This window comes from Stegodyphus dumicola, chromosome 8, assembly GCF_044657685.1.
Source record: "Stegodyphus dumicola isolate Sdum_Otavi_A_Nest chromosome 8, ASM4465768v1".
NCBI lineage: Eukaryota > Metazoa > Arthropoda > Arachnida > Araneae > Eresidae > Stegodyphus > Stegodyphus dumicola.
The window spans coordinates 26,033,509-26,105,597 of NC_140775.1; the positions used below are offsets into that span (position 1 = coordinate 26,033,509).

The window sequence follows — 72,089 nt, forward strand, 5'->3', positions numbered from 1 at the left end:
CTATAAAAATTGTCTTAAAATTTGTATAACGTGAATATTATACTCACATTCATAATGCAACCAAAAAAAAATTGTTGCTTTAAAGAAGTCAAGCAGTAGAAGTGGATATCAAGTAATTCATATTTTTTTAATTATTATTATAAGCTTTTACACGACTCAGTCATGGTATCTGTCGCTACGATCGAAAGTTTGCCACCAGTTTTTAAGCTATTTGCTAGCATGCTATAGAGTTCAAATTTTGCACACGCCTTGTTTTGTGGATAATCATTCAATGTGAAGAAGCAACGATTTCAAAATTCGATTCAGATATTTTGAATTTATTGGTGGCATGGTGAACATCGGAAAGAGAAAATAAAAGATATTTGAAAACAAGCTCATACGAAATTTTTAATGTCATTTCTGAATATTCTGGTTAATTTTCAAAAATTGGTGGGTTCCCCCCTCCTATTATTTGATGTCCACCATTTTGCTTTTAGTTTATGTAATTACTACAAAGCCTCGAGGGCTATCTGTCTAAGGAAAGGGATGCCTTTGCGGAGGACTTTCTAAGGGAAACTGGCTCGTATACACGTTATGTTTGCAGCCAGCCCGTTCGCGGTTCGAATCTCAGACCGAACTACCAGTGCTCAGCGATTTTACGGCTCGGCTGGTGGTTGGCCCCATTATTTTGAATTCCAGCATTTAAATATAATCTATTTTAAACATATGAAAATGTCGTGGATTATAAAACAAATTCTTCGCCCTCTTTTAAAACAAGAATCATAAAATGATATAAACTTGGCAAAGTTCTGCATGTTTATGCATCCCACCGAACTATAAACATAGGTAAAAGAAGTAATGCTTCGGTATAAAAATTCTATAGCACGTTTTCAGTGAACAAACGAGAACCAGGGTCCTCATAACACGTTTTTACCATTTTTACAGTGATGTCCGTATATGAAAGGCAATTTTTTCCTCCACTATTTTACTCTGCAATGAAACTTTGAAAATTTTTCATTTTCCCTAGTTAAGCAAAGAGCATTCAAGTAAATTTAAGAATTCTGTAGAATCATTAGTATTTTTGAAGTAAGAAACACGAAAAATATGTAAATCTCCTTCCGGGACTCGAACCCTGAACCTCTCGAATACGCGCCGAGTGTGTTACCGTTACACCACAAAGGCATGCAGAAAGGAGAAAATACTTCATAATTCAGGTAAACAGGTGGTTAAATTTTGGGTAAAACTGGGCAACTGAAAGTGGTAGTTTGTTTGAAGCTCACACGGACAGTGGGAGTTATTTGAAGTTACAGTTACTTGAAGCTCGTGAGTCTTTTACGAACAACTGGAAGTGTACTGTACTTGAGGCCTACAGCAGTTTGTAATGAAAAACTGTATTAAAATATAATAAAAAAGTTTCACTTTTAGCATTTAAGACTTTTATGTTAATGTGAACAATGGTTAAAATGGATAAACCGTAAGTTATGCTTTACTTGAAGCTTTAAACAAACTTCCTTAAAAAAAATATATTATATTATAACTTCTGCAATTTGGCATTTAAAATACATATTTATTGAGAACAACTAATTGCATTTATATTAATTAAATATACTTTTAGAATGATGCTAAATGCAACGAGAATAAGTTCAATTTGAAGATGAGCTCTCTTTATGAAGCAGTTTAATGTAAGAAGTCTCAGCATGCCAAACCATGTCACCTTGATAAACAAAAAATGCTTTCTTTTAACTCTTACGGATATTGTCGTTAAGTTCATTATTCAGAATCGCTGCTTTCTCGATAATTAATACATTTGAAAATTGTCTCCCTCAGTTATTGATAAATCTTTTAAATATTCTTCATCATACAATCAGAAAAAACATTGCGTTGTTGACAATAAACATAATAACCTTGTTGTTTTAGTCTTCGGAAAACACATGTGATCTTTAAGAAGCGAATAGAGACTTTTACTAATACAGTAAAGAATGATCCGAAAGTCGGACTTCTTGAGAATCCAAGCAGTATAAAACTGCTCTCTCATCTCTCCCATCTCTGATTTTAATTCTTGAGAAATTCACTGTATATTTTATTAGTATGATTTGCTTTACATCCGCCAAAATAAAATAATTTTACAATTTCGCATCAAGGAACACTGGTTGTATGCTCAAAAAGGTTAAGTCTTCGATCTTCGAGAGCTAACTATAGTTGGAAAATTGATTTTAGTTCTGCAAAAATTATACGTGATGTTTTTCATTTGGAGAATTGGATTTCCTTGAAGTTTTGACAAAGCTTTATATTCTTTAGCTAATGACATAAATTCCAATCCAGCTTTCAAAATTCTAATTGCTTGGTTTTTCATTTTTCATTGCCTCTTCGCTCTAAAGAAGGCGCTACGTTTGGGCTCGCTGCGTTTCGCTTGGTGTTTTCCAGGGTTAGAATAGAAGGAGGGAAGGTTCAACTCAAACGGTGAAGCTTGGCGGCCATGTTACTGTTATCGCTGTGACTTGTGCAAAGAAGTCTGCAATTGCAATATTTTTTTTTTTTTTTTTCCATTTTGAAGCATGTCAGCGCTTGTGTTTCATATGGATGCATAAATCCATTTTCGAAAAACATTCCTGGGATTACGTTTCACTCGTAAGTATTGATTTTCTTTTTTTATATAATTTGATAAATATGTTAAAAAAATCACAATGTCATGTTGTTTTCTTTTCAGATGTGAAAACAAGTACTTAAGAATAATCAAAATATGTTAAATACATTTTAATGTTTCTGTTTATAGCTGATATCTTCGCCCCCTAACATACAATGATATGTGCCAGGATTTAAACTGTATAATCTGAACGTTTTAGGCTATTCGTTTTATAATTTTCATGAAAAGTAAGAAATCAATTGTTACTATTTTTAGGAATTGTAAAGGTGTTAAATAAAGCAATGCTTTTCTTTATGTATTAATTATTACTCAATTCACGCGCATAAACTGAAATCATTGAACTCACATAAATCTGTTTTATTTTATTAATATTTATTTTCTTGTTGTTATAAGTTGTTGGTCGTGAAAAGAATCTATTTAAAACTTTCATTTAAAAAAATGCAACCTATGACTATGTTTTAGATAATTATCTGCTATTAATTTCAGGTTAAAATGATTCTTTAATAAATTAGGATAGTATTGTAAATAAATCAGAAATATCACTTCTTAAAGAAAACATTGGAAAGTACACCCGACAGGTTACTAATGAAACCTAAAGAAATTCTTGAAATATGCAGAAACATCATTTTTAAAGGCTTTAATGTTATGCCCATGCATTTAGATTTCGAACTATTTCTTAATGATTTTCTGTACGTAGAAAATTACGGATCATCTTTATAACTTTAAAACAAAAAATTAGCAATATCGAAACATTTCATTGTAAATTTAACATATTTTTACTGGAAAATACATGCACGGAACAGCTTAGAGACACGTACGTTTCACAGCCGTAATGCAATGTTTTAAAGTTACAAATATGGACGCCGCTTGTTCGGTGGAGTTTCATTCCCCGATAGTGGAGGAAACTGCGAACCCTCCCTCCTTCTATTCTAACCTTCTTGGTGCTTTCGGTATAAAAAAGATCATTACTCCCCCCCCCCCCATTTATCAGCACTTAGGAGGTACATTTCTCCAAATAGAAGCGAAATACTTCTGGAGAAATTTCAAAATCAGGTACTCTATTTTTGGGGGCGAAGCTGCAATGATAAGACCTTTTCAGGTCTGAATACCAGTTTTAGGTTTTGGATACGGATTGGATACCCATTTATCAAAACTTTTTTTGCTTCTGAAGGAGAAGGACTTGCGGCTAACCGATCTCAAAATCTGTAGAATTTTATTCAAAATCAAACCCTAGATAAGGTTGCTTTTTTTTTTTTTTTTGCCTAGTTTTAAATTTTGCATTAGCGTATTTTTCTTGCATTTCTTAAGTGCAAACACTGTATTAATCTCGGTTCCTCTTGTCTGGACTCTCGTTCGCACAGTTTGTTCCTTCCATTTTCAATCACCGTTATATTACGGTTCGCTATCCAATCATTTATCAACGACTCTTCCAATCAATTGGGGTCATTTCCTAAGTGCCAAAATATTTTCTTTATCATCTAAGTGGCCAGGCAAACAGAAGTGTTGCTGTTTAATGTTGCATAGGATCATTAATATATAGTTTCCGAACTAAAACAGTATGTTTATTAACTAACTAAGCAATTTAATATACATATATATTTCTTCAATATTTTCTACGTTTATTTCGTTTCTTCATTTTTATTGCTTTAAAATATATTTTTTGTTGTAATTCTATTGCATTAAATTCCTATATCTGTAATATAATTAACCTAATAACTTTTAGAAATATTTGAACCATTCTATTAATTAAACGAAGTAACTCATAACGCCTTGTACATCGGTATAGAATATTCATTTGACGCCGCACCCTTAAGAGCTTTGTACATATTCTTATACTTATTCAACTTGATTTGCAAGGTTATTTTGATTAGTACATTTTACTTAAATTAAAATATATTATAAGCTCCTGTCTGCTCCACCAGAGTATGTTAACTGGGGGGAGTTTTAAGTAGGGGATAAGAATCTAAATGTTGAGAGAGAGGATTGGAAACATCAGCCGACTATAAAGAAGCTGTTCTGTGTGTAACGCAACGACGGTTCCGCCCACTTGGTGAGTTTTCCTTTTGGCTTTGAATATCAAATAGCTGTTTGAGAAATTACCTGTTTGAATTATGCCTTAGTATAAATTGAACCAGGCACTAGGGAATCATTTAAATGGGTGAATTTTAAGTAATTGGTCTATATAATTATTCTTGAGAAAAGCGGAAGGCAATTTGTATTAGTTTAGTATTATACTTCAAGCTGAAGCAAGCCGCAAATTTTTAATTGTTTTTATTTCTATCCATTAGCATTCTGGTATTGTTATTCAAAGTTAGAGTAAAATGTGTGTCGCAAACGATAACATTATACGGTTCCAAAATTGAGTTATCTTATAGTAGTAGTTTCACAATACAATAGTCCCCCACTCTCTTTATAACCGAATATGTCTCCTCTTTCTTAATAAGCAGATGTAGAATAGTTCCAAGCACTCAATTCCACTCATATTCAAGTTCATTTTTGTATTACAGCTTTCTTTAAGCTACCCACTTTCTCAAATTCTTTTTAGTTCTGTTATTTACAAGAATGCAGAATTTATTTGCATATTTTTACTTTACATGTGTCCCCCTTGATTTTTCTGGGTATGATTAGAAACATTTGAAGTACGGTAATAATGCAAAATGAATGTACAGAAAGGAAAGTATTTTGTATTCTCGAAATTGATGAGTACTTTAAAATGCATAATATAATTATATTATAGAATCTTCATACGTCCTTATAGTTTGTTATGTTTTTCATTTAAGGTACCTCTTCAGAAATATTATATCCCAAGTAATTTTTCCTCCCGGTTATTCAAGCAATAAAATTAATAGGAAATGGAGGATATGCGAGTAAATACGACATTGTGAAATAAATTTAAATCGATATTCGCTAATTATCAGATGAAAAAATTAAGAGGTATGTCACCGAGTAAGGAATTTTAAGTTAGCTAGTTATAAATTTACTGTATAGGAGACATATCCTTTCGTAATAAATTAGACCTTTTCAAATATTAGAGAAGTGATGATACTATTTTGTGTAATTTGCCCCATTAAGTGATACTGGGCACCCTATCGCTGAACCAAGGTTCGAATTTCGGCAAAATACTGGTGAATCGAAAGTACTTCTGAAAAATAGGAGAACCTCAAATCCGTCGCAAGGAATGTTATCTATCAAACTATGTCGGAGCCTTTCCTTTCTCTGCTGGCCCATGTGGTGCACCCTGAGCGACATTCTATGTGACCAGACGGCTAAATGACAGGTGAGTTTGGCTTTTCCACACAAATGCAATAAATTTTAAGTGTCTAGCCACTTGGTTCAACCATATTTAGCCGCTCTATTTAGTACAGTGAACAGTGCTTACTGCGGTGTCGTTTTGAAAAGTCGCTGAATACTGGTAATTCGCTCCGGGGTTGAAAATCGTGGCGAACGGGTTGGTTACATAGGCATTTTCTTGGTTTTCTCCATTTTTAATGTGTATACGAGTCAGTTTCTCTTTGAAAGTCCTCCAAGAAGGTATCCCTCCCCTTAGGCAGATAGTCCTAGTGGTGCTTTGCCATAACCAACTAAACCCAACCAAACTGTGTTGTTTGGTCCGGGTTCAGATCGTGGAGAATGCTTGGAAGTCTTACTGACAAGTCAGATGTTCTTTCGAGAGGTTTAGTGATAAGGCAAGAGGGTTAGAAAACCCTCGGATCCAACCCTCGGGGTATTTTTTATCAAAAGTGACAAGAAGCTTTCCCTTTAGCTCAGGTATAACGTGGTCGTTTCCTTTAGTGTCTCCTAAGGAACATTTTCAGTCATAAAACAGTAAAACGACCGATTGCTTGGTTCAGACTTCCCAAACGAATGCATCGAGTTACACAATAGTAACAGCTTGTTGTTTGCTTATTGTGTACTCTGAGATCAAAATAATTGAGTAATAACAGCTTGTTATTTCTGTACAATAATGTGTACTCTGAGATAAAAAAAATTAAGTATTCTGCAGAATTCTTTTATTTTCAGTAATACAAAATCATTACACTTTATGACACAATAATGAATTCTAGGTTTACATAAAGCAGGTGAACATTTAATCTGGTGAGAGAAAGCAATTCATTGACATACCATCTTCTTATTTCATACCGTGAATGTTTTCTTAAAAAAAGAAAATGTGAGATTTTTTGCAGTTATAAAATTCAAATTCTTTTGCTTTCAAGAATTTAGCAGTACATGTTTTACATAATTAGTGAGAATTTATTTTAAAAAATTCGTAAACCTCTCTTAATGTTTTTCGATTTCCAGCGTACAAGATTCAAAATGAGACCACATACTAAAGGAAAATAAAATTGACATTTAGAGCTGAATTTAGATTAAAAGTCAATAAAATTCTTCAAAAAAATTTTAGTGATTTTGGAAAATGTTCGTAGTACATTATAAATAACTATCGTATTAAAAAAAACTTTATTACTGCTGATCTGATATTACACATATTACCTTTATAACCTATTCCATAATGTTCGTCCAAAATCTACACCCTTATCTTAATGAAAATCTCATGTGCAAATGCATGCAAAGTATGAAGGCGATTCATATTTTAATTATAAATCTTATAAACAGGAGTAATTAATGGGTTCATTAATTACACTTTTTAAATTTATAGATTGAAAAGATTGAAAAGGTCTTGATTTTGATTGATGTTTACATGTATTGGTAGAAATAAATTATATCTCTGACATTCTGGTTTTATGCATTTTAAAATACCATAACATGGAATTTACTTATTCTTCGATGTGATTAATGTGTTGAATCCTAGAGAAGCACAGCTAGGTATATAAAAGGCAAATTTCAGTGAGCAATTGAGCATATAATTTTAAACGCATTCTTACGTTTTTATTACTTAACGAGAAATAACGGAAGAATTTTTATCATATTTCATATCCATTAAATTTAATGAAGATTAACCTCAGAAAAATATCTGCGTTTTCTACGGATTTTTATATGCAGTTATGAATTGCTGTAATGTTATTCCTTACATCAGTCTGAATATTTTGAAAGCATATTCAGATGTAATGGAAGCATGGCATTAAGAATCCTTATAAGAAGTTTAAAATGACAAAATGTATAAAAATGCACACGAGGAAGAACTATGCTAATTTATCTAAAGTTAAAAAAGATACGCATATATACTCTGAGCAGAAATTTTAACGAAAAATTCTTTTTCCATTTTCTGTTGTCATTCATCATCAAGTTCGCATTTTGTTGTCATTTTTCATGAGAATCACGTTCTGTTATCATTCTTCATCACGTTCACGGTCTGCTGTTACGTTTATTATCCGCTCTTCCCAGTTTACTGGATTTCGGCAATAGGACACGAGTTCTCTGAATGTGCAGGGTTTCTTGCAGCATTCATCAACGACACCTCTCGGTTTTCTCTTGTGAAAAGCTGAAGGTTCGGGATAGGCCTGGCTGGCTTCAAGTTGAGATTTGACCATCCAGGGACGGAGGAGGCTTAACAAGGATGAATCTAGTTGGCCTTTGGACATCAAGGAAAGAAGAAGCCACTGGGGATAAGAATCTGAAGAAGAGTTTTGATTACAATTCTAAGTGATCAGTTCAATTTTTAAACTTTTTTCATACAAAAGAAATATACTTATTAAGATAATATGTGTACTATAGGATGTTTAGAAAAAGATGAGATAAGCCTTAGCTAATGTAACACACCGTGTGAGGTACATTATTTTTACTATAGTTATTTTAATTTGTTATCATTTCCTGTCCTTTCTCATCTCTGTCGTGTTTGCTCGCTCCTATATTAATCAGTTAGGTTGAACTAGAGCGTTTTTAAACCGAAGTAACGACAATTTCAGTTAAGGCGGGGTTTCGCTATTGAGACCGCACGTTATTAATTCTATCAGCTGTTGAATTTTGAATCTTGGCCTCACATTTATGCAGCTGAAATACAGTACCACATCGGTGTAGATTTCTGTGCCAACCTGCTAGGTTAATTTGAATTGTGTAGCCTTGCACTACTAATTACCTTTGAATTTAGTTTATTACATTACCTCTTAATTTACTCACCAATAAAAGGATTTTCAATAAAAGAGTCTTAAAGGGCCTTTTACACCTTCACCTGTTGTAATCATCTTCTAGACTTTGCAAGAAGTCGCAACACAGACATTCAAACAGATCTAGTTAAGTGTATGTTCTCAAAAAGACTAGATCCTACAACCGCAATCCGCTTTTCAGTTCAGACAATACCTGGTTTTGAAAATTAAATAAAAATATGCTATGGGGTGCTTGCTTACTAGTAAGCAGCGTTTCTCAAGAATGAATGCACCTCAGCTTCAACTTCTGAGACGATGCAGGTAACAAAGCCTATATACATTTTTTGATTTGACGAAAAATGTATAGTATTTTACTGCCGGTTTTCTTAGAATTCTAGAAGTATGTTCAAACAATTATCCAGAGTCACCTGCACTTTACCACATAGGAGCATAGTCCATTTTCGAAAAAGATGTAAGAAACCTGGATGGAGCTTTCCAGGTTTCTTGGATTAAGTGTGTGACCAACTTGGATGGAGCTGGATGGAAACCGGGATGGAGATTTTCAGGTTTCTTGGACCAAGTAGTGTGACGGACCCTACACACACACTTAAGTTGTTCACACACTTAGTCCCACGATAAGCCAATCTGCCTTGCCTTGATTCAATGCTTCAAATGTGTGATATGTGTATGGTGTGTTATATGTGTATTCTGTCCATCGCCATATGTGTTCGTGGTATTCACGTATCTGAAAAATTACTGTAATCATTTATTTTTTTATCTCGTTTTCATTATATTCATATTTGTTTTTCATCTTCTGTGTAGGTCACGAATGTGGGACAATATTTGTTAACCATTGATAAAGACCAAGTTGTCTTCAACAGAACTGAACTGTTTAGGCCTCACTTCTTTGACTTACATCAAGCATATGTTGGTGCCTTCTGGTTACATTTTCGATTATGCGTTAAAAAGTAACAAAAGATTGTTCCTTAATGTTCTTCCTCCTCTTAAAATTAATCCCATCTTGTTTGAAATACTTTACATACTGCGATTAATTCACCTCAGTAAACGTAACATTAAATTTTCAGTTCATTCAAATTTCTGTGGAGTTTATTTTCTGGTTAACATAGGTAAAGAAATATCTTTTAATTAAAGAATGAAATTTTTAGTATTGAGGAGCTGTTAAAAATTAAAGATAAAAGTTAATACAATTTTATGAGCTGTTGGTATTGGTATGTTTTCCTCTTTCTTATTAGTGATAAACAATCACGAAGAAACGTTTTACAAATAATGTTGTGAAACAGTTTAAAAGGAAAAGAAATTCAAAATTTTGTCTTGAAATTACTATAAGTACTTAGACAAGATTTAAAAATTAATTTTGAAATTTGTGATGAATTTAAAATAAATCATTAAACTGTTATTTAAACTTTCGAATTTGAAATTTCTATATCTAACTCTTTTGTACAAAACAGAATATTTTACTGTTATAAAAAAACTTCTTTTTAAGCTATTCATAGCTGTATTTTGCATAAATGTTTACTGATATTTAAATGCACAAATCTTTACATTCATTCATATTATATCGGATTATTTCCTGAATGTCTGAACTTCCCATCTGTGATAAAAATTAACTGGATGTGAGATTTTATGAAACTGCATGAAAACGCACGATACATCTATTGCATTATTAATATGAAACGTTTAAAGAACGATAAATTTAACGCAACAATGGGAAAGTTACAATTTCTATCACCAGCGCATAATTAACATAGGTGAGAATTCGATTTTCAATATAAGAATTTTGTGACTTTTGAAAACCATTTAATGCGTTTTTTAGTTTAAAAGTATAAAAATGATCTTCATTTTTAAATATATTTAAATTTTCTGTTTGATTCAAAATTACGGTAATTAGCTGGCTGTATTTTTGTGTTAATGCTTTAACCTACACAATTAACGAATGTACCGACGTGCATTTTGTTTTGCGTAGTGTAAATTTCTGATTTCTTTATTTTACACTTCCATTGGATTACAATTTACTTCTCCTTAATCTTAATTTGTTTCTTGTTTAATTAATGCGATCTATGATTATTATTATAATTATTATTATAAGGGTCGGCACAAGCCGGCCGTATGATCAAAACAGGGGACTGGCCAGACTCCGATGTATGATATTAGTTTAGGAATGACACGTTTTGGACTGTATATTGTGAATTCACTAAAATGGTTTTGAAGTTTTAAAAGAACGGCGGTATATGTTGATATTATCAGATACGTCTGATGACTTTTGGAATAAGGAAATGTATACGACGGCTATTTGCCTTGTAAGGTTTATCTTGTAGGGTTTATATTTATTTTAACTAACATTTATTTTAAGTTTAAACTATCTTTCCTGTCAATCCTTACTTTCCCCTGGAACTGCCAATGCCAGAATATGTAAATTTGAGTAGAACGCGCAAGCATTCAAATTATCAGCGGAAGTAGTATGATTTAAATAGAAGGAAACAAGTTCGGTGAGAGAGAGTTATTCTTACTTAGCGAGCGCGGAGGTAGTTATAGAGATTTGAAAAACCCCGCGTTGCGGCCTATGTGCTTGGCGGGAAGTAGTTGCAATTGTTCCAGTGAGCTTCAAGTCTGCTGAATTAGCAGCCGTATTGTAAAACGCGGTGAGTTAGTTATTTGAGAGAGCCTCGTAGTTAGAATATTGTCTTTAATTTCTTTTCAGGTTTTTATTTTTATTTTGACTGCCGAGTTGGCACCGTTTGTAAGCGTCAAGAGAACGCAATTGTAAATTAGTACGTTGAATAAAAAGGGACTTAAACCCTTTATAAGACTCTGTGGTTTATACAAGCTTTCACAGTCACCTCTTGGTTGCGTGCTAGTTAGAGGCGCGCAACGTTATATTGGCGCCCGAACACTTATCGAACTGAAATGGCCGAAAACTGGATGGAAGCCGCTGGACAACACCAAGAAATGACAACGCAGTTAGAAGGATTTGGATACCTGGTCCAGACTTTGAGAGCATCAATCAAGCCAAACGTCTATTTCGACGGAAAAAATTCGGTGTCCGTATTTTTAGAAGGTATAGAAAACCACTTTCAGCTCTATCCTGTGCCCGAAAGACAAAAAGTTGCTATCGCCACATCAGCACTAAGAGGACAGGCCGCGCTATGGTGGAAAAATATAGGCAAATTTCTTCTAGGTGAATTTGGAAGCCCGACGTATACTTTTGAAAATTTCAAAAAATCGTTAGTAAAGGCCTTCCCCATAGTGAAAGATCGCGCACGGCTGGAAGCCGAGCTATATAGTTTCTATCAACGGGATACAGCACAATTGACGGACTTTATTTTAGGAAAAATCAAGCTAACGGATATGTTGTATGGGAAAAAACCCGATGCGGAGATTATTGAAATAATATTACCAAGATTGTTACCCGCTGTCCAAGACTACTTTGAAATTAGAAACCCAACCACATTGCAGGAACTTTTCGAATTGGCGGTGAAGTTTCAAAATCGCAGAATCGCGGAAAGAGCGAGAGGGGAAACATATTCTCAAAGTACCAGAAGGAAGGAGGAAACAAGAAATGGAAATCGCTCATATGGGGGAAAGAACTATCAAGCTAACGCATCGAAACTTGAAGGGCAAGGCCCAAAAAGAAAATTTGAAAATAAGCATCCGCGTACCCAGAAGACACAGATTGAAAGGAAAGCTTTAAACGACTAGAGGGGCCTGTGAAAGGGAGGGTCCAGACCCCGGAAGTTTTAGAAAAACCCTCAAATAGACATCTAAATACAGTCATCGTAAAAAACTCACAGCTACCAATTATACAAGTCCTGGTTGGCGATGTACCAGTAGAAGCCCTCATCGATACAGGGGCAGAAGGCAATTTCATGAGTGAAAAGTTCTTCAAAAAGAATTTTTATAGGATACGACTCTTTAAAACCAGAAATACGGAAATTATAGCGGCGCAAGGAAAAACATGTCACTGCATCGGGAAAGTAGCATTAAACGTACAGGTAAAAGAGGAAAATCTCAAATTATTAATTTTTGTGGTGAAACACCTCCAACACTCTCTTATTTTAGGTATGGACTTTTTAAGGGCCGCGAGGGCCTAATTAAATTTTCAAGATAGTTCCGTGGTGCTGGAGATGGACCAGAGGGTGGTGGAACCGGTGGAGACACCTGAATTGGACCTTAGCCATTTGAATGACCAGGAAAGTAAAGCAATACAGCAAGTGGTCAGTAATTTTTCTCATTTGTTTTCAGAAAAGCCGGGAAACTGTCAGATTGTAACTCACAAGATTCAATTAAATGCCGAAAAACCTTGTAGGACTAAACCTTACCGCTATGACAAACAAAAAGACGTAATCATCGAAGAACATATTCAGGAGATGTTAAAGAATAAAATGATAACGCCCATAAATAGTGAATACGCGAGTCCAGTCGTACTATGTAGGAAAAAGAACGAGTTTCCTCCTTCGGATAAAAGGGCTTGGAGGTTTGCTATCGATTATAGAAAACTAAATAGCATAACTAAATTCCCAGTTTACCCTTTGCCGGTTATAGACGAGATCATTAGACAGATCAAATCGACGAGATATATGTCTACTTTGGACTTAACATCTGGCTACTATCAAATAGCTATGAGACCCGAAGATATACATAAAACCGCGTTTATAACAAAATCGGGCACTTATGCATTTTTACGCATGCCTTTTGGGTTGTGTGGGGCCCCGTCAACATTCCAGAGAGCTATGGACATTGTTCTAAAGCCTGTCCTAGGAAAATCAACTTTAATTTATCTAGATGATATAATTATAACGAGTAGTACGTTGGAACAACACATTAGTGATCTCGAACAAGTTTTTAAATTATTAAAAGAGGCCGGTCTTACAATTAACGCCTCAAAATGCAAGTTCGCAACTAAAGAACTTAAATATCTCGGTTATAAAATTTCGCAAAAGGGTATAGAAACGCAAGATTCAAAAATAAAAGCTATTAAGAATTTCCCACCGCCCAACACCGCCAAGAAACTTTCGTCTTTCCTTGGACAATGTTCTTACTATCGATCTTTCATAAAAGATTTCGCTAATATTGTTGAACCACTCTTAGTAATCAAAAGAAAAAAGAGTAAATTTACGTGGACAGCGGAAGCTAACACGGCTTTTGAAAGATTAAAAGAAGCGCTTATTAATGCCCCTGTTTTAAAATTCCCTGAGGGGGACGAAAACCTGGAAATTGCGACAGATGCATCAGACTATGCGGTGGGTGCGGTTCTTATGCAAAATAACCATCCGCTGGCATTTTTTAGTAAAACATTGAATCAAACACAAAGGAATTATACAGCTACAGAAAGAGAAACATTAGCCGTATTAATGGCTGTACACAAATTTCGAGTTTATTTCGGCAAATCGCCAGTAACTGTCTTTTCGGATCATGCGGCTGTTGGTAGACTTTACTCGGGAAAAAACCTAACGCCCAGGTTAATAAGATGGGCTTTAAAACTCCAAGAATATAATATCACAATAAAATATAAACCGGGTAAGGAAAACAATGTAGCTGACGCACTTTCTCGTATAAAACTGGACGAGGAAGGTAATGAACTTAAATGCGCTGTGTTGACTTCAAAAATTTTAGATTCTAGAGATACGGTTATTACTGAACTGAAAGCTGATCCTGAATTTGGAAATATCTATGCTTATTTGAAAGACCCCGAAGGCTTTGAGCATACAGATATCGATGCGATAAGAAATAGAGCAAAAAACTATGAAATAATAGATAATTTATTATTCTATACGAAAACAACGAACGAAAATCTTGAGTATAAGCCAGTCATCCCAGCCTCGCTTCGATTAAGCATTTTGAGGGAGTTGCACGAAAAAAAAACAGCGGGCCACCTCGGGGTCAGAAAGACTTTAAAAAGGGTACGCGAGGCGGTATATTTCCCGCAATTATACAAAATAGTAACGGCGTATGTCAGGTCCTGCAATCAATGTCAGTTAATAAATGATATTAATTACAGCCCGGCCGGGTACTTAAATAGCATTCGCGCTACATTTCCGAATGAAATTTTAGGCATAGATCTCCTTGGTCCCTTCCCTCAAAGCGAGTTAAATAAAAATCGTTTTCTTTTAGTAATAGTAGATCATTTTTCAAAATGGATAGAAATTGTTCCACTTAAACGCGCGTCAGCCAAAACAGTCGCAGATGCATTCTTACACAGATACATTTTAAAATACGGTGCACCGATAAAAGTCATTAGCGATAACGGAAAACAATTCATTAGTCAAATATTTGAAAACATATGCAATGGACTTGATATACGCCATATCAAAATGGTTCCGTATAGACCACAGGCTAACATAGCAGAAAGAGTTAATAAAAACATTGTAAAAATAATTCGCAGTTACGTTAGCACACATCACAAGCGCTGGGATGGCTACATAAATGAATTAGCTTATGCTTTAAGAACGGCACATCATGATACTACGGGAAAAACTCCAGCAGAATTATTTTTAGGCAGAAAGTTAATTACGCCTTTAGATAAATTATTCTTTGTGCAACAAAGAGAGCAGGAATTCAAACAAAAGGACGTGCAAAAACTAATTGATCAGGCGCTTAAAACCTCGGATACGGCAAGAAATAGGCAGAAAATTTATTACGATAAAAAACGCCGTGAAGCAGATTTTAAAGTTGGTGATAAAGTATTGAAACGGAAATTTTCTTTATCAAGTGCCCCAGACAATTTTATGGCAAAGCTAGCTCCAAAGTTTGAAGGCCCCTATGTAATTCAGGAAATCAAAGGAGTAGTTTTATATCTTAAAAACGAGAGAGGGGAAATCTGTAAAGCAAGTCCCGACCAGGTGAAAAAATACTATAATCCCAATGATTTTGAAATCCTTAAAAGTTTCTTGCAGGACTCAAGTCTAAACGAAATAGAAGGGCCAGAGACTGCAACAACTATTCCACCACCCAAGAAACGGAGAACTGAAGAGAGACCTAGCACTTCTACAACCCGGACGTCGGTATCAAAAAGAAAAAATGATTATCAAACTCCGGCGTTTAAGAAAAACAAAAGTACAGATGAACCGGGTAAAGAAACCGTGGTAAAAAGAAAAACACCACCTACAAAGGATGGCAGGAGGAATTACACATCAAGAAGAACGCGCACACGGCTACAGAGTCAGGTGCCAGCAAGGCCGCCGTTCCGGAAACTGAAACGCCAACAGGAAGCACAGAAGTACGAGGAACAGAAGAAATTCAAGGACTCCAGACCGGAGGACGTCAAGACCAGCCGTCCCAGGCAGAAACGCAAAAGCCAACAACCAGACGATTACTCCGTCAAGAGGCCAGCATGTAGAGGACGCAAAAGAAAGATCAACGGGGACGACAATTGGAGATCAACAAGGAGAAGATTGACATCCATGACACCTCTAACTTGGGATCAATTTTGTCAAAAACGGATGACGGAGTTTCAAGCATCGAAAACTCAAAGATAAGTTAAAACCTTCTATAAATCTTTTTCTCTTTTGTTCCGAAATGTTATGCATAAGTACGAAGTTCTATGTTTTGACGAAAGTCAATATGTCTCGGTTGAGACTTAGTTTTGTTTTACTTTATTTAGCTAAGGCAAAAGTATTATTTTCTTTAAGTGTAAAAGCTAAAAACAAGCATTTTCTGTTGGTCGAAAGACTAATTCTGTTATGTTAAAGCCAAAATTTGGCCGGAGATAAAAATAACTTCGTATTCTTGTATGTACTAATAAGAATTTTAGTTTCAGTGCCGCCAGCTTGGCGAAGGATGAGTAAAGTAAAAATTTATTTTCTCTTATTCATTTTATGGTAAATTGTAAAAAGCATATGTATTAAACTTTTGTAAATGTATGTAAATACTTGCATGTTATGTAAAAGTAGAATTTAGTCTAGAAGCATAAAATTGTAGATGCTAAAAGTGAATGCTTAAAAGCAATGAAGTCAAAATTTAAGTATTAAACTGTAAAGTCATGCTTTAGAGCGAAAGCCTGCATGTTTAAAAGATGAATGAGGGGGAAGTTAGAATGAATGTGTTTTGTAGGGTTCTCCACCTACATTTGAATTTTAAGCATATTAAAGTAGCTCATTGAGTTGTAGAATGTCGAGTAAGGTGTGTCTATTTGGTTGTTGAATTCTAACAAATCATGGTGGTTAGGGGAAGTGTTGTAAGACTAAAACACGAATATTCCCGTTTGACACCACACACGGTGGAGAGCCAGGGTAAAGTTAAATTAATGCTTGAAAAATTGAATGAATGTGAAGTAAGCAATAACTAAGAAAAACGAAACGTTAAAAACAAAAATTTATTGTGTCAAGAAAGTGTAAATTATAATGTATGTAGAAAGATACTGATACTTATTCCTTCCAGATGCTGGAAGGAAAGACCAAGATTGATTGATGAAGTCCAGGAAAAGTTGCTGTAAGAAGAAACCTTTGTAAAGAGTAACAGAATTTTAATTGTTACATAAGATTATTTTTGTGTAAACGAGGCTTTCGCCAGTTAGTTCAGAATTAGATAAACTTACAACAGGTCGTTTGTAGGATCTGCTTCCAAATTTTCCAAATTCTGGCAGCGGCAAATGTAGGGTTTATATTTATTTTAACTAACATTTATTTTAAGTTTAAACTATCTTTCCTGTCAATCCTTACTTTCCCCTGGAACTGCCAATGCCAGAATATGTAAATTTGAGTAGAACGCGCAAGCATTCAAATTATCAGCGGAAGTAGTATGATTTAAATAGAAGGAAACAAGTTCGGTGAGAGAGAGTTATTCTTACTTAGCGAGCGCGGAGGTAGTTATAGAGATTTGAAAAACCCCGCGTTGCGGCCTATGTGCTTGGCGGGAAGTAGTTGCAATTGTTCCAGTGAGCTTCAAGTCTGCTGAATTAGCAGCCGTATTGTAAAACGCGGTGAGTTAGTTATTTGAGAGAGCCTCGTAGTTAGAATATTGTCTTTAATTTCTTTTCAGGTTTTTATTTTTATTTTGACTGCCGAGTTGGCACCGTTTGTAAGCGTCAAGAGAACGCAATTGTAAATTAGTACGTTGAATAAAAAGGGACTTAAACCCTTTATAAGACTCTGTGGTTTATACAAGCTTTCACAGTCACCTCTTGGTTGCGTGCTAGTTAGAGGCGCGCAACGTTATAATCTATTTATTTTTAACTAATAGTTCATTTTAAGTTAGAACTTTCCTATTACTCTTTTTTCACCCACGCTTTTCATGCCAGAATGTAAATGAGATAGCGAGCGGTTATTCAGATTAAGGTAGAAAAAAGTGCTATTTAAGCAAGAGTTTCAAGTTAGCTTTAGAGCGTGTCTGCATATTCCAGGCCACATTGTGCTGTGATTACTAGCGACTTAATTTAGTGGTTTTGAATGCTTCTAGCCATCTAGCTTTGTCTCGCCGGTTTTCTACAAACCAGAGCCTTGCCTGCGCGTTACATTATCCTGTAAGCTGTTACGTTAATCTACAACATTTTGAATTTGTGAATCATTACGTATTTCTGTTAAGCCAGAAGTGTTTGGCTTGTGTAAACTCAAGTTGGGTAAATTGTTACGTTGTGTTCGAATAAAAGAGTCTTATGCACCTTTCTTCTGACTTTTGTTTAGTTTCATAAGGTTAAAAGATAATTCTTCAATAGTCCTTTTTAAAGCCTATAGTGTATGCTTCCTAAGAGGACTAGATTTTATAGCCTAAAAGGGGATGCCTTTGTTCAAGGCATTCTAAGGGGAAACTGATTCGTATTTACGGGTTTCAGATAGGGAGAATATGAAGTAAAAATCAAAATTTAGCATTTGTCTTAACGTTTTCAACGTTTCTCTTACCATATGGTCGTCATACGTTATTATGATGAAATACGGTATCTTTTCTGTAAACTAATAAATGCGGGTTTTTTTTTTTTTTTTTTTTTTTTTTTTTAGATTAAGCTTTCCTTTCAGGGTCGAAAAGTGTCTTGTGTTATTAACCTTTGTCTTTTATGTTTTATATTTCTGCTAAGAATTATTCTTGCTTTCAATATTGGGGATTATTTGACAGAGAAACAACTGTTTCAGAGAGATGAGATATGCAAGTGTCCGATCTTTATTTCAAATTCATATCTGTAATTTCGAGCCAAAGCTTTGCTACAGCTTCTACATTGGAGTGAGTCGCTAATTAAGCTTAAATTCACATCTTAGTTAAGTTAACACAGTGATCCTGAAACCTTACAATAATAATGAATATAAAAATTCTTACCAATTTCGATTGGTTCCGTTCCGTAGTTCCTTTTTTGTGGCCTGTATGTTCTAGAACTGTTTTCCTTTGGATGGTAATATTCTCCTTCGCAAAGAATGGCCAGGGTTTGTGTCAGCATTCTGCCGCACACCTTTATGTTGTCATTTCTTTTAAACAGAAATTTTTGTTCGAGAGGACTTGCGGCCTCAGCCTTAGGACATACAATAACCGCAAGAGTGATTGCGAAGAAAAAAAGCTGTTGAATTAGAAAAACAAATAAAATCAATGATACAATACACGCAGATTGTATTGTTGAAAAATGTTTATTAGTTCAATGATAGTTCCATCAACTACCACCATGATAATATCAAACAGAACCGAATATTATTCGTGTTTGCGTATTTCACTTTGTTAATTTATCAACTAAATTATTCCTAATAACTTATAAGAATATTCACTGCCTTAATAAGGTATAACGGAACAGAATATTATTAAAGTTTGAGAATTTTAGTTTTTTATATTATCAACCGAATTATCCTCATATAAATTATAAGTATAATTCTAGTTTAATGATATGCAACATATTACTGAGGATATTACTGGGTATTGAGAATTTTACTTTGTTAATTTTTGAACTGAACTCGAATAACTGCCAGGACTAACTACTATTATAATAATGTATAACAGAACAGAGTATTGTCGATATTTGAAAGTTTTAGTTTGCTAATTTATGAACCTAATTATCCCGAACTACTGTCGAATATCTGTAAGAGTAACTGCTACTATCATAATATACAACAGAACAAAGTTCCCCCCCAAAGGCAAGCCCTCAACCGATTTCGGCTTGGCCACAAATAAGGCCAGAAGTGCTGGTCACTTTATGGTCTAATATGGAGGCACCTAATACGTGAGCCACCTTTGCATTCTATGCAGCGACGATCATAGTTGGCAATAGCACACACGACTTCGACTTGGCCACAAATAAGGCCAGAAGTGTTGGTCACTTTATGGCCTAATAGGTGAGCCTTTTAGGAAGGGATGGGCATAGCTGGCAATGATAGTTTAGTTAGCGTTAAGAGGACAACTCCTGTAAAATTGTGATAGCTTCGGCTATACCTCTTTAGTTAAGTTTAGTTAAGTTTTATTTCTTAGCATTCTTGAGTTCAAGCCCAAGTAGAGGCTTTTCTATACGTCCTGAGAGAGGATCATCTGTTAGAATTATTTTGAATAATAAAGGATAATTAATCCTTCGTACGTTTATGTTTCCATCTTTCTGAACTAAGCGATTATTCGCTTACCAGTTCATAAGGTTCTCCACATTTAGCTGTAAATTCTAGGTTGGAACATTATAAGGTCATATAGTATTTGTTTTATTTTCTGTTCCAAAATATCTAATAATGCCAAAAAATTATACAAAAGTAAGAATAATAATCGAGAATTTAAAATTACAACTTCTTAAAAAACTTTTAAAGCAGTATTTAAATAAAAACAAAATTATGTGGATGTCATTGTTAAGCAGATGTTATACTTAGCTGGTTAATGGTCTTGACTAAGTTAAGAAATCACTTATTAGGAATTCATGAGTTCGACATCCGAGTCAGATACAGGTCTTTACAATGATAACATATTGAAAGCAGAGAAAACATCATTACATGTTACATTTACGTAGGTTTGTGATTTGATTAATAAATCAGCTTGAGATCTATATTAGTTTCATAGTAATCCTTCTTATCAAATAAGTTTCGCAGATGTTCTATAAAGGTAGAAAACCTACATGGATTGCGCTTGCATACAATATTGTTCATAAATATAATAACATATAAAAGATAAACTTTGGGTAAATACTTGTTTTCCCATTTATGCAAAACAACTGTTAATGGATCAATTTGAAATTTTGCTCTTAGGTAGGCAGTGAATTTAATTAGAACATAAACTTCCAGCAACATTAAATTTTAACTCTCTGCTTTCGAGAAACACACGAAAACTGTAGAGATTATATATTTTGAAATATTAATGAAGTTTTAATAAGGTTAATTCGGTGCCCATAGCTTCATGAAATTTGACAAATTTCTCTGATGGCTCAATCTGCAGTTATAAAGTAGGTTAAAAAGGGACAAACATAAAGAATAGCAAATTTCATTCTTCCACTTTCTATACCCAAGTATAAAATAGTAACAACACTATATATATAAAAGTAGAAAAATTAATGTAAGTGTAGTTTTTACAGAGGGATTTGGAGGTTTGGTGCATTTAAGCTCTCTTGCATAATATTTTTGTTTTAAATCTAATTTTAATATGTAGGCAAATTAACGTTTTGCTTATCAGTACTTCCTTAATTACTGACAGTTCACACAAGTAGGGGCTTGCGTTAATTAAAGCATAAAACTTCAGATGTCTTTGCAGCAGACATATAAAAACCGAAAATTTAGAAGAAAGGAAATCCAAATTCAAGTTTACTTCTGTTCCTGTCAGATAATTACTTCAAAGGGGCTTTGTTCCTGAAGGATTATTGTTCGCGTTGAATCACTATAAATGTCCGTTTCACTTTTCACACTGTTGCAACCAAATGTTAGAGTCCTGCATTATATTTGAAGAAATTAAATAATGCAAAATCTGCATAAATGTATGTCTATTCCTCCCATTGAGATAAAACAACGGTACATAGAGCCATCGAATTTTGAATGATGTAATCCTCCTACGAAAATGGGCATGTGGATGACCAAATTTGAAATTTGGAATTTGTTATATTATCGATTTCATATTTTGTAAAACTTTAACGAATTTTTGAGTAACAAACTAAACGATTTAAAAGCGAGCAATGGCAACACTCTACAGCGGGGAAAGAAAACCTTTTTATCTCCAGCGGGCGCGAAACTGTGTATCGAAATTCTAAAGGTAGGCTCATTTTAAAATTATTTTGCGACATTGCTACTGAACTGAATTTTATGGTTTAAGTGCAAAGAACATGATGTTTAATAAATAAAGGTAAACACAAAACGTTAAAAAAACGCCCCTTTGGACGTAATCTAAAATTTGAAACCTTCTCAGATTTTTTTGAAGGGGGCTTGTATTTTATTTTTTTGTTTTTATAATAAATAATTTCATTAATTGGATAACTTTATGAAGAGATTGTTGAGACATTAGATTATTTCGAAACAGGAGAGGTGAAAAAATGAGCAATGCCCTCGCTGGGACTCGTACCATAGACCTCTCGAATACGCGTCGAGAGTGATGACCACTGCACCACGAAGGCATACTAAGAAGGCAGGGCGAAATACCTTATATACTCCCCCTTTTGAACGGCGACTGGGGATTAGGGGACCCAGTCGCCAAATCCTGGTAGTGAAGAATCATCATTCACCACCTTTTTAGTTCATGCACCACTGTAGAGTAATTAGCGTATTTTGAAGCAGAATAGATGAAAAATGAGCAATGCCCTCGCCGGGACTCGAACCATGGAAATCTTTAATACGCGCCAAGTATGCTGACTATTGCACCACGAAGGCATGCTAAGAAGGCGGGGTAATATCTTATAAGATTAATAAATTTAAATTTAATTTTTAAACAAATACTTATAAAAGTAAAAAAGCAAATTTAAATTCTAAAAAAAGGAAAAAAGCCAAAATAATTTTTAAAAAAAATGTGCAAACGTGTAAAAGATTTAATTCTCGAACTAATCTACAATATCATTTAAATTCAGAAGCATAAGCAAATCAAGTGACATGTTTGCACAATCTTTTATATGTTTGCACATTTTTTTAAAAATTATTTTGGCCTTTTTTCCTTTTTTTAGAATTTAAATTTGCTTTTTTACTTTTATACGTATTTGTTAAAAATTAAATTTAAATTTGTTTAAATTTCATTCCTTGCAGCAATGGCGCAAAGAATATTTAATTAAATATGTATTTAAATTTAATTTTTTAAAATTAAATTCAATTTATTCTTATAAGATTAATAATACATATAAAGCGATAAAGAGATGTATATAAGAGATTGTATAGTTACATAATTTTCTAAATTAATAAATACATGTATATTTTATTCTCGTAATAAAAATTGCGTTTGCTCTTTTCGCAGATGCGTCACTGATAGCGAATCTTTAATACAAAAATTATAAATATTTGAACCAGGTTAAATGTAAAAACGCAAGTAACAGCACATCAGAAACTAACCGGGCTTTCTAAATATACCTAATATTTTTTAAAAACAATTATATAACTGTTCATTCTACTAAAACACTTTTTGTCCGAAAATGACCGGCAGCATTTTTCTAGTCCAGAAAGAGCTATTAGTCTCAAAATTGGACTTTGCGACAAATCGCTGTAAGGGCATCATTTCACTTTTCACTCGAGTCTTGCTATTCAAGAAAATGTAAGATAATAATTATCTTTTAAATTTAATCTGTCTGTTGTGAATTAACAAATTAAGCTATTTCAAAGCAATAGGTGTACTTCTTAATACATTCGTCTCTTACTTCTGAATCGGATTGATTTAAAAAACAAAAATTCATTGAATTCACGTTATATCTAATTAAAAATATTCAGTATTTTCATACAATGAGGATATATATATTATCTATTTCACATTTTGTACAAATTTAATGAAGTTCTGATTAACAAACTCAAATAAAGTTAGCAATAAAAAGACAGAAAAAGTGTTTTGCAAGCCATCTTACTAAGAAAACTGAACATTAATATGATGAACTGAAACCAAAAAATAGGAAAATGTGTGACATCACTGAGCACTGCATCGAGAATTCTAAACATATGCTGCTTTTAAAATTTTTGTTATCTTGCTGCTGAATATATGGCGTAAGTGCGAAGAAAATTATGCTTAATAATAACACTACAAAGATATAAAAGGTGGGGGTAGCTGAAACCAGTGCAACAGCAGAGTGGTAGTCTTCGAGCTGAGCGAAAGCATTAAAAAAACCCAAACAAACCCTTTTGGGCGACCATTAAAATCTTAACCGCTCTTTATATGTATGTGCGTGCATGCGCGCAATTTTTTCCTTTGAGTTACCCACTTGAAGCTCATTTTGTTGTAGAAAGATGGAATTGCTCATTTTCTATATGCATCGTTCTCGTCAACGATAATATTGTTACATACGTATTTTGTATAGTGTAAAATAAACGTAATATTTAATTTTTTAATATAGACTTCCTGTAACTAGCACTAAGGAAATAAATTTTTTTCGATAATTATGATTTTTTTTTTTTTTATTATTTTATGTTTCAATTTTTTGAAAATTATCATGTTTAACGAAAACGCCAATTTGCCATAGCTGCGGTAAAACGCGTAATGAAAATTATCATCACTGGTGAGCAATTAATTATATGTAATTTTTTAAAAAAATGAATGAAAAATATGAAAATTTAGAAAATCTCTTTATATCCCACAAGTAACTCTAAGTCTAAAGTTCCAGAATCATTTCAGTAATATCATCCATATTGTTGCCAATCAAAAAACTCCTCATAGGACTACAAAACTACGCTCAGAATGTATTGCAACATCTATTTTATACTTTTGTTTATTTATTGTAAAATTTGATGTTTCGGGAATTTAAGTTCAGGAGTTGCATTTAACTTTCAGGAGCTTCATAAATCATCAGTTGGGTATAAGAAATTGGAAAATTTTGGTAGAATACATATTTGGCGACAATTAAAAAGGGGATAACTAATAAAATAGGGTAATTTGCTTCAGTATTGCAATGAAAACTTATCGCCAATAATGTTTAAACGTCACTAACAATCGCCAAAGCTAACTTTGTATCCCAAACTGAAAGTAAAAGCTAAAAATGAAAATTCAGATGCTTAATGTATATTGAAATAAATAATAAAATATGTTGAAGAATTAACATTTGAAACAAAAATGATCTATTAAAACTTATTTCTGTATTATCTGTGAAAACAAGCATGACCGTTTAGGTATTTTGTTTTAAGCAAAGGCTAGAATTGAATTTAATGAAAATCTTTAAAATGAGACTGCTAAATTTTTTTAAATGTGTGATAAGTAAACACTTTTGCTACCGTTACACCAAGAAGGAAGATAATACCCTATATACCCCCCTTTTAAAGAGCGACTGAGGATTAGGGGACCCCGTCGCCAAATCCTGGTGGTGAAGAATCATCATCCACCACCTTTTTTTAGCTCGGGCGCCACTATAGGGTCATTAGGTTTTTTGAAGTAGGAAACACGGCAAAAGAGTTGTGCCCTCGCCGGGTCTTGAACCTGGATCTCTGGAATACGCACCGAGTGTGCTACCGTTACACCACGAAGGTATGCAGACTAAAGCCAGAAAATACCCCTTGTGTATATATATAGTTAACAATATTTTAACCTTGCCTAAAAATACTTTGAAGAATGTATAAACGTTTTAGCTTTACTTTTAAATACTGAAAGTAATTATAAGATAAATCGGAACGAAAGATTTATGCGAAATCACTCTTCCCCATTTCATTCGGATAAAAAAAGCTGTTTTATCTAAATGTCGCTCTGGAGGTAAAATGAGTTATTCCCTCGGCAGACTTGGTAATAATAAAATTATCGTTTTCTAAATGATAAAATCATCTTCGGACAAATACAGTAGATCGTCTACAAAAGTATTTACATTTCTTAATCAGCTAGAAATGATAAAATTAAACAAATTAATGTTACGATTCAGATTACTTAATGCCATATCTGTCATTATCAAGATCTTTAATGTAGCAGGAAAATAATTACAAATCTCATTTGTTTATTAACAAAATTAGCATAGTCTGGAATTTCTAAATTAAAAATTCCAAATTTTATGAATTAGTTGCTCTTTTGTGGTAAATACTAACATTCCTCTTAAAAAAACAAGAGATAAACATGACTGCAGTAAACATATGAGTAAAAAATTTATTTGTGATTTACTAGAAACAGCAAAAGGTACCAGAAAGTAAATTGCTGATATAATAGGCGATCTGAATGCCAATTGCAGTCACAAAACTTTCGCACAGAAAATGAATTTTGTAGTAGTGTAATTAGCATGATAGCAAGTTTTGGATTCATTTTCCCCATGAGAGCGGTTTCTTAGCAATGCCACTAGAAGGGATGTAGAAATGTGTAACCATGTTCATGATATGTACGGGAAAAAACAAAATAAAGCTAAAGGTAATGTAGTATACCTGCAAAATCATTTCAACAAACTTATTAATGCTGAAATGTTTCTCCTCTTATAACTTTATAAGATTTTTCTCCAACTATAAGATTGGATTCGATAAATTAATTAAAATATACATCAAAAGTGTTGTCTATCTAGCAACATTACTAGTTACGATGCAAAGTATCTTTGGTTAAAATGTTCAATAGACCCATATTATTTTAAACAGTTTATATGTACATCATTAAATAAATTAAAGAGATGGTTTAGAAGTACGGCCAAATATTGCCTTCAACCTTTTCTCACATGCCAAAAAATTCTGAATCTATTGAGAAGCAAGGAAAACGAAATCTAAACTATACTCACCTGCAGCATTTTGAAGACTGAAGAGGAACACAAAGATGGACTTGAGCAACTGATGGATGACTTGAAGTGGTCCATGTAGCTCTTGAAACGGCTTTTATAGAAGCCTCGGGCCCTGCAATGCGTCATGATAATCTCTCAACTCGAAAATAATATGTCATGATAAAATCTGTTGCTTGGAGGGGTGGGAGGATCCTGGAAATGAAGCCGGACAACTCGGCGACCGGGAGATTTCTTTCCATTGGGCAACGAATTATATCCCATAATTCGAGAGGGGATGAAATTTAAACGTTATTTATAACGAATCAGATTTTCGTCTTACCCTTTGTCAAACAGTTTTACTTAAATCTATGACGTAAAATGCAGTTTACAAGTATTACACGGCGATTGGTTTCCCACGTGGCTGTACTAAGAAGTAATAACATTTCCAACTGACAGCTTTGCTTTTTATCTGTGAAATACTGAGAACTGAAATATTTTTAAAAAGAAAAAAATATGCATTTTGCCTAACTGCTGTGGTTTATTTTTCAGTAACACAGAATATTCCATTGTTGTTTGCTACTCTTGCTTCCTATGGAGAAATCTTCATGAAAATTTGCTTCGAGGTAGATCTCATAACAAATTCTCACAGAAGAGGAACTCAAGATCAATTACGTGTCTAATGCTGTGGTAATATTTTCCCCATTTTATTTCTGAAACCATATTTATATTTGTGATCACTAATTGGTTAAAATTAATTACAAATAGAAAATTTAATTTGAGGTTAACATCAATTCTTCTGCCTAAGCAACTACCATAAACACCAATGATCTTTATTTTCAAATCACATAATTACCTATATTAAATTCAGACGTAAATCATTTTAGCAGCAGCTATTAACAATGACGAGGAGTTTCTTTTGAACTAATGGTATGATGCAATTTTACGAAGGAGATCTAGCAAGTTATAAGGTATTTCTCCCGCCTTCTTAGCATGCCTTTGTAGTGTGCACACGCCTGGCCAGCACACTCAGCGAGTGTTCGAGAGGTCCGTGGTTCGAGTCCTGGTAAGGGCATTGCACAATTTTCATCTTTCCTATTTCCAAAAGAATACCTAATGTCTCTACTGTGGCACCCGAACTAAAAAAGGTGGTGGATGATGATTTTCCACCATCAGGATTTGGCGAACTGAGTCCCCTAATCCCCAGTCGCTTTTTAAAAGGAGGAGAATATAAGGTATTTCTCCCGCCTTCTTAGCATGCCTTCGTGGTGTAATGGCCAGCACACTCGGTGCGTATTCGAGAGGTCCGTGGTTCGAGTTCTGGCGAGGGCGTTGCATATTTTTCATCCCTCCTGCTTCCAAAAAATACCTATTGTCTCTACGAAGTGATATATCTCATTTTTTTATTACAGGACTACGCTATTTTAATCTTTCAATTAAAAACAGTTAACAAAAGTAAAATTTTCATGTAAATAGTTATATTTATTTTAAAGAAGATTTTATTTACCATAAATATACATTAAATAACACTGCACGCATCAAAATAAATTTAATGAATACACACACAGTTATACTGAATCGCGCAAGTCCAAACTTATTCTAAAATTCTTTCAAAATGTCTTTATTTGCTAAGTGTTATGTTTATTATCTGCCATTAGAAAAAATGAGGAATTGCAAGCCTGGCAGCTTATGAGATAATTCCATAAATTTTGAAAATAATGTAGCAGCGAAAAATATATGTCAAGGATTAAGACCAAGAAAACTAAGCCGTTATTATAACCTCTAAAAGAATTTAAGCCTAATTTAAGAAGATAAAATACGTGTAAATGTAATAACATCTGTCTTTTAATATTATCCGCAGTTCGCTGTATAATTAGAAAAAGAATATTTTTAGTTGTAAAAGAAAACGTTATATTTTAACAATTTTTTTTTTTTTTAAATTTTCTATAATTAAAAAATCAGCAGAAGAAAGCACCACTTGAAGTGTAGTATTTCTAACTTTGTTCCAAGGTTTCTTGAAAGAGATTCTAAATAATCCTAAATTTCCTATAAAGAAGGAAACTTTGATGTTTTAAAAGTTTGAGAATGAAGTTAATTCAGAGCAAAGAGAAATTAAATTCTAACCAGTTTTCTCTTTGAAGAAATTTGATTAAAATTCTGTTTATTATTACAAATGGACTGACTGCTAATTTAAAATTAAAGCATAGCTATGGCTACCTTCCAAAATTAAGTATGACTTTACAAAGTACTTTTTAAGGGAAATATGGTCATGCTACAAATATGACAAGCCGCGAAAGAGTCGAATTGAATTGCAGTAAAGCTCATGAAGGTTATCTGCCTAAGGGTAAAAATGCCTACATTAAGGACATCCTAAAGGTAACTAACTAACTAGCTAGCACTGCATATGGTGAAAACCACGAAAACTCCCATGCAGCTAGCCCGTTCGCTGGACTTTGGTCCCAAGTCGAACTACCAATGTTCAGTGACTTTACCACTCATTCGCTAGTTACACAGACTATATACCAAGATTAAAATTCGTATTGTATAAACAGAGTAGTAATCATTGATTGTGTTCACACATTAGAGGGCTATTTCGAAACACTAGTTAGCTTGAAAGCATAAATTCAATATGATATTGCCAGACATTTTTATTACCAAATGAATACTAACCGAAGCGAAATTGGTAATTATTAATTAAGTATCTCCAAATTGTACAATAATTAATTTCAAGCTTAACTTTAGAGTGTATATATTTTCCGAAGAAGGTAAGAGATACTATAAGAAAAAAAGAGATACTATAGAAAGAGATACTAGGAGAAGGAAAGAGTAAACCTAGTTAGCTTTAAAAAAAAAAGAAATTCAGAACCATAACGCTTCTGCAGGAATTTTACTCCTTTTCCTTATTTTGGAATACACACACATATATATGGAAACAGCTACAAAGGATGCTTTTTTGCCTACTCTCTAATTCTGCGCTGGCATGTTCACTTTCAATGGGGATTAGAGTATTTTCCTCAGTTCATGAATAAATTTTTGCCTTTTCCTAATTAAAATATTCTGAAAGTACCTATTTTTACGTATCTCGTTTTTAGAAAAAAAAAAAAAAAAAAAGGTGTGATAGCCCAGAAGGGCTATTAGTCTCAGAACGGCATTTTGTGGCGTTTCACTATAAACGGGGAATCACTTTTTAAGTTGTTGCCACCAAATATTATAGCCCTGTATTATATTTAAATAAATTAAATAATAAAGAATCTGCATGAATGTATGTATTTTTCTTGCATTGTAAAAAAAAGTGGGTTACTAGAAACATCAAATTTTGAATAACCTATGCTGAATAACCTATATGAATTCACAATCTACAGCAACAATTTTTTGAAGTATCAATGGCATGATTCCCTTTACTCCCAAAGATATTGTTCATCTACAAGTACGGTGTTCGCATACTGTTCACAATACAACGTTTTGAGCTTCTCCCAACACGAAGAAAACAACGCGAATAACAAATCACCTTTGTTTTTGTCTTTGCAGATCAAATAACCATCAACAATAAACTAAGGATGACCATTTTTTAAAGATACAATTTCACACACTTGATCATTTTTTCTGAAATATATGCACTACCCTCTAACGCATGAGCCTGCTACGTTGTAAAGAATGAAACGGAAGAGATAGTTACAGATTAGACGAATGAGATCCCAGAAGTTTCGGATTAAACGTTGTCATGCAAATCAAGTTCGTAAAAGGTAACTTTTACGATCTTGATCGGCATACTAATGTTTGGACTCGCTGCAAGAATTATTTGGAATACGTAAAATACGACCATCGTGAAATTTTAAAACTGAACGTGTGAAGGAGAAAAAATCCTTAAAAATAAATAAATAACAGTCGGAATTCTATGATTGTTTGCAATTAATAGCAATTAAAAGTCTTTATGTATTATGAGAGACGGGAACGGGGCTTTTAGTTTTCGTCCCTTGGAGTATAGGCCATTAGACAGAGACCTTTAGAAAATACACATAAATCTGATTTCAGGAGTTTCAGTTAAATCGCCAGTTCTTTGATTGAATTCACCCAGTCTCCTTTCCACAGTAATATTTCGAAAGGGTAAAGATTGCAGAAATCTCTTGTAACTTTCGCTCGCACTGTTCCCATATGCTCCAGATAGAAGTAGATTTAAGGAATTTCCAAGAATCGCTGAATTTCCGGGTATTTCATAAAATTTGTTGGCAAATACAGCCGGCAGACGAATTGAAGACGATATCTTCAAATTTAATGCAACAATTTAGATGTTGTAAACAACTCTATACAGAAAATTTAAATTTAAAATATTACGGAAGGAAATAAACTAGCCTGCAAAGAAATAACTTGCCAAAACGGCAAACACCAGAATGACCAGTAATACATCAATGGATTTGCTGTCATCATTTGTTTCATAATTACTGACACAATGAACAACAGTGACATGTAAACTTTGGGGAGAAGGAAAGAAGTTAATGTAGATATTATAAAACTTCCATTCAACAGTATATTTATGTATATATATTTGAATTAAAGCAACAGTTTAATAGTAAAGAATAAATTTTTAAAAGGGATCAAAAAGCAAATTTAAAATCAAGCACCAAACCTGCACAAGATTTAAATTTAAAAAAATTAGAAGAAAAAATTTGCAAAGGAAACAGGTTTACTGTTAAATTTTAGAATGAAGAAAGATCTAAATTCAAAACTAAAAATATATTGAAAAATATTTTAGGAACATTTTTAAAAATTAAAAACTATGACAATTCAAGTTAATGCAAATGAATTATTCATATTTTATTATTTCAAACTCTACAAGGGATAATAATTTAAGACATCAAGTCCTGAACAACTAAGGAGGACTGAACTCACGTTTCGTTTCGCTTACTTTACGTTTTCAGCACAAATTAATATAAAAAATATATAAATGAAAGTCAAAACAAAGTTTTCTAGAAAATTATTTACACCCACTCACAAAAAATCAACGAAGTCCAGAATCTCAAAGAGTCGAAAGCGAACTGAGTTCCCGAAAACTAAAAACAAATTACAGAATAACAAAACAATTTTGAACAAATGAAAAATAAGAAGCATTCAAAAATAAAAATTTAGTATAATATCACGTCGGTGTACAAAAAGAGTACAACGTCTAATGTAACCGAAAAATTTTTACACGCAAAATTTTCTTACGGAACAAATTCTTCCATTTAGGCTAAGCTATTATTTTAATATCAAAAACTCTAAAAGCGTAAAACATTCCTTAAAAATTAGAATATAACAAAAGTAAATGAAGCAAATGCGCTTAAAATCCTGGAATCCTTCCGAAAAATAACGCACTTATTTTGGCATTCAGACAAGTAGCGTGGAAAAGAAGGAGCAAGGTTGCCATTTCTTGTGAAAATATCATTCAAATGTAGAAATAGTCAAACTAGACACAGCCCTTCAAACATGCGAAGGTTGTCAAAAAATGGCTTAGTCAATAAGTTTGATGAGTAAAATAGAAGATGAAAGTATTCTGAGAAACAAATTTACTGCGCACGTAGCGAAAATTAGGTTTTCCAAAACATAAGAATTGAGCAAGGGAAAGAGACCAAAATGAGGATTAAATAGCAGATTATTTAACTCTAAAATTTTAATTTTATTTTCTGTCAAAAGTCTCGGAAAACGAAGCATTGAACAAATTTTCACGGTTAAGTCATACATATGTATGCTATTTAACCGTTGGAAATCTTTTATAGTATAGAGTATAAAAATATTTAAATATTTATAATCATCTACATATACAATCGACTGCAATTTAAGTTTTTGAAGCTTAAAAGAAGTATTTTCTTAATAATTGTCTAAAACTTCAAAAACAAAATTACAATAAAATATTGTCTAAAACATTATAAATATTGTCTAAAACAATATATTGGTGTTTTTCATATCCGTGTGCAAGGGAGAATATGGCATGCTTTTATCAGTAACCCCTGAATTTTGGCTTATTCTTCAGGTCTCTTCTAACTATATTTAAGTAACATCTCAAAGATTTTTCACCCTCAATCTGCAGACGAAATTTGGTATATCCATCAGTGTCCAATTGAATAAAAGAAGCAAATGTTACTAGTTCATTTAAAGTTCGGTTCTTGGTGAACGTACCTTCAATTTCCATAGTTTTCTCGTCTCATGACATGAGTACCTGCCAGTTTCTGTTTTAGAATCGTTCTAAAAGGTATCTATAACTACCAGTGACTGTGTATATAGAAAACCGCTGCACAATGGGAAACTGACACACGTTCATTTCTGGCAAATGAATTTGTTGCTTGGAAGCTATCGCAGTTTTTTCCATGTTTAAAGTGAATCTGAACAAGTTTCCCTCAGAAATTTGTCCACACAAGCATATCTTTCCTTGTACAAATATCCCTAGTGTGCTTTGCTGTGATCAAGTAATCCAAGCCAATCCTGGGAGCATCCTTCCTAAGGCAGCTAACACTCCCTTGCTCTGTTGGAAATAAATAAATAAACTATCCATATTTAATTTATGTCTCTGTCTTTTCGTCAACATCTACAATATTTTATTTATCAAATTTCTTTATTATTTCTTCCCACAATATTATAATGCTATAAAAGCTGATAAAATAGCAACACAAATAAGTAAACTGAAGTTTCCTGCTTGACATATTCCTAATAAAATGGAGAAATTTTAATGGTTAATTTTTCAATGTAATGTTTTGTATTTCGATACACTTTTCGAATTATTTAATGAGAAACTCTTCGCTACTGAAAACGTAACCTGAAGACTTGTCCTCAAAAAATTTAAACTGCTTTTTTCACTCTATCAGTATCATTAAAAATCACTTTTTATGATGGTAGGATTGTAGTGGTAGGATGTGAGTTGGAGAACATATACTGATTACTTGGAGTTAAATCTGTTCTTTAATGGAGATGGTCAATGTCCATGATTGTGAGTTGCTGTTTTTGAACTTCATATACGAGCTGCTGTTTTGCTGAAAGAATTTGAAGTATTCATCTCTCAAAGATTTTGTTTATGTGAAGATTTTCATGTAAAGTATGTAAAATGGTTGTTTTAGATGGGTCCAATCTTGCTTCATGACTTTTAGTTTCCTATCACTCATTATCTCCTTCTGGATACCAGCAATATTTTCTGATGTCAATGCCTCCATTGCTTTACATTCCCTAAAATCATCTTTCGACGTATCTTAGCCAATATGAAATCATTTGACTTACACTGTTCACTGCAGAATTGAAACAGAAACATATCGCCATGCGCATGGTAACAGTTTTGTGTGTGTGTGTGTAAAAGAGACAGGGAGATTAAGATCTATCTTATTTAGTTACTATTTATTGTAGAACGGTACTCAGTTTTAAACATGAAAGAAAAAAATCAACACATCACAGTCAAAAACGAACTGTAACAATTTCACTAACAAATGTTTCATTTAGTAGCGCCACTACCTGTGTTCGAGAAGGTATTATTAGGAAACAATGTTTCGTATGTGAAGTAGTAAACTTCTGGATCTACTTATGTATTATGTTAAATAAAACAAAATAAATTTTAATGATCTGTCACCTGACATCATTGATGTATATGAAAGTGTTGAGAAGCACTGAAAAGGAGTATTAATAGTTCGTTACATAAACAACTGACACTCAGTTAACCGATATTATCAAAATACTGACCTTTTTTGAAGATCTAAATTTAAATCCGTAAAGCCTGGGGGTACGTTCCTATAAAATTCAAAAACAAAGTAACGTGCGATCAATCTGAAGATTTAAACGTGGAAAACATTTGCGTTAAGTTTCTGTCGGGCAAGACAACAAAGATTATCCAATCAATGAACCGAAGAGTTATCCAGAATATGTCCATGACTTCCAGAATTAATTCAAATTATTGAAAGATGCCATATTTACTTTGTCACTTGCTTGCAAAGGTGTAAAGAACACTAATTCACTTCATTATTGGCGTAAAATGCGGACTGTGTTCATATTCAGGTATGACGAGTCAGTGGTGAAGACTTTCTTGTTTTGAAACATACCCGGCGTTTCTGGCTGACATCTTGAATTTAGTTACATCTCTGGAGAAAGTTAAGCATTTGTGAAAAGGTGGTGCAGGCTTGGGTGGATGTAGATTATTTTGTTTCTGTCACAATCTCTCAAAGTGAAGACAAAATAATGGGACATTTATTATTTGGGAAAAGAGAAAGATCATGAGGAATGGTAGGGATAAGAGGAACATGAAGATAACATGCAGAGTAAGAAAGTTACGTGGAAGTAAGCGGTTGAAGGATTGCATAAGATTCATGAGATTACCGAGAAATGTTCGTATTTGTCAATACATAATGTTACGAAGATCCAATTGCATACACAACGAATTTTTAAAACTACAGAGACAATCTTGTAAGCAGGCAGACATTCGAAGTTATATGACATCATAATAAGAAATATGTAACTTGTAAATATGTTAAAATCATTGCGTATAATCATTAATTGAAAGTCATAAAAGACAATGTAATTGTAAATTAATTGTAAATTAAAATTGTTTAATTGTAAATTATCTTTTATGTCATAAAAGACATAAAAGATAATTTGTAATGTTAGGTTAATTGAAAGTCATTACAGATGCTTGTCCATTTCAGTATTTTTGCATCGAAAAATGATTATTTTTATTCAAAAATAGAAAGATACACTAAAAAACCTTTTCTGAAGAAAATACTGATACTTTTACGACAGATATGTCGATATGCCTTTTTAGTGAGTACAGGAAATATATTTATGATTCTCTTTTTCATTTATTTGTCTTTTACTTATGAAGGGAGTTCTCATTGTTACCTGTTCAAAATATAAAATTTACTTCAATCCTTTTTCGCTACGGACGTCATATTAAAGACTTTAGTAATGTTTTAATTTTAATATGATATGACGTTTGAATTAATGTGACAGATTACGAAATACTGTTTTTGCATTTAATATTGGAATTTTTTAAGGTTTAATTTATGTATTTAGAAAAGGCTAGACATTAGTTTATTGTTCTAAATCTTAAAGTATATTTCCAGTCCGTTCATTTTCGTCGTCTTTCATTTCAATTTACATGCGTGAAGTTTTACGCTTAACCAAGAGTAATTTCCGCTAAAGAATGTATATATATATATAGAGAGAGAGAGAGAGATTTTGCATATTTTCATCATATTTTTACTATTTCAGTCGGTAATAAAAATTACATCTGTAGTTTATTATTTTATTCTATTTTAGAGCGAACTGTTGAGTTACTTCCATTAAATGCAGTATCCTTTGGATCTTAGTGGAACCTGTGTTAAAAATAATTAAACAGAAAAAGAACGTTTATTTCATTTTATTCAGGAAGAAAAAAATTAGAATTGTTAATTTATTATTATTATTTAAATCACTAAAAAATTTTATTTATTATAATTTTCTCAATTTATAGTTTATAATTTACACTTTTAAATTTTAATAAAAAATTTTAATTTGTAATAATTGTAATAATAATCATTATTAAAAATTTTTTAATTGTTAAGAAAATTTCGTTAGAAGAATTATTAAAATTACTATAATTCATTATTACTATTTAATTATTATTATAATTATTAAAATTTGTTAGAATTACTAAAATAAAATTTAAAAGTAACTTTATTCAAAACAATATCCAAGAAATTAGTAAACAGAAAAAAAAAATTAAGAAATTCATTAACAGAGAATTGATTTTTTTATGTAAATAGTAGCGTAATGCGTATTATTGTTTTAGAAGCATCTTCAAATTATGCTCCTTTTTAGGATTAGTGAAGAGTAACTTTTAACTCCGCTAAAAATAATCATTATTGAAAGTGATCTTTTCATGGATTTAATAATACATAACTTTGCTAAATTACTGCCCGAGTAGGGATTTTGTGCCAAGTATTGTAATGACTTCTTTGTGCCAAGTATTTGTAATGACGAAAAAATTTGGGTATCATATTTCAAGGAAAATATCCATTTTGACCGCTATTGAATGCAATTTAACGATGTATTTGCGCGACATCTGTACGTAAGCACAGAATAAAGAACTCTTTTTCCGGAAACAGATTATAAAATGGATTGAGATGAGATTTTTTTTTTTGTAACGTCTGCATGCACGTATGTATATATCTTGCATGACTCAAAAATGTTTGAACCCCTGAAATTGTGTATACAGGACTGCTACAACATGTTGCTGTGCAACTTTTTTTTAGGGGGGGGGTTATTAAATTATGTTGTTCTTCAGATTTTTATGCTATTAGTTAATCTGCATGCAATAGCTGTAGAATTACCAACAATTTAAAAGTTGTTTAACTGCAACTAAACCTAATAGAGCATCCATACTTATTTACATTAGAAACTTAGCAAAATAGTGAATTAAGTCAGTTTCTGTACCTTCAGTGTCTTTTTGTCGAGTGTAATCAAAAGTAAACGTTTAGTATAATGCGTCGAAAAATCTGCAATCTTGCCCACTGGTCGAATTGCCTGTTTTTGCGCAAAAACTCTAATTTTAATTGTAAAAAAATTAGCTGTTTTAATTACATTTGCTGTTTTATGTTTTTCTGTACTGTTCAGTTTTTAATGAAGATGTTTTGAAGCGAGAATTGAATTAATTGAATGAGAAATATATCTCCAATGAAATTCTAGGAAATAAGTTTAAGTGAAATACAGCAAAGAATGTGTATAATATAAAAGGCCGTACAAGGAACTCACGTGATGTCCACATCAGACTTTATTTACGTAATGCAATTAGATGCTTTGGTTTTATGTGATTACGGCAAAGCCTCGATGGCTATCTGCCTAAAGGAAGGGGTGCCTTCGTGGAGGACTTTCTAAGGGAAACTGGCTCGTATACACGTTACACATGGGGAAAACCACGGAAACGCCCATGCAGCCAGCCCGTACGCTGGATTCGAACCTCAGACCGAACTACCAGTGTTCAGCGACGTTACCGCTCGGCCGTTGGTGGGCCTAATAATGCAATTAGAGCTTACTATAATTTAGTTTCTGATTTTCTGCTTGAATATTTCTTAATAATGTGTTAAATATATTCAGGTTTAGTGAAATAATCTCATCAAATCCTTTTAAGTGAAGCGCAGACATGCAGATATATATAATAAAGTAACATCACAGAAACACAGCCAAAGGTAACTAGTATTATGATAATTTATGTAAAGTTGGAAAATATACATTCAGAGAAGAACAATATATTTTTACTGCAAACAATTTTAATCCACAATCGCATTTACGTTAGTACTCTATCAACACAGTATCTTAATGTTTTAATACAAACGTGCGCAGTAGGACATGAGAGTTTCAATTGTACAAGATCGCATGCAACACTCATCAACAATACCTCTCGGTCTTCTGTTGTGGAAAGCTATCTGTTCAGGATTGGTTTGCCTGGCTTCACGTTGACCGCTCGATGTCAAGGCAAAGGCGAGCCATTGAGGATAAGAATCTGTAGAAGAATTTTGTCCAAAATATACATAAGTATTTAATAAGTACATCTTTATTAATAGTATCAAATAATAGCTATGATTTAATTACTTTAATTACTATCAAAATTTTACTTCTTGCATTCTAGATTTTGTTTGTTTTTTATCGAAAACAAAGGAACTGTCGAATGAATTTAATTTTAAATTTCGATGTCTAAATTATTAATGCTCCGTAATTATTTAGGATGGTTGTTAAAAAGTAGGCTATATATTAATAAATTAAACGAGCCTAGAAAACTGAATGTAAATTTTTTGTTGTTACTAGTTCACAAGTTCTGGTCCACCAAAAACCTTATTTTTCAAATAACTCTTCTAAGGGGGATCGTTTTGGATGCGGTTATAAAAGAGTTCTTTATAGCGTAACAATAATTTATTAACAGGTTTAAGTTACACATAGAGATTACATTTAAGTTATACATAGGCATTACATTTAATTTTAAGAATATTACAGAATCGAATAAATTGAATGAGTGAGAGTCTGATACAAACTAACAGGCTCATCACTTGGCTTTTACTGAAGTCTTTCTCTGGCTACTCACCAGAGAGGACACAGTTATTCCAACATAGTTTAGGCGGTTAACCTCTTTTCCTGAGCGGAACAATGGAAGAAATGCACGTGCCTCTGAAATGTGTTAGTGCGGACGTATGGTACGTCCCTAAGGGTTCTGATGGTTTATGAAGGCTTGGAATGACACAAGAAGTAGGTGATTTCTGTGTCATTAACCAAGTATGAACCGTCACGCTTTGGTATGAACTTTGAAGTCTTTGTTTTTTGCGTTACTAATCGGATGTAAACTGACCTACACTTTATCATCTGGTGAATAAAACATTTGTCGTCTTCTTTTCTCATATTGCTTTTCACGTTGTCTTGCTTCATTTCCATATGGTCTCGTATGTCCTTTGTGATAGTTACGAATCCTTTAAGATAAGAGGTGATTTCAGGAACAACATTATTATTTTCGACCACAGATTTGAAATCGTGGACAACGTCGTCGACAGTCCTCAGCTCTTTTCCAAACATTAGGGATGCTAATGCATTAGTGTCACAGATGGCAGTAGTCATTGCAAAATGAATAACTAGGAGTTTGAATACCAGTTGTCATGCGCATCTCCTACAAGGATTGCTAGACGAGGTTTTAAGTCTCTATTTTTCCGTTCTACAGGAAAGTAAACTGGTATCAATGATTTATATTTAATGTGCTGCAAACTTTTTGCGTGATAGCACTCATAAACTGGGTTCCGTTACCGCTGATGATTCTTCTTGGTATACTATGCCACATGAATACTTCATTAATGAGGGTTACAGCGCATTCGCGTGCTGTAGCTTGAGCAAAAGGAAATAAATCAACCCATCCTAGTAGCACAGTCTTCGAAAATGAATATCTGCTGTTTTCCAGTGTTAATTTGGGACGGTAGTCGAAACAAATCGATAGAGATGATCTCAAAACGTTGAGAGTAGACAGGGTTCTTAGCAGTCCAGCTGGCTTTTGGTTGGTAGCCTTGTGTTTATTGGTTGCATTCAGGACAGATTTTCACATAGTCGGATATGTACTTTTTCATACGAGTCCAATAACAACGTCTGGCAGTTCTTTGGAATGTTCCTTCCTGTCCATGATGTCCAGCCAGGGGGTCATCATGGTGCTTTCGCATGATGGATTCACCCTCGGCAGTTGGAATGACTAACTGGGCCTCTTCTCAATACAAGTGAGGGACGTATCGGTAGAGGACACCTTGATTCAATAACCTAGTGGAAGGCGCATCAAGAAAAGTTACTAGAGTAGGCGTATGGGATATCACATGCCACAATATTTAAAATACGGTAAAAATAGTTTTATTTAGTTTTCAAGCTGTTTTTCTTTTATGATACGAAATAATACTTTTACAAAAAATAAATTTCCAAAAGAAGTTTATAGAGAGTTAAAACTCAGATAAATGAAAATAATAACAAAATAAACATCATACCTCCAACGTTTTTGCATCTCTAATACACAATGCTTATTTTATTTGTCCACACTTTTAACAAAAGTACTTTCATGGGTTATTGGCATAGAAAGTTTTCACACATTAAACATCGCATTTGCGTTCATCTGTCCTTGACTTGAGGGCATTAATCATATCTTTTATACTTAGAGTTCTTTCTAATTTCATATTTCATATTTCATACATCAAATGGTCTATCAATCTCTGGAATTTTCCTGAGACATTCCGAAGACCATTTCCAAAAGGCATTTGTAAGAAACGATATGTTCGCGAAGGGACAAACAAATGCTGTCTTGTCTTGATAAACCTTCACTTGGTGATATAACCTGCACGAAGACCAAGGTTTGACATGAAAGGAGTAGGTTTTGCCTCATGTAACAAGTCATCCATTCTCGGAAGTGCGTAGGAATCCGGAACTGTAATCGCGTTTAATTTCGTGTAATCTGTGCAGAGGCGTACTGTTCCATTAGGTTTTGGTATTAAAACAACTGCGGGTGCATAAGGTTATTCGCATTCTTCAATTATTCTTTCAGACAAGAGCTTGTTAATTTCTTCCTTTAAAATTACTTTCGTGGCAGGATTCATTCTGTACGGTGGTACAGCTACTGGGGGATGGTTTCCAGTTTTAATTCGATGTTCTATGAAATGTGTTGCCTCTTCTCCTGGTTGGAAGATAGTTGAATATTGACTCAATAATTCCTTTAATTGTGATCTTTGATGAGGCGATAGATGTTGTCATTCAACTTCCCTTAACATTGTCAACTTCCAGCGTACATTTGGTTCGCTCATTGAATTTAAAATCATCATCAATAAACTTCTGTTTTCGATTATCGTGGTAAAACCACCATTGATATAGTAAGTCTAAAACAATTCCAGAGCTTTTAATAAAAACCGATCCTAAAGGTGTCCTATTACAATTTGCTGAGGGAAGCGCAAATAAAGTTGTGCGGAATGATCTTCCTTCAATGTGGACCTCTTTGTCCCTATACCGTCGGCAAAAGTGTCCTTCATAGTAGATTTCTTAAATTCTCTTCCCTGTTCTTTCAAGAGATTATATAATGTTTCTCCCGCTGTAATGTGACTAGCACCAGTGTCAGCGCAGACAATTCCAGCAAATCCGTTGATTTTTACCCTTAAAAGAGTCGTGGGAGGTGTCTCCACAGACAATGTATGTAAGTTTATAGCTTTGAAGTTGACTGATTCTTTACTTAAAGAAGAAGAATAGGTTGGACACTTAGTCATAACGAAACCTGATTTTCTGCAACCATAACAACTAACAGTTGGTCGATCTTCTCCCATGGCAGAATTGCTTGTCGCTGAATTTTTAACAATTTGAGGGCTATTTTTATAATTTTTGGGACCACTACATTGAGAAGGTTTTGAAGTGTTCTTACTGACGTTTCTACTTCTGATTTTTTTAGCTTCTTCATATAAATTCAATTCATCAGCAAGTTGAAGAAGATCAGTACACTCGGACCAGTGATCCTCAAAATATTCTTTATACTCAGAAGGGGACCATCTTTCAATTTATTCCGATATCATCAAATCCTTTAACTTCTCAAAAGTATTGATATTTAATTCGCCAACCCAAGCATCAAAGAAATTTCTAAAATCGAAGTAAAAATCTCTCTATGTACTATCAGGACTTTTGCGATGCTAAGAAAATAGCTGTTGAAACTTTTCAGCACTTAATTTAAAACGTTTTAAGGGAATTTATTTGATGTTGTCATAATCTTGTGCATCACCAGCAGATTCCTTTGCAATAGTTTTGCAATGCCATTAGGTAGCAAACCTAAGAGATATACTACCCATTTCCTTTGAAGTACGCTCAAATTGTTAGTTGCATTTCAAATAAAGCGAGAAAAAGGCTCATGTTATATGTTTTTAGATAAAAGTGACGAATTAAAAATTGTAGTTGTAATTTAGGGATATCCGTGTCAGTAAGTTTCAAAACAGGTACAGAATCATTTAGCACTTGAACTAGGTGTTTCTATTTTCAATTTTTCAAGCTCGTGCTTGCGTTTTTCTATCTCTTTCTTTTTGTTATATTCGCGTTTCTCACGCTGTTTTCCTTCGTTAAATTCGCGTTCCTCTAAATCTTTTCGATCCGCAATTATGCTAAAAAATAGATCTTTTGTGAATTCTTCATTATATCTCTTACTGATTCAAATGGCATCTTTAATATCAATCACCGTCATTTGTTCAGTAATATTCACACCAAGTTCACGTGCTAGAACACTCATTCTTGTTTCCGTGCTTTAGCAATAAACGACATGGTGACGTGTTTTACTCGTACTTAAGATGAATTCTTCGAGGGGAAAAACACTTTATTATGGCACTAAAAAGAAGGTTGTAATGAGGTCATCTTATCCAGAAAAGATCTATAAACTCATTTTACCACATGATATCACTATGCTAAAGTTAGTTAATATGAAAAAATATATAACGCAGTTTCAAAATAATATATGAAAAAACGAAACTATCTTCCTTAAAAAATATATTTTTCAGGGCTTAGCCTACTTGGTAATGGACAGTAAAAAGTATAAATGCCTAAGACTTGTTAAATATAAATTCCGAAAAATGTTAACTTTGTTAAGTCTAACATTTTTAATGCATCTGATGTTCACAAAATTCTAAATGTTCTAAGAAATTAAATTCTGCTGCAGTTTTCAGTGAAAAACAGAATCATATGTGCAAGATATTCATTAATGTTACAAAACAATAATTGCAAAAATTTTATAGACTTACAGTTCAAAGTGCCCTTCAGAATAACAGCAGCTAAAATATTAATTCAAGAGAAATATTCTCGTCGACTAAAAATAAAAAAAAAGAAATGGCACAATTTAAATAATATGGATAAAATCCTTTCCTCTTAATTATTTCTATTCTTTAAGAACAAAATAAAACAAAAACATACCTCGATTATTCTGATGAATACCAAAGGTTGAATAAAAGTAGTTTTTATATTCACTAAAGGCTGGCCACATCCTCCCTGAAACTATGAAATTCCCCTAAAGGGAATATCCTCCGGGATGATAACACCTGTTCTAAAATGTGTTTGTTAATAAATGGAATGTTTATGTTAAATTCAGCCAGCTGAATATAATTATTAAAACATGTAACTTCTTAAACATTTTTGAACCACCCTCACTTTTGTTTTCGGAGGGAGCCACCGAACCTAGAATTTTCACGATTTGTCTTGTCCACAAGACATTTGTAGAACCCTGCCCTATACCATAAAATAAAATCTCCCATCAAAAGTAACGGGTGAAGAAGAAATATCATTAAAAGTATGAATTTGATAACATAGGTATGGATTTATACGATTGCTAATTAAAATATTCTTCGCGAAAAAACAAGAATTCCAGTACAATCTACTTTTGTCTCAACCTCAAGTTTTCAGTACACACATTTATGCATAATTAATATATAAAATACCTATAGGAGATTGTTTACAACACAGGCAAATTCTAAATAAGAAACTTCTCACAAGCATTGCATCATCACAAATATTAGGATGGTACATGTTTAATATATCCGTTCCTCAAGATTTACTCAAATGTAATGCTTAAGAAGTAACACCCCTTAAAAAAGCAATAACGCATAAAATTTTGCTGTGGAAAGCAATACCTGTCGCAGAGGTATCCCACTGTCTCCACAGTACTAAAGTACTTGCACTTGTATTAGTTTTCAGTCAACAAAACAATTATCCTATGGCTTCAGTAAACTTATCTGTGCATCTTAAAAATGAGCAAATGAGGACTTACTTCAGTCCAGGTCCACTAAGCCACTGAAGCCGGAACCCGGCACATCTCAGTTTCCGATCAAAATCGTAACCTCAACATGAACGTCTCAAAGTCCCAAGTAAGATGAGATTCGAGCCTTTGTCAAGTAATGGAATTGCAATATAAACAGAAAACTCTGTTACTAATTCAGTATCCCTTATAGCAGTAAATGAAACTGATATTGTTACCAACAAATGTTCACCTCATTTGCGTTCGGTAAAGCAAACTGCATGGAAAAACCAGTGCCTGAAGAATCATCATTTCAAAATGTCATGTCATGAAATGTCTCTTCAGGGGGACAAATATTATTGACTCTATCCATCTCATGTAGAAAGCTTTAAACTAATTAGAAGCCCAAATAAGGAAGCCATTTTATCTCACAGTGAAGTATACTCTTCAAAATATTTCTCTTCATATATTTGTATAAGATATAGATCATATATTTGAATAAGATATAAATCATATAATTTAGTTTATTATTATTCTCGTTTACAATTTATATTAATTTATAAATATTTGTATTTATTCATTTTTGCATTTTATTCAATTTTAAGTGTTCTTTATTTATTGCTCTATTTATTAGTATTTTAATTAATTATTTTCTTTCCTTTTACCTGAGTGTTTTCTATAGAGCTCTGGCGCTCATTATAGGATTCCTGTTCTATAGGGTTGCGACTGTAGTTAATAAAATTAAGTCTTTTTAAGTATATAAGAAAGCTTACCAATTTCAGCTAGCTCCGTACCAAAGTTCCTCTTTCTCTTCCTTTCTTCGTTGTATCCTTCACCGCATACTACGCTGAGAGCATTCGCCAAATCTTGACCGCATACTTGTACAGTACTATCCCTCTTCATTATAACTTTTGTTTCGAGGATAGTACCACCATCCGTTGCTGAAGGTACGAAAAACGCAACGGTCATTACGACGAAGATTAGCTATCACAGTAGAAAAGTAATAAAAATGTTGTTGCAGCAGTGGCAACTTATTGAATACACAGTCATTAATTTATATCAATATACATCAGTACAATAGCATAATTGATCTGTAACAATTTGGGGGGATTAATTTTTCACTTAATCATAATACGAATATATGAATAGCGAACTATCGAATAAATGGGTATCACATTAGTAGAATTCACCAAATTTTCAGAATGCGTCACGTCTTGGCAATCATGAGTAAAGTAATTCACTAAACAACTATGAGATAAATTGAAATTTCTTATAACGAAAAAGTAACTTTAAAATAAATAAAACGTGGGGTGTAATTTAATAAGTAAATTTTAATGTATTATTATTAGTATCGGTTTCGAAGGATATTCTTTTTTTGCCCAACTGCCAGAACTATATCCTTGTATGACAGGCAATATTAAGGAAATTTCTGCCTTAGAGGGTTAGCGAAACACGAGAAAATAACAGTCACTGAAAAAAAACATTTCTCAGCTGTGTGGTCTGATTCTCTTTGGGAATAACTGAAACTAGCCCGCAAAATCGAAATAATTGTGAAATAGAGCTCTTGCAGTCTTCCTCTTATTACTTATGTATGTACGGTATACGTAATTATGTAAAATAAAGCTTTGCAGATAAGATTAGAATTTCCATTATTCGAATTTGACTTTTCTCTAAATCTGACGCAAATGTAGAAAAAGCTTTATATTTTAAACTTTTCTCATCAAAATTTTATTGATGTTTGAAATAGTCTTAGAGGTGTGTTCACAAAATTTTGGTCTGTAACGTAACGCTACGTTTTCATGTATATACTGTTGCGTTTTTTTTAAATCTTCTGACAACAGTTGTTGCGTTATTTTCTTCCTTCACGTTCGTACGGGGTTTGTAGATTTGGAGTGAATAACGACGACACTTGATGAAGTATCGAAATACACTTTATTTAGACAATACTATCAGGACAGCTCCAAAACACGTTTTACAGTCGTCGATGAACTACTACAAACACGCTGACACGATCAGCGACACAGCCTTCAGGTTATCAGGCTATCACGGTGGAGACAGCTTCAAGCAAAGCACCCGACTACGCTTTCCGGAGTACAGCTCCCGACTCTGCTTGGTCGTTCTCGGATCTCCACGTACTCTTGAGACTCTCTACGCTACAATTCGCGATGCACTCGACGACAACCAGAGCACAGCCCCTGACTCTCGCTTCAGTCATTTCCGGAGCTCAACACGCTCTCTCGACTATGCACTAACCGCGATACTCTACGAGACTCTTTCGGTGCACTCGACACTCTCTGGCCGGCTGTCAACGCGATCGCCTGCGCAGGGATTGATTCGCTAGACGAGACATACTCACTCGATGAGTGACGCACACTCCCCTGACTGCGGACCAGCAGGGTTTATAGAGCTTTCGGCTTTTGTTCGAGAACCTGCTGTGCTAAACCGGTAAGAATTCGTTCCAGAAGGTTCTCCGTCCGTCCATGGGATATCGCCAATTTTGTCTCCAAATTGGCGATTTCTCACCAAATGTGGCAACCTTGTTGTCTTTTGCCATTTTATGGCAACCCTAAAAATGCTTTGCGAGGAAGCCATGTCACCGCGCCTGTACATTTCGTAACAATATCATCCGTTCTTACTGTCAAGTGCATGAAATTAGATGTCATTAATTTATCTTGTGCATAATTGTTTTCCAGTGTTCCCATTCGGCAAAAGGTAAATTGGATCTTCTAAATTGATTCGGTCTTTAACAGCTAAATAAACTAAGCCATTTAAAAGTAGCACAGAACTGCTTAAAAATTTAAAACTTTTCTTAAGTTTTAATAACTTAATATAACTGTTAATACGTTCAATGGGCCGTATTTCCAACTCATAATATCTAGCCCACCAGCTGCTCATGAGATCTATGAACATGTTGACAACTAATTTAATTAATAAAAGATGTTTTTAAAACCATTCATACAGAGTACTTTTTTCTCATTGCTTTTTCGAAAAAAGAATGATTTTTTATTTCTTCAGATTTCTTACATAGCAGAATTCGAAATACATTTTTTTTTCCAATGGCAGATTGTGAACAGTTACAGTGTAACACAGTCCATTAATCTATACAAGGCCAGATGGAGTGGTCTCTTTATTATGGAGGCACCTAATAGGTGGGCTACCATTGCCTCCTATGAAGGAACGGACAGTTACAACCATGCTTTCTTCGGGATTCGAACCCAGGCCCTTCGGTATCGCAGTCAGGCTTCCCTAACCACTATACCGTCTAGGGGTCTCGAACTACAGAAGTTATATTTATATAAATCACAAATTTATATTTTTTATTTAATAAGCCTATGTTATTTTTAAAGAACGTATATATTTCTTTCTCGCCTCTCCTGAACTGTTAGTTCGGTCCGAGGTTCGAATCCCGCGAACGGGCTGGCTGCATGGATGTTTTCGTGGTTTTCCCCATGTGCAATGTGTATACGAGCTAGTTTCCCTTAGAAAGTCCTCCACGAAGGCATCCCTCCCTTAGGCAGATAGCCCTAGTGTGCTTTGCCATAATTAAATACACACCTACACACACACGCCTCTCCTGAAATCTGCTTCATGCTGAGTATGTAATGTTTGACTTCATTAAACTATCATTTCCGCACGTGCTTAATTTTGCAGTGCATCAAGAAGGTTTTACTTTAAACTAAATTTGATAATTATATTTTTTTAATTTTAAATTATTTAAAATTATAAATTATTTAAATTATTTATTTAAAGTTATTTTAAATTTTAGTGTACAAATACACAAATCTTTTATTTGGATGGATTGATATATGGTCATAAAGACTACCTTCTAGATCTGTCCCTTCTAACAAAATTTAAAACTCGAATTTTGCTTATGAATTGTAATTCTTTATTTATTAACTTTACCATTCAATTGTTTCATCTCATTCCTGCAACTGCCAAAATATCCATATTTAAAGGGGAAAACATTGTCAGATTATAGTTTTCAAAAAGTGAAATCAGTTTTAAAGAGCTTTCTTATTTCTATATTGAAGAATGGGAAAATAAAATGAAAAAACAGATTGAGTGAGGAGGGCGAAGATCTTTTTATTAAAAATTTTTTTTAATCAAACAAAAGAACAGGTTTCGTTTTTATAAAGAATGCATAAACGATAACTGAATAAATGTTGTACGTTATTCTAACTCATTACGGAAGCTGACATTATTAAAATAATATTAATGAAGTTTCACAAAATATTGCAATTACCGTATATTCCGGAGCTTTGATCTAATATAGGTATTTTGACACAAAATGGGACTTTTTCTAAAATAAGATATCACTTTTTCCCAAATTTTGATTCTACGACTCTAATTATGTCTAAATATTAAATTTCGTTAAATTTGGTGCGAAATTTACGGAGAAATTAAAAAATTTAACTTGGCGCATTTTTTCAGTTTGAGCCAAGAATAATTCAATTCACTTGGCGAACTTCTTATATATGGCAACTCATTTTCCTTTCCCTTCCATTGTGCAGGAGTGGGAAAAAAAATGTCACCTCGTTCATATACCTTTTTTTTACATTGTGGATGAGCGGGAAAAAACGTCACCTCGTTCCTACTTTCAAATAATTTTATCAAAACTTAAATCACATTTTCATTATTATCGCTTTCAGAAAATATGGCCGAATTTCAAAGCGCGCCAATATATAAATTCACGTATATCTTCGAAAATTTTGAATAAAAAGCTCAATTTTTTGCAGGTATGCTTAGAAATACATTTACTTTAAGATGATTGTAAAACTTTTATAGGTTATAATTCAATTTTTTTTCGAAAATTTTATAAAAATTATTTTAAAATACAAATTTTAAAAATAAATCATGAAAAATGGGTGAATTTTATTTGGAATGAACCTAAATTTCGAACTGTGTAGGAAGGAATCAAATACGTTTATAAAAAAGAGACATTAATAAATACATACCAAATTAAATTAACATTGAGGATCTAAAATTTCGAGAGCTAATTTTTTAAAAACTATCATGCGATTTTTACAAAATTTGGCAGTTTGACATAATTTGAGCCGTAGAATCGAAAACAAATTGGCATGTCGTTTCAGAAAAATTCCGATTTTGTGTCAAAATACCTATATTTGAACAAAGCTATATATAAATCTAATGCATATCCTAAGTCGCGCTTTCGAGACATGAAAAACTCAATTTAAATTTCGCCAATTGGCCCAGTAAAAAGGGTGGTATAGAAATGTCTCTTTTTTTCCTCCTGCAGTATACGTTTCTAATGTCAATGCTCTAAAAGCTTTATTAACCAAACATATAGCATACTGTGTATCGTAACTAAGACTGTGAGTGTAAAAAGTTTGCATTTCTTTTGTAAAAGGTTTGCATTGCATTTCTTTGTTTCAATCTAGTGTCTCTATTAGAGCTACAGAAATCTGAAAATAGAAAATGTAACAATATTTACAGTTCAGAAATTATATTTAATGTGCTCTAACGCTGATTATTATTGTAACAAACTCCTGAGCCTACCCATCCAAACGGAAAAACAACTGTAATTTATCTGAAACTAAATGTTTACTCACCTGCAACATTTTGAGGGCTGAAGAAGGCAGAAAGGTGAACTTTAGCAACCAATAAGTAGCTTGAAATGATAATGGAGTTTCAGAATTAACTTTTATATTAGCCTAAAATACGCAGTGTGTCATAAAAATCCTTCAGTTTTAAAATAATGTAATGGAATCTATTATTCGAAGAGATGGGAGGATCCTGAAGATTAAAGTGGACAGCTGGTGGGAGGAACTTAGAATGCTATTTGCATCGAATCAAATGCTCTCATGCTCGGTATCTGATGTTTTTTATGACATAATAAGAATGCGAAATTGTATGAGAATTGGATCCATAAGGATATAATAATTGAGTTGGCGAATTGAAAGATGTGTATTGAAAGATGTGCTGAAACAAATTATAACTTAACCGTCTAAAACTCGTTATGAGCACATAGGGACAATTTGCCCAGAAGAGCTATTCATTTCGTTTTGGCATTTTGCGTCGTCCACTATAAAACGGCGTTTCACTTTTCAAATTGTTGCCACTAAATATTAGAGGCCTGCATTATATTTGAAGAAATTAAATAATGAAGGATATGCATGATTGTGTGTATGTTTCTCGCATTGTGGTAAAACAACAGTACCTAGAGACATAAAATTTGGAATAATGTAGTCAGTCCTCCACCCGAATATGACCATCTGGAAGCCCAAATTTGGAATTTGTTTTATTATCTATTTTATATTTTATGAACTTTAATGAGTTTTTTATTAACAAACTCAGCGATTTCAAAGCGAGCAATGGCAACACTGTACGGAAAAAAACATTATCTATAGTACGCGAGATTGCCTATCGTAAATTCTAAAGATATGTTCTTTTTAAACATTTTGTGATACTGCTGTGGAATTGAATTTTATGTTTAAGTGAGAAGAATATGATACTTAATAAATAAAGGTAACACAGAAAACGTTGAAGAAAACGCCCTTTTAGGCTTAATATAAAACCTCAAATGCTTCCAGTTTTTCTTTTTCTTTTGTATCTATAAATTACTGGAATCAAGAAATGGCAACGTTAATGCTGTCTAATTGTCAAGGTATACTTTGACATAATTAAAAATGTTGCTTTCCTGTTTATTCTTTCTGCATGAATAATTAACGAATTCATGATTAGGTGTAGATTTTATAGTATATTGTATGCTAAAAAGAAGCTTACAAACTGAGGTGTATTAGAAGGCAATATAATCTCTCTTATTTTCTTTCTTATAAAGCAGCTCGCCAGCGGCCGAGCGGTAAAATCCCTGAACACTGGTAGTTCGGTCCGAGGTTCGAATCCCGCGAACGGGCTGGCTGCATAGGCGTTTTCGTGGTTTTCCCCATGTGTAACGTGTATACGAACCAGTTTCCCTAAGAAAGTCCTCCACGAATGCGTCCTTCCCCCTTAGGCAGATATCCCTAGTGTGCTTTGCCGTATTCTTAATACACCAACACACCACCTTTCTTATAAAGTATCGATGTGTTGTCTTTTACGTTACTATATGAGTAATGGAGAGTGAAAGAAAATGTGATGAAGGCGAAAATAATTTATTCAATACTTTTAATCTAAGCTGCGTTATACAGACATCAAATTGCCTGTCAAAAACACTGTACCTCATTTAATAGCTGACAACACCTGTGACGAATCTGTCATATATTCAAATGCATTTAAATTCTTATCAACAAGAATTCAGTGATTTACTTCATTGAAAAATTTAATTGCAGAGTTATTCCTTGTTTCTGTTTGAACCAACATAACAAACTTTATACCTAGTTATGAAAATGAAGCATTATAATACACAGAAAACTTCTTCCTTATTTACAACACATTTTAAGTTCGTTAGGCATGCACTTTATGCTACTACACATACCTGGACACTTTTGAGCTGATAACGCTTACAATTTTATTTAAAAATCCTATTCACCGATAGGATGTTTAAAGGGAATTTCTGCAGAGCTTTTCAATTCTTGCAAAGCTAATTCATTTTACATGTCATAATTGCTCTTTATTACTGAAAGCAAGATTAAACGTTTTCCACTTTTATGAGATTTAGACCTTGTTAATAAAACTCTCAAGTAAAGAACGTAAAAATTATGCAGAGCTCCGAATTAAAACCTGAACAAAAATTAAAACCTATATTGTCATAGCTTAGTAAGTAACTAACGTACATTTAAATAATGTTAATAATTTATGAAGATTTAATTCAAATGACAAGAAACGCAAAAGAAATAAAATGAAAGCTATAGGGACTTTTTTCTTTTACTTGACTAATGCTATGTGATTAAGCTATATGATCAGAAATAATTTTTTTATTGTTTTTAATAGCTTTCTACTTTATCTTTTGTTTTCTTTAGCTTTAGCCAAATCAAAAAGACAAAATTGTTCCGTTTGAAAGAATTCTAAAGTTTGCTTCAGTGTCTTCAGTAGAATTCTCAAGTTTGCTCAGTCAAAATTATCATAGAGTCCAGCAAGAAGTCGTCAAGGAATGTCCTGCTAGTTGGAAAATATTCAAATCTATCCAGCTTTTTACTGTGGGGTGAAATAAATCAGTATCAGATTTATGGGAACAAAAGTTCAGATTAGCAAATTTTCTTCAAAAATTCGAAATACTTTTTTTTTATCCCCAAAAGTAAAAAGTACAAGAGATAAGTGATGTGTACAAAAAAAAATAATAATTGCAATGATTTCTAAGCATTTTTAAGAAACTTTGATTGTAGGCTCAGACATTCAAGTGCTTTAAAGGGCATTTAAGTGGCTGTCAGATTTGTTTTCCAGATTTTTCGCGCATATTTTAGCCAACAAATGCATTTTTTTCTTTATGTAGGTACGGTAACATGCATATTATTCTTTCTTTGATTGGCAATAGCAGCTGCTTTCAACATTGCTTATATTTAGCGGCATAGCGAATTTTGTTTATTGATATTTATGATCTACTTTTATGTAAATCTAAGCTAATGCATGCCGGGAGTTCCAGATGGCAGAAACCTATATGTGTCTTTGAAATAAAGAACAACTGTGTTTTGCAGTTAAATAAGCAACAACTGAAAGCAATAAATATATCATCGGAAAAGATCGAACGAATGCGAAAATTCTGGATTGTTCAGGAACTGCTTTAGACAATGTGCGTGATCTAGGTTTTGGGAATGCAGATGTTTTATAATATTTTGATGCTGATGACGTGTAAAGCATAGTCGTTTAATAGCTATATTTTAATTCTTTAAAATTTGTGCGCACTTTTGTATGAAACATTACGCATAATAATAAAACACCTAATTTTTTTAAGCAATTGTATTTTTGGTAAAACATAATAAAAATTGTGCAATCAATCATTAAAAGCTGTGTAAAATTGTATACTCATCAGTTTTGATATAAATTTACATTTGTTTAAAATTTTATTTTCAGTATCATACAGAATAATTAAAATTTAAAAAAATTTAAGTAATTACATATAAAATATAGGTAAAAATATGCTAAAAATTAAATGTAATGGTATGCGATTTGTTGTGTGCTATGTGTATGTCTACAAAGTCTGTATAAATTTTATTTTCATTACTCACCATTTTATGACTTAAAATTCTGTTTTCGTATGAAAAATTTGAAAACAGGGATCTACACACAGTCCTACGTTACATGCCTTGCCCTCGTAATAACTCATTTGCCGTTTTGGAGGATTTTTCCGGGAATGTGAATAAACGAAGCATCATCGTCTCATTTTTTATCACTCTCTTCTGAACAAAGTTTTGGAAAATGTCTTTCAGTTAATCTTTCAGAATCAATATCAGAATATCAGAATTTCAGAATCAATATCTGAAATATTTTGCATCATTTCTGCTATTTCATGCCCTGTTAAACATTTTCGACGCTTCGACATTGCAACGGTAAAAACAGAAAGAACTCACGTCTAACAAGATCTAATTATTTTCTAAAAACTGAACTGCAAACCGAAATACCCAACGCTTTAGCGCAAATAAAACTTCTCTACTTACAGTAAACAACTACCACGTGCGAATAAAGTGCGATTTAAAGAGACGTCATAAATCACGCCATTCGGAAACATTTATCTCCCCGTTTGTTTATATAATCAAAACACGTGTATGTGAATCATGCTTCTCTCATTTCGAGTAGAGGTCTAATGTACATGTATCTGAAACCATGTGGACATACAGTGCCATCTTGTCGCAGAAATTATAGTTTTTCAAACGTTCTAGGACACTGGCACAAATACGTGACAGTCGGTAGTGAACGGGAAAATGCTCTGGCACGCCTGCGTGTCGGCCGGGAGGTGAGTGTGTTCGTTGCTGGCACGTAGATGTGACAGTCGCCGCGAAGGGGTTAAACGCCATCTAGCGGGGAAAGGAACAATCTTTAGTCGACCTCCAGCCGCAATGATGATAGGTTACTATGTCTCTGTAATTCTAATGTTTGATGTTCCACTTAGTATATGTTTCATTTTTATGTATATATTTTTTGTTTGTAACCGTTCCTGTGCGCTCTGTTAATAAATCCTTTTAAATCTAGCCGGCATTAGTTTGTATTGAGGAACGGCTACATCACAAATCCATACATAGGAATTTGTTATGCTTGTTATAAGAGCTTTAAAAATAAAAGAAATTTATATTAAAAGGTAAATCTGAATATTGCAATACTTTCTATTAAATAACCATTGCTCAAAAATTCATATTATTTAATCAGAAAAGGGTTTCCTCATTCACATTCCATGCTCGTTAACACCTTAAACCGAAAATTTAAACTATCACTTCCTTAAAAAGTTTTAAAATTATTACCTACTGAGCGTATGAAACTGTAAATGAATTTTCTCTTATTATAACAACGACGTATTTTGTGCAGAATAAAGATGCCATTATAAAATTATTCAAATAAATTAATCCTATTCAGCAAATTAAATAAATCCACCAGCAAACTTTGCTTGCAGTTGAGTCACCAGTCTGAAAAAGGGAACTAGGCATATAACTGAGTCATAGATCTTTGCTTGTATAAGTATTAAGACACTAGTGTAGTTGTATGTTTTCTGACCGCTCGTCTGTTCAAGGGTTACCTTTCTCAGAAATTCATTTTTCCGACAGAAATTATTTCCTGTATAATATTTTTACGTAAGGGTTTTAATAAATATACTCTATATTTTGTTTTTATAGCAAAACATAGTATTAATAAATGCTTATATCCAGGTTACGGTGATATACAAAGTGCGACACATAGTTGTTTTAGTTTGCATTGAATTGTTGATTATTGAAGTTTCAGACTTATCTCTTTCTTCTCTTCATGTAGACGGATTATGTTACGTTGTTGCTGTTGTTGTTACCAATCTTACTTGTCTGACAATAGTCTGTACAAGCCCACGACTTTCATCAAGTCAAATGCGCCTGTTGTTGGCAAGAGCGTTGAGTACTATAGAGGTGACAGCCCGACATTAGTTAAGTTCTGCCCCCAATTTTAAGAGGGAGCAACCCGGAGGACGGATGCGAGGGTCTCCCATCTCTTTTCTCCTACCATCAATCTCTCGAGAAGCCTTTCATCTCGCCCCATGTTTAGAAGGCCCCCATGCTGCAAAGATACTATACATTTCAAACATCCATGACTTTTCCGGGATTCGAACCCGAGTCCTTCGGTACTGCAGTCGAGTCACTAACCACTATCACGCGTGGGCATCTTATGTAAGATTTAAATACATGTGTGTTCCATGGAGATTTCTGTATTCTACGCGAGATGAGATCAGAACTTGCGAATATTGTTTTAATTACATAGATCTGCTGAAAGTGTATTTGACAGCAGTCGGAAAAGAAGCCAAAAGACCCTTTATGTTTCTTAAATAAGGCAAACATTTTTTATCAGGATAATAAAGGAAAACTTTCTCGGATTAGTTTCCATCATTACGGTCTTTTTTCTGAACTTAATAAACCTATTAAAGATAGCGCTGTAATAGTTGATTGCTTTCATGGCAGCATCTGTGAATCCTTTGAATGCTACAATTCACTTTCACTAATAAACCACTTTTGATCTCGATATCAAGCATCGAATATCAAGCAAATTCATTCTTTTAAGGCTCTTATTAAAAGTTTGTTTCGGACACTTTTTATGTTCTACTTCTGTTCCCCAGACGGTGTCAGTTATAAAATACTGAAACATCTCTCCTGTAAGTCAATGAATGACTTTCTGGCTCTTTACAATCCAGTGTGGAGGAAGTATACATTTTCTTGCGCATGGAAGAGATCTGTAGTCATTCCATAGATAAACCAAGAATAGGTCTGAAGAATTCTTTCAACTATTGATCTATATGACACTTACGACTTCGATTTGCAACATGTTTAAAAAATGGTACACATATATAAGAGAATTACGTAACCTTACCTATCAGAGTAGTTTCCCTAAAGATAGATATGCTCCTTCTGCAAACCTCTGTCCATAAGGCTTTGGCTTTTGTGAAACAAAACATCTAGTTCCTGTCTTTTTTCATATAGAAAAGATTTATTTTAGTCTCTATCAGAGGCATGACTATAATGAATTTTGCGTGATTTTTATGCTTAGTAGCTGGTGTTCAACCTACCAACTTTCATGCAGAACCTTTAGATTTTTCAATTAAATTTTTGTCTGTTTTGCCAGATGTCTATAAACAAGAAAAGAATAAGGCTCAAGGCTGTGTTTTAAGAGCCACCTTGTTACGCTTAAAAACGCTTTCTGTTTTAAAAGAACTTCCTCGAATCACTTCAGGATCCTATCATCGTGACAAGGAGTCGAATGCACTTCAGATCCCGTCATCGTGGGCGGCCTATATGGTGACGATGGTAAGGGTGCTGATATGAGATATGTGAAGATACAGTTTCAGATTGCTTTAAACAGAATCTAGATATGGTCAGACAAACAATATTCGACAAAAAATATTTTTAAAGCAAAAGACTATTTATACGCACTTTTATAGAAAGCTAAGTCTCTATTCGGAGACGGAGGTTTTTGATTAAAGTTTTTAAGTGTGATTTTGAAAGCACATTAAATATGCACGTAATTTACCTGAGGACAAAGTTTATACTTTTAAAATGATTATAAATTTATTTTTAAACATTACTTATCTCTCATTTTAATAAGATATTCTTATGTCATTAAGAAACAGAAATTCAAAATAAGTAAGAATCTATAGAATAACGAAAGCTATAAGAATCGATCATGATTAAAAAAACACATATTTTAAGGATCTCAATTTTTCAAAAGTTTAAACACGATATTTAAAACAATTTACGTTTGAAATCAAATACCATTCATGAAATTTGATCATTAAATGTCAAAATCTTATGAGCAAAACAAATTCAGATGTTAAACAAAAATTTTCTTTCTTTTCTCTCCAAAATATACGCTTAGAACTAGTGTCTAAAAAGTTTGACGTATCGAGGTAATTTATATATATATATATATGTATTTTAGAAACTTAAGAAGACCAACATTAAAATCTCTGTATTTTATTCTGTTACTGGGGCGTTAAAAGTAACTGGAAACAGGAGAGTTTCACAAAAGCTGTATCAATTCCCCTTCAATTTGTTTCTCTATCAGAGAAAGGTTACTTTTATTAAAAAAAGTCAATTAGAACATCTTTTCTGAAAAAAACACTAATACGTTTAGAACTCGTATGCCAGCATGATTTTCTTTAATTATCTGTTTTTCATTTAAAATTGTTTTGCTCATGAAGGGAGCATTTAAGTTCATTGTGTGATTTATTCAAAAGGTAAAATGTATTACAAGCGTTTCTTTACTACGGACGTCAAATACAAGACTTTAGAAATGTTTGTGTTTAAATATGATACGGCTTTTCGAAGTTTTGAAGATTATGAAATGTTGCTTTTTCATTTCATACTTTTGAAATGCCTAACTCTTAATTTATATCTTTGAAAGGTGCTAGCCTTTAATTTACTGCTTTGAATGTTAAAATATATTTGCAGTCAAACTTACATTAACTCATAAAATATATTTCCAGCCTTTGGTACTATACATTTCAGTTCATTGTCGACATGTTTTATAGCGGAACATAAAAAAATTTGTTTTAAATTTACGTATGTTTTTGTAATATTTTTATTATGTCTCTCGTAATAAAGTAATAATAAATTACATCTGTACTGTATTATTTTACACTACTTTATAGCAGGTTTGGTATTGTCATCAATTGCAGTATACTTACTGGACATACAAGTCGCTTGAGATAGTGGCATATCTCCAAGATATTAATGAACAGAAAAGAATTATTTTAGAAAAAAATATTTAAATAAATTATTATAAGAATTACTACGATTTATTGTAAGTATTAAAATTTAATATAAGAATTATTTAAATAAATATTGATTCAAATTATTTATTTTCTAATTGTGATAAACAGATAAGTAAATTTCCCAAAAAAATTATAAACGAAAATTTATTCTCCTTTTTATATGCGCATTCCTGAATTTATTAACAACATGGTTATAGTAAAGTGTTCCCCTTAAAACTGTGTTCTCTTTTAATTAATGAAGATTATTGTTTAACTCCGCAAAAAAGGTTCATTATTGAAGTTTACCTTTTGAAGCATTTAAATCCTACATAACTTTAGTAAAGTGAATTGCTCTAGAAGTAGATATCGTTTCTCTTAATTACGTAATAAACTTAGAGCTTATTGTAATTTTCTTCTAATTTATGCTTGGATATTTCTTAATATTGTTTTAACTTTTTTAGGTTTACTGGGAAGAACGTCATAATATCGTTTTTAGTCAAGAAAGGGCATATTGTCATTAAACAATGAAGAAACTGTTTACAGAAATGCATGCAAATATAACAACAATTTTGATAATTTATCTAAACGTGCAGAAAATACAGTCAAAAGAGACCAACATATCTTTACACCAAAACATTTTTTGACCTACAATCATATTCACATTTAGTCCTCATCGATAGAGTATCCAAAGTTTTTAATCCACACGTCGACAGTAGGACAGGAGAGTTGATACTGTACAAGACTGTCTGCAACATTCGTCAACAACACCCCTCGGTCTTCTTTTGTGGAAAGCTGTCAAATCAGGATTGGTCTGGCTGGCTTCAAGCTGGCCTTTGGATGTCAAGGCAAGGACAAGCCATTGAGGAAAGGAATCTGCAAAAGATTTTTGTTCAAAATACATAAAAATATTTAAAATGTTACATCTTTATAAATAAATTCCAAATAAATATGGGAAAAAATCTAAGAATTATTTATTTCTATTACTTCCAAAATGCTTTTTCTTCTCCAGTAAGTGTTTGTCTTTATCGCTTTCCTTGCCACGATTTAGCTTAATCGAACTGATTTGCATTCCTGTTTAACAGCCAAAGGAATTGAAAATTCAACTAATTAATGTTATTTATTATTGTTGGTTATAATTTAGTGGTGTTGATTAATTGTTTAGGATCTTTTTTATTAAAGAAGCCCACAAAACTGTGCAAATTATTAGTTGTTATTAGTTCATAATTTTTTTTTCCAGCAAGAAAAATAATTTTCGAAATATTTGGGGAACGAAGTAGGGGCACTTCAAGAATTCTGTTTGTCATTATTTTGAAAAACTGTAAGATATATTAGGAAGAAATCTACTTTTTTTTAAGATTAATCACCAAAGCAAACAGTTTTTCCTCCTTAAGATTTCCTTAAATGTCTCGTATTTTCGTTTAGGTAAAAACTAACGTGTTAAATTTATAAAATTTAGTGACTTGTTCTGTAATATTTCTTTTTAGCCAAAATGTATAGATTTTTTTCCTAGTTTATTAAAACATGTGATTATTTTATTAATCGGATCTTACACTCTATAAGAACTATATAAAATATTTATTTTTTATACAATCGTTCACATTCAGAACTTGCTGTTAATAATTGTGTTAAAATACAGCTTTTTAAACATGGACACTTAATTGTGTCTATGTTTAAAAAGCTGTGGAAGTTTGCTTTTTGGAATAAATATTTGAAAAAATACCCTCAGCAGCAAATAATTTCACGTACCATATACAATGCGAGTAACTCCGAGTTATATAACTTTCCTCATTAAAAGCGAAGACTAAAAAAGAAACATCATTAAAATAATGAATTTGATTTAAAAAAAAACACGCATTTATACAATTGCTAATGAAGATGATGCATGCTAGGATAACCAGAATACCCTCTGCTTTTCTTTCTTTTCATAATCTCGAATTTTCTGTGCATGTATTTATACATCATTATGTCCCTTATAATATGGAAGGAAACACCTGTAGGAATTTGTATACAGCACAGACATATTCTAAACAAGCAACTCCTTTCAAGCATTGCATCATAACAAATATTAGGATCGCGTAAGTTTAGTATACCCAATCCTTCGAATCTGCTCAAACCTTAATGCTTAAGAAGTAATGCACTTTAAAATGACATTGACGTACAAAATGTCACTATCAAAGACAGTACCCGTCGAAGAGCCCACAATAAAGTATTAATACTCCTGATAGCTTTCAATCAACCAACCAACAATCTTATAGCTTCAGTACACTGATCCATGCATCTTGAAAAGTGAGCAAATAAGGGATTAATTTAGCCGATGTACACTGAAACCCGTCTGTGGTACACCTCAGCTTTGGATTGAAATCATAATTGCAACGTACATATCCCAGAGCCCTAAATCAGGTGAGATACGCTACTTTATTGAATAATAGAACTTCAATATAAACAGAAAACTCTTATTAATGCAGCAGTAAAACTGATATTGTTAGCAACCCATATACACCTCATTTGAGTTAGGTAAAGCAAAATGCTTGGGAAAAACTAGCGCCTAAGCAAGCAATGCCTCATTTGGAAATGTCATCTCTTCAGGTTTGGTTTACTTGATTATGACAAAGCATTCGAGATGCTATCTGACTAAGAGGAGAGACGCCTTCAATAAGAATTTTCGATGAGAAACTGGATCGTATACGTGTTGCACATTTAAAGACCCACGAAAAGGCCCATGCAGTTCGTCGGGATTCGAACACTGGACAGAACTACCAGTATTGAGCTACTTGACCGCTCGGTCACTAGTGGACGATCTTTTCAGGATGGCAAATACTTATTGACTCTTACCTATCCAAACTAGAAAGCTTTAAATTAATTAGAAGCACAAATAAGGAAGCTGTTTTATCTGACAGCGAAGAATATTCTTCAAAATATTTATCTTCACATATTTACACTTTATCATATCTTACATCAACATTTTAGTCTCCTTTAATTTCTATTTCATTTCATTTCTTTTAAAAATGCCTTAATTAGTCCAAAGGGGCTTTGTACCTGAAGGACTACTGTTTTCGTTTTGCGATTTTGCGTTGAATCACTATAAATGTCCGTTTCACTTTTCAAACTGTTGCCACCAAATGTTAGAATCCTGCATTATATTTGAAGAAATTAAATAATGAAAAATCTACATAAATGTATGTATATTTCTCGCATTGTAATAAAACAACGGTACATAGAGGCATTGAATTTTGAATGAAGTAATCCTCCTACGAGTATGGGCGTTTGAAAGACAAAATTTGAAATTTGGAATTTGTTTTATGATCAATTTCATATTTTGTAAAATGAAATTGATCATAAAACAAATTTTTGAGTAACAAACTCAACTCAACGATTTGAAAGCGAGCAACAATCTACGAGGATGAAAAACCATTTTTATCTCCAGCGCGCGGAACTGTATATTGGAAATTCTAAAGATAGGCTCATTTTAAAATTATTTTGCGACATTGCTGTTGAACTGAATTTTATGGTTTAAATACAAAGAACATGATATTTAATAAATAAAGATTAACGCACAAAAGATTAAAAAACGCCCCTTTGGATGTAATTTAAAATATGACACCTTTTAGATTTTTTTATTGTTATTATTTTATTTTTACATGGAGAGAAAAAATTGTAAGACATTTTGGCATTCTCCCATTGTTATTTTAGAATTACTCGATTTTTTTTTAATTTGTAGGTTTTAGTTTTTTTATTTGTATTTGTATTTATTTTTATTTGTATTTATTATTATTCTGCTAATTAATAATTTATTTGTATTTATTTGTATCTTCAACAGAGCTCTAGCACTTATTTTCCGAACTCTCTTCTATACGATTCAGAGCATAATTAATGAAATTAAGTCCTACCGGAGGTATATAAGAAAGCTTACCAATTTCAGCTTGCTCGGTTCCAAAGCTCCTCTTTCCCACCCTGTTTTCTCCTGGATCGTAGTATTCTCCGTCGCATAGTAAGTTGAGGGTTTGTACCAACATTCTTCCACAAAGCCGTACATTACTACCCCTCTTCATTACAAGTTTCGGTTCTAGGGCAGCGGCACCATCAGTCGCTGAAGATACGATAAACCCAATAGTCATCACGACGAAAATTAGCTATTTCAGTAGAAAAAAAGCAAAAATGTTATTACAACAGGTACAATTTACCAATAACGCAATCATTAATATATATTAATGAGCCTCATAAAAATACTATCACAAAGCACATAACAATTGAGCAAGTTAATCATAATAATACAAATATGCCAATATCGAATCATGTAATTAAAGCTACGATTACATTAATAGCTATAGACCAGTGTTTCTCAACCTTTTTTTGCGCCATACACGCCTTTCGCCATTGCTAGACGATCTTTCCCTTCCAACTTCCCACGCAAACTCTAAAAATTTATTTAAATTTAGATTATTTTTTAAACAAGAAAAAGTATAGAAAATTTTGATTAATACCAAAACTTGAATAAACGTAGGTTTTTTTATTCATAAATTAAAACTAAATACTTAGCAGCTAAATAAACTGCTGACTGCATTCCCCTCCTGAAACCATGAAATTCCGCCTGATTTAGAACCCTGCTATAGATATATTAACAAAAATTACTAAATAATTTCTAATGTATATACATTAATTATTCACAACTCAAAGAGATCATGTTAAAGGAAGAAAACATAATTAATATTATTTTGTGTAAATTAATTTATAACTCATATTTATATTGAATTTTGAGTAAACTGATTTTGTGTATGTTCAAGATACATTGATTTATAAATGATTAAATTATTAATAAAAAATCTCAAATCGTAAGAAACATTATATTTATTTTAAAAATATCTATGACTTTAGAAATGATGGTGAGTTATAAGTGTAGTGTTATATTTTTCAACTTATTTTTAATAATTTTTCTTTTCAGATAAATATTCGCCTCTTTTTTGGCATAAAAGCAGCTATTTCACATTACTGTGTTAATTTCGTAGTACATTAAAATATTTTTGATTCTAACTTATTTTTAAAAAATCTGATGTGTACACTACATGACTTCCTTGAACGGAATATTAAATTATACGCAATTTTCCTGCATTTCATTTAAACATATTGACTTAACAGTTAACGAATTTTGAATTAAATCTACTTTCTCGATAGCGCATAAACCACAATAGAATAAGTGCACTTTTTTAAGTTCACTATATATATTTACCATACCGACACTTAGGCGCTTCGTTCACTTAACAGAGTTACATCTCATTCATTTTATAACTCAGAGTGTACAAAAATTATATCATCTGAAGAATTGGCACAAGTCCTATTCAAATGCTATAACAAATCTAAAACGATGACGAAAAATTAAACAAATAAAAGAAAACAGTTTTTCACAGACGATTCAGCGCTGCTTACCTGATGCGCATGCGCTACTAATTGATTCAGTTTGTCACTCGGAAGCAAGGCAAAAATACATAAAAATTCAAAATATTTTCATTAAAATTGAAAGATATGGAAAATCATAAAACACCAAGTACCGTTGAAAAATTAAAAAATAATTTTTACAATTAAAATTACAGTTTGTAAGCAAAAACAAGCTAACTTAAATGATCATTCCAGCATAATTTAATTTAATTAAGCATAATTTAATTCGCAATAACAAAAGAAGACGTTACTTTGTTGTTGCGAAGCTTAGTTTGTCTAGATTGGCAACAAATCCACTATTCCGCTAAGTTTCAAACGTAAACAAATATGGCTGCTATCATAATCAAAAATTAGGCTTAGCCTCACTTAAAAAACTTTTAAATTGTTGATAATTTCACAATTATTGCATGCACGTTAACTAAAGGCATAAACATCTTAACCGGAAGATAAGAACAACATTAACTGTCATTTTTAAAGGAAAAACTTTACAATTTACAAACTTACAAACATATTAAAGCAAAGAAACTAAGCTGACTGAAACGAGTAACAGAGCGGAGATATATATATATATAATTTATTTACTAAAGAAAACTTTAAAAAAATTCTAAATTTATTTTCAACAATTGTAACATTAATCATACTAACTATTGCTGGATCATCCATAATAAGACTCCTGTCATTAATGCCATCCAAACAATTGACATACAAAACATTAACTGCTATGACTTTGAAAACTTATATACCTCACTTCCTTTAGAAGAAATTTTACTAGTGTACTAGATCTGCCTAAACTCTTCCCTGCTATGTTCATGATTATGAATCTTAGTAAATGGAAAACCTACCTAAAATGCACACATTTTCATAACTACATTAAATTTCAAAGTCAACTTTTTAAGCAAGTCAGGGGACTTCCAATGTGCTCCCTGTACTTAGATCAGTAACTTTTTATTTATCAAAGAATTTAACTTCCAAAATAATTTACAACAGCAAGAATTAAATTACTACAGGCACTCTTACAGATATATTTATGATCTTATTACTTTTAATAATTTTAGATTGAATGCTCCTAGATTTATCCTTATTTATTAAGATTGAATGCTCCTAGATTTATCCATAATGCCTTACGCTTAATAAAACTAATCATTCGCAAAATAACATCGACGCTCTCAATCTTCAAATCATTAACAAAAAAACAAAAACAAAAAAAAAATTACTGTTTGACAAAAGAAGAAACTTCAATTTCAATACTAACAGATTAATAAGTTGGACTTCCAACATCTCCAAAAAAGTTATTAGTAATACAATAATAAATCAAATACAACGTATTAAAAATATTTGCACAGATAACGATAGATCAACAACGCGAAATTTTGCTCCTTATTAAAATTCTCAAAAATAATCTAATACCTAATTGATTTATAAACCATTGTCTTAAAAGGGGAGGCGTTAAATACTCACTCTAAATCATTTAATTGATAGGGATATGGTAATTTGTTTCTAAACCTGAGAAGGCGATATAAGTTGGATGACTATCAGTTGGAGGATTTGTACATAGTGTAATTACAAAATTGTATATAGTATTAAAAGGCTATTGTTTTCAGACTTTTCTTATACTGTTACTAAAAAAATGAGCCTATTTTATAATTTTTAGTTTGTCAAATAGCTCGTTGAGAATAAAAATTACTTTTTTCCTTTTCTAATTTTCTTCCTCGTTCCGACACGACAATTAGACAGAAATTAATTAATTTCCATTCACTAGTTAGTATATTCAAAATTTTAACAGACGTTTTCACTCACATAAGAACTGCGCAACAAACGTCCCTCAAGCATTCTTAGTCCCTCCCTCGTCCCATAAATTACTTCTCACAAGTTTTGCCGTCTGAAATAATTCAAAGTATCCCCGCTGCCGATAACGGAATTTCGGACACACAAATCTTCTGAAAGAACACTTTACCGACACTTTACACACAGAAGAAAACACTTTACCGACATCCCACTAAAAAGAACGTAAGTTAATTAATGCATTTTCTGGCCTTTTACATCCTCATGTACATTTCACAGTTTTTTCTTATTATATATATATATTAATGTTTCAGTTTTTATTATTTGATTTGTTTTTGCAATGGTTCTTAATTTTCTAATGATTATTTCAATTACTTTGAGTTCTATTTCATAATTCCAATTAAGATTACCACTGTTTAATTTTTATACAAATAGTTTTGAATTAACATGCATAAAAGCGAAGGTGTCGGGGGACATTTACTACATAAATTGCTTTTCACTCAAAATTTATAAAAAATCTTGTATTAGCGAAAATGCTTACTTCAGAATGAGTTCTTTAATACTCTACTTTGGTTCTAAATCCCATCACTTCACGGAACTACAATTTTGGTCTAACTTAATTGGTCAGTTTGGCATAACCATTCTTACTTGAGTACAAAAAGAAACACCTTCGTATTTATTAATTATTGTTCATTGAACGGGAGTTGGTTTGTTCCTCTTGAAAAGTCAACTAATTTCCGATCAATAGCGATAATTACTTGCTTTTAATTTAATTTCATTTTTAATAATTTACATTCAAATTACTTTAAAACACAATTCTCGGAATTAAAATTCCTACATATGGGTTCCCTCTTTTTTTATACTTCTACTAAATTTATATTAGAAGATAATATAATCAATATTTCTTTAGTAAATAAATTATTATTATCTTACTTTGCAGCTATTGCGCAAGTATTAGAAAAACTTGTTTTCGAACCAAGTGAATTTAAGATCATTCAACATTATATATATATATATTTATATACTATTGGTGCGGCCGATTGCAACCAAAATAGGAGGTGCACATCTATATGTTATGGAAGTCCCTATATGAAAAATTTCAACGTTCTGAAGCTACTCGTTTTTGAGTTATGCGAGATACATACATACATACGTATATACAGACACCACAAAAAATATCTTCAGAATTCATTTTAAATCAATTTTATAATTTTTTGGGGGAAGGAGAGTCTTTTGTTCTATTCTGTCCTTACGTACAGATGTCACGCAAAAACATCGTTAAATTGCATTTGATAGGGGTGAAAGTGGATATTTTCGTTGAAATATGATACTTGAAATGCTTCGCAATTACAATACTCCATTTTTACTTTGTACAAGGAAGTAAAAAAAACTAATAAAACAATTGCGCAGTTTTAGTTTCGGATAAAACTTTTAACTTTGATTTTAGGTCACAACTGCGCATTTAATAACATCAATCTACTCGTATATTGGATTCAAAGAAATATTTAAAGAGAATTAAAACTTCTTTCTAGGAAAAAAAGCAATTTCTTAAAAACAACTTTGAGATGAATAAAAGTTGGGGTATAGTTTAATAAGTAATTTTAGTGAATTATTGTTATTAACGTTTGCTAAGGCATTAGTTTTCGCACAATTCGCAGAAATTAATGCTTTACTAACATGTTTAAGATATAAAACAGCGTTAACAGAATTTCTGTTTCCGAGGAAAAGCGAAAAGCGGCAAAATAAGTCGATGAAAATAGTCAAATGGAAAAGGGAAATTTCTTAGGTTTAGGATTTCATTCCCAAGACTGAAAATAAGTTCAGCTTCACTGTGAACTGATTTCTTGCAGTCTAAGCTTCTCATCGACCAAAGGGGGATTCAGATACCAAAAACTTTTTTTTTTTTTTTTTTTTTTTTCCATTATTATTGTGAAAATGAAAAAATCTGAAACACTTTTTTCAATTAACCGGTTCAAGATAAATTTCGGGTTCGAGATAAATTTTAATTCGTTCATCGTTTCTAAGCATAAGGTGGAATTTGACTATTAGCGGTAATAAATATGTAAAACAGAGATTGGCAGATAAACTTAAAATGTTGTATCTGAATCCGACTTTTCTTACTTTTATATACATATAAACACTTTATATTTTAATATCTTTTCCTAACAAAATTTTATTAATGTTAGATATATCCTTATAGAAGTCTTCTCAAATTCTTTCTCAGTTACTTTACGTCAAGTTATCGGGTATATGTTCCCCTCTCTTACTGTGTTGCTATTGCACGAAATTAGAAATCTTTAATTTACACTGAACATAGCAATTTCTGTGTTCCCATTCTGCAAAAGATAAATTAGATCTTCTAAATTTAATAGGTCTCTAACAGCTAAGTGAACTAAATTTATTATTTAAAATTAATTCATTATTAATAAACAAACTTATAATAATTTTAAAGATTAACATATTTTCTAATAATTTAATGTAATTGTAAATGCGTTTAATGTTTGGTTTATTTTCATTAATAAACGATATTACTAACAACATTTATTACGGTACAGAATTCATTTGGCTCTCTTTCATTTGCTTCGTTGGGAAAAGAAAGATTTTTTATTTCTTCAGATTTTTTTTCTTTTATAATGAAATGCCATCACATATGAATATCATTGATTTGTATTTTTGTGTTTATAAGGTCATTTATGTATATTGTAAATATTAATATATGTAAATATTTCTTCCTCATCCCTCCTTTAGCTTATTTGCTTTATTACCTATCATTTTCCCAAGTGCTTAATTGTGCAGAGTCCCTTAAAATATGTTACCTAAATCTAAATATCTGCATCCAATTCTGTCCTCCTAGAATGGATTTATATATGGTCAGACTGACTCATTTTTTCGATAGGTCCCTTTCAACAGAATTTAAAGCTGGAATTTAGGAATAAATTATAGTTGGCGATCTGTGAATTTTAGGTTTAAATTTAATTTATCTCATTTCTGCCATTATCAAACAAAATATCCATACTTACACGGAAAACCTCTCAAATCACCGTTGTTAGAATGTTAACTCAGTTTTAGAAAGCTATCTTATTTTTATAGCAAGATAAAAATTAGAAATTGTAATGGAAAAACAGCTCTTATATGGAGAGGATGGGTTCTTTTTATAAGAGATGTTAGTTTTTATTCCTGCAAAGAATAAGTTTCATTTTCATAAAAAAAAGTAATGGAATAAATGCTGGACAGCATACTATCTATCGCCAAAGAAGACGTTGTTAAGCTAATGTTAAAGCATTTTCACAAAAATTTAGTGTAATTTATAAAACATTAAGCCTAATTTTGGGTTCCCTTTTCTGTTGTGGAGCTTCTGATCACTGCTTCTAATCTTTCAGTAGAAAAACTTGTCTAATAGGGATAGGTATGTAATATAATAATGAAACTAAAATAAAATAATGTTCGTTGCTGACATCAATGCTCTAAAAGCATTACTGAGTGGTATTTTTCGGATATTGATTATAATACATATATATTTTTCTGATATTTCTACTGTCAAAAATATCTATGGGTATCATTACCTCTCTTTGTTTCAATCCATTCCAGTATTAGAGCTACAGAAGTCTGAAATTAGGAAAGACAACGATATTTACGACTAATAAATGGTTTTTTGAATGTGCTCAGGTATTGAATATTATTATAATAAAAGCTGATGAACCAATACACAAAATGGCAAACAAAGATATATTATTTGAAACCAAACTTTTACTCACCTGCAACATTTTGAGGACTGAATAAGGGCCAAAGATGAACTTGAGCAACTGATGAATGACTTGAAATGGATAATGCAGTTTCAGGGAAACCTTTTATAGTAGCCCAGGGTACGCAATGCGCCATAACAATCTCTCAATTTTTAAATAAAATGATGAAATCCGTTACTTGGAGAGATGGGAGGATCCTGGAGATTAAACTGGACAGCTGGTGGGTGGAACTTAGAATGCTATTTGTATCGAATCAGATGTTCTCATGCCCTGTATCTAGTATTTCTGAAATGGTATAATAAGTATTTTTAAGAGGGTTATGTGGGGATTGGTTCTGTAAGGAAATAGTAATGAAAGAAAGTGTATTGAAAAAAATTGACTTAACCGTCTGAAACTGATAATTTCTGTTTTTTTCGATGAAGTGCTAAAAATGGAATAGTCTCGAAACAAGAAATCGTGATGTTAATGCCGTAGCATACTTAAATTAAATTAATTTAAAATATTATAATTAAAATTGTCTTTGATCTTTATTTCTTCTGCAATTTGTAATGATATAATTCCGAACTCATGTTTAGATACAGATTTTACTATAAACGATATTTAAGATAAGATCTTTCCTGATAAGATGTGGATGTAAGGTCTTTTATGTTATTTTATGAGCAAAGCAGATTGAAAAAATGAGATGAAAACGGAAATAATTTCTTCTGTATGTGCAAGCTATACTAAATCACACGTACACTATATTGCTTATCAGATGATTAACTTTCGAAAGATAACTCTGTAAACTCATTTAGCAGTTGACAGCTCCTGTGATGAATTTATCATCCATTTGAATGTATCTAAATTTCCTCAAAAAGAATTTGAGGAATTTATTTCATCGGAAATTTATTTGAGGAGACATTCTTTACTTCTTCTTCTGTTTAAACCAACATGAAAACAATGTGTGTATAATTTTATTATTATTCTTATAATTTAGGCAACACATTTTACGCATAGTTATAAGAATTAAGTATTATAGCATTATATTACATACGTAACGTCTTGCTTATTTGCTTTGAGTTTGTTAGGCATAATGGTACTACGTGTAACTGAATAATTTTGCCTTTATAGTGCAATGACAAAACGGAAATTTCATTTAAAAATCTTAACTGCCGTTGGGATGTTTAGAAAAACTTTCTGCAGACATATTGCTATTCAAATTATTTCTATTTCTATTCAAATATTGCAAATTTCACTTTTCATTCATTTCACATGTCCTAAATCAAATTTGTTCTTTTACTATTAACAAAATGAAAAATTTCCCAATTTTATGAGATCAGCATTTTATGAATAATTCTCTCAAGCAAAGAATGTGAACATCACGTAGAGCTCAATATTAAAAGCTAAAAAAAAACTGAAAGTTTTCAGAGTTTAAATTACGTCCAAGGGGGCTTTTTTAACATTTTGTGTGTTACCTTTATTTATTAAATATCATGTTTTTCTCACTTAAACCATAAAATTCAGTTCAAAAGCAATATCGCGAAAAAATTTTTAAATGAGCATTTTTTTAGAATTTCCGATACACAGCCTCGCGAGCTGGAGATTAAAATGTTTTTTCTGTACAACGTTGCCATTGCTCGCTTTGAAATCCTTGAGTTTGTTAATGAAAAGTTCGTTAAAGTTTTACAAAATATGAAATCGATAATAAAACAAATTTCAAATTTTGGCTTCTAGATGGCCATATTCGCAGGAGGATTACGTTATTCCAAATTGGATGGCTTTAGGTACCGTTGTTTTATCACAGTGCAAGAATCATACATATATTTATGCAGATTCTTCATTATTTAATTTCTTTAAGTATAATACAGGGCGATAATATTTGGTGGCGACAATTTGAAAAATGAAACAACGCTTATAGTGAATCGACGCAAAATGCCAAAATGAAATTAATAGTCCTGAGCAAATTGGTCCTTTGGACTAATAAAAATTAAAACTCGTATTATATTATATTAGTAAAAAAGCTACTTTTCAAATTTTAATAATTTACGAAATTGAATGATAAGAAACGCAACTGAAATAAAAGAAATTCTATGGTAACTTTCTTCTTATACTTGACTGATGCCATATGACTTTGTAAAGTAACCAGGTATTTTATGTTAATGTCCTTTTCTTTTCCTTTTTTGTTCCACTTGCACTAGAATAGACACTATAATGATCTAACGAATTCTAGCACAATGGTGAATAAAACTACTGACTCAGACGAAGGGCAAAAATAACCCTTTATTAATTCAAAATAGTTAACAGAAAGGCACGATCTTTGTGCGTTATAAAAGCACCTTCAACTTGCGGGGAAAACTAAAACGTAGAATATAGTTTAAGTCAAACTTAAAATAAACAGTTCAAGATATCACTTAAGTTACGCCTAAGAGGTGGACTCACAAGTACCTAACCGGCGTGATGCTAAATCTAATAAGGCCAAAAGGCTTACTAGCGTAACAACGAAACGTGCGTTGGACTAACGAAACACGCTCTGAATAATCTGAGAGATTCACCCGTTTAAATAAGCACTTCACTTAACTTTAAATTTACATCCTAGCGAGAGAATGTGAGGGGAAGTTGAGAAGTATAATACAGGTATCAAGCTTAAAATAAATTTGTTATGAAAATAAGGAAAACCCTAAAAATGTTCTTCTCTCTCCTTCTAGATTCCTATTTTCCTACCAGGAACTTAAATTTATAGCTAGCGTATATTCAAATGAGATAGTATTTAATGAAAGGTTTTAGAAAATAGAATCAGAGCGTGTTCTGCCTACTGAAGGCCATGTTGTTAATTTGATTATCGTTTAAGAGTAGTATTATAGTATACTGTGGCGTTGCGTTATTCTCGACATTAGGTTTGTCACGGCGACTTTAGTTCAGAGCCAACCTGCGCGTAGTCGTTAGACTAACTTACATTTACTTAGCTTCAGTCAATTTCCCTGCTTTGATTTCAGCCACGGCATTTGCTTAGCTTCAGTTAATATCCATGCTTTGATTTCATTTTCATTTACTTAGCTTCAGTTAATTTCCATTCTTTGATTTCAGCCATAAATGCTGGCTTTTGTAAGTACGAGTGATGCCTTCTGTTAATTTTTTTAACTAAATAAAAGAGTGCTTTAAACAATTTTTAAGTCCCTATAGTACGTTATAAAACATGGTGAAAGTTCATTTAAAATATTAGAAGTTTTGTACATTTGATGTTACCAAAGAAAATGAGACTTTTTCTTATTGTTCGTAGCCTACTATTTTATCATTTGTTTTCTTCATTTTCTGTCGAATCAAAACAAACAAAACCTCTTTCATTTGTAAGAATTAAAATCAAAATTATCACGGAGCTCTAAAATTCAGCAATAAATTGTCAAGGGATTTTTAAACTAGTTGAAAAGTATTCAAATCTATCCAGCCTATATCACTGTCAGTCGTAAGAAAATTATTCAATTATTTAACAAGAATTTGTTATGTTTGTTCTAAAAGTTTAAAAGTAAAAGACATTCATAACAAAAAGTTAATCTGAATTTGCCAGTTACTTTTCTTTAAATAAACATTGAGAAAAAATTCCTGATTTTAATTAGAAAATAGTTTGCTGTTTCACATTCCATGCTCGTTAACATCTTAAACAGAAAAATTAAATTATCATACTCTTAAATAAAATTAAAAATTATTCCTTAAATAAAACTATAAATGAAATTTTTTCTGGTCAGA

At 32.5% G+C, this 72,089-nt stretch overlaps 2 protein-coding genes across 2 annotated transcripts; both read right to left on the reverse strand.

The window, feature by feature from the left end:
- Positions 1–6,616: 6,616 nt before the first annotated feature.
- LOC118196016 (LIRP-like) lies at positions 6,617–26,459 on the reverse strand. Its single transcript, XM_035367376.2, has 3 exons — positions 26,396–26,459; positions 18,925–19,159; positions 6,617–8,195 (listed from the first exon to the last, which is right to left on the reverse strand). The coding sequence occupies exons 1-3, from the start codon at positions 26,402–26,404 to the stop codon at positions 7,912–7,914; spliced, it is 528 nt and encodes a 175-aa protein (XP_035223267.1). The 5' UTR covers positions 26,405–26,459; the 3' UTR covers positions 6,617–7,911.
- Positions 26,460–37,616: 11,157 nt separating this feature from the next.
- LOC118196019 (uncharacterized) lies at positions 37,617–68,500 on the reverse strand. The gene is made up of 5 exons (XM_035367380.2): positions 68,382–68,500; positions 61,325–61,544; positions 58,120–58,287; positions 44,378–44,545; positions 37,617–37,853 (listed from the first exon to the last, which is right to left on the reverse strand). The coding sequence occupies exons 1-5, from the start codon at positions 68,388–68,390 to the stop codon at positions 37,675–37,677; spliced, it is 744 nt and encodes a 247-aa protein (XP_035223271.2). The 5' UTR covers positions 68,391–68,500; the 3' UTR covers positions 37,617–37,674.
- Positions 68,501–72,089: the final 3,589 nt, after the last annotated feature.

What these genes read in the sequence shown, in the direction of transcription:
- LOC118196016 (XM_035367376.2), bottom strand. An exon ending in AACGGAACCAATCGAAATTG is followed by an intron (nt 8,196 to 18,924) that starts GTAAGAATTTTT and finishes ACTCTTCTTCAG; the next exon opens with ATTCTTATCCCCAGTGGCTT.
- LOC118196019 (XM_035367380.2), bottom strand. An exon ending in AACCGAGCAAGCTGAAATTG is followed by an intron (nt 58,288 to 61,324) that starts GTAAGCTTTCTT and finishes AATCTTTTGCAG; the next exon opens with ATTCCTTTCCTCAATGGCTT. An exon ending in TCTCCTGTCCTACTGTCGAC is followed by an intron (nt 44,546 to 58,119) that starts GTGTGGATTAAA and finishes TCGTACCTTCAG; the next exon opens with CAACGGATGGTGGTACTATC.